Source organism: Lontra canadensis, unplaced genomic scaffold (assembly GCF_010015895.1).
Source record: "Lontra canadensis isolate GAN:19392208 unplaced genomic scaffold, GSC_riverotter_1.0 scaffold60, whole genome shotgun sequence".
NCBI lineage: Eukaryota > Metazoa > Chordata > Mammalia > Carnivora > Mustelidae > Lontra > Lontra canadensis.
Window position 1 is genome coordinate 1,971,506 of NW_022631054.1, and position 70,434 is coordinate 2,041,939.

Here is a 70,434-nt window from a genome sequence, read left to right on the forward strand (position 1 = left end):
TCTTGCCATACAAAAAAGGGATAATAAGATTGCTGGCCTCACCAGGTTGCAGTGAGTCTTGAGTTCATCCGACCAAGTGGTGGGGATGGGGCCAGGTCATGATGGGGACTCAGGGACCACCAGCCATTAGTGTTATTCCTCTGGGTATCTCAGGGCACCTGGGGGTTGCTGAGGCCTCGCTGAGGGCTCACTCACTTCCTCGCTGAGGCTTCTGCCTTCAGGGTCCCCACTTCAGCCCCAGCTTGTACTAAATGGGCACTCTGGATGAGGTAGGTACGTGTTGGGTCTGGTGCATCTCTGACTTCTAGTGTTTCCCACAACACAGGAATGACATGCCGCTTTCCCAAGTGGGACCCTGAGCCTTGGAGAGGTCGACCAGTTCTCTACAAGGACCATCTGGCTCTGCGGGCCCATCAGAGGCCTTTAGTCCTGCTGGCAAAAAAAACCATGGTGAGGCAGGGGCAGGTCACACACCTGCATCCAGGTGGCGCTGCCAAAGCCACCTGCTGGACTCTTGCGAACCAACCCAAACCCCGTAGTCTGAGAGCCTGCCATCTTGTTCTCCAGTCCCCTTGCACACGCTCTCAGCCTCACCTTCAACAAAGCCACGCTCTCTCGAGCCAGAGACGTGCTCAACATTACCTGCTACAGTCAGCTTCTTTCTTGAAAACCAAAAACTTGCAGTTCCATGGCAAATGAAAATTCAAATCCATATACTGGTAACTGAGTGGTTGAGTATCTTTCCTTTGGGGGAGTGGGGACAATGATAGCTAAGGGTTTGTGCATCGGGTCTGAAATCTAAGGAACTATCTTACCAATCTGTGATATTTAGTTCTGGGGGGCGGAAGCAACAGGGGACCAGGCGTGATTGTCATCTCTGGTTGTCCTGGCTGCTGAAATTCTTGATTTAGCTTTATCAGTCCCTAGAAAACCATCCAAGGGTTAAAAAAAAAAAAAGTTTCAAAACCATCTGCTGATTTAACAACCATTTATCAGGCACTAATTCTATGCAAAGTCCTGAGCTGGGTGCTGGGGATACCAAGAGAAAGAAGTACTACCCCTGCCTTCAGGAAGTTCACAGTTCAATATGTGAGACAAACAAACAAATACTTTGAGGACAACTCAATTAGTATTATAATCAAACACTGGGTATGGTCAGTGCTCCAGTCCCCAAGATACCTCTGACAACAAGCACTTAGGGAATAAGCAAAACAGAATTAAAAAAATAATAATAATTTGGTATTTGATTTTTTTTTTAAGGCAATGAAGTGGTTAGCACGGGGAAAATCAGAACTTTGGTGGAATTCCTTAAACTCACAGGTCAATGTTGCTTTTATTTTGAATTACTTACTAAGCGTATAGGAGACACAATAGCCTTGTCAATGCTCAGAGCCTCTGAATCCAGAGAAAAGTAGCTAGGGTTAGTCAAAGTTGAAGGTAGGCACTTGATGGCCACCTGTTAGGGAAGGAGTTGAAGATGACATTAAGGTTTCTGGGCTGGGTAACTGGGAAGAACCACCAGCCTACACGGGGAATCCTGGAGGTTCAGGAAAGGAGCTAATGAATTTGCTCTAGAAAGGAAACATCTAGGTGAAGCTATCCAAGAGTCAGCTGGATACATGGGCTGTCTAGACCCAGAGCTTCCATGGGCTAGGATACCAAAAGATACGTCAGGAGAAGCGTTTTGGCAGGAGACATCTGGAAGCTTCAGAGTGTGGTGGTGGAAGGGCGGGACCGGGTTGAGCTCACCCGCAAAGTGGGGAAAGGAAGCCAGGAAAGGCACAAGGACTAGAAGGCTATAGGAAATGCTTACAGGAGGGGAAGAAGTGCTACCACCAGACACTGCGAAGGAACAGCCAAGAGGCAGGAGAGAAATCGGCATAGCACAGTATCCCAGAAGCCCAAGGAAGAAATGTTTAAAAAAGAGTAACCCAAAGTGTTCAAAGCCACAGAGAGGTAAAGGAAGACAAACACAGAGTTAAAGTACATTGCAATGGACATGACAATCAGAGTAGTCCTTGGAGATCTCTCTTGGAGACTTCCAATCCCGGGGACAGAAGGCAGATTGCAGAGAGTGAACAGTAGTCAAGAAAGTGATTTGAAGACCCCTTTGAAGACACTTGTAAAGACAAAGGGATGGTAGGGAGAAGGTCAACAGGGCCAAGAAGTCTGGTTAGCTTGTTTTAGGTTATAGAGCAAGCAGCTCGCAGGCCAAGGGGACATGGAAGAAGGGAGACAGACTGAGCCAGAGTTAACAGAGAAGTGATGGGAGGTCTCTCTGGGGGACAGGGCCAGGGGGAGTGTGAGACCGGCCTGACCCTGACAGAAAGGTTGAGGGTCTAAGGCAAAGGTGAGTGAGGAGGCTCCCCCTTCTCAAATCCTTATAATCATTGTATTCAGTCCTCACGGGTCCAAGCAAGGGAGACAGTTCAGTCCTGAGCGTCTTTCAAAGTCAACAGTGTACATAGAACACAAAATGAATGTTCTTCCCCCTTGAAACTGCCAAAGCCTGCGATCATCCGTCACCAAGTCCATTTCCAAACCTCTGCTGCTGGCAAGGCCAAACAGCACATCTGAATGCGGGAAAGGTTTAGAAAGAAATATACTGGAGGCACTGGAAGCCAGAGCCACTGGCCAGAGAGCAAATGCCTCCTCCTCCAAGCCATCACCACCGCCAACTGCTCTGCTGACCAACGAGCTGGAAGCCAATGGATCTACAAGGCAGGATTCCAGCACCGCCCAGCACTGTGCAAGCTCCAGGGAGAAGGCCTTTTTCTTTCCCCAGGGGCATGACATGCCCAGGGGGCAGGGACAGATCTAGCCATAAAAACAGTTCCATGGCCTCAGGGCCAATCTAAGTCTGCAAAGCCACACCTGGACAAACGTCGGAGAGCCCTGACAGTCCCAGTCCCGAGCAGCGGTTCCTCCCACCGCCCATGTGGCAGGTCTGGGGGACCAGCGGCATCGTGGGGAACAGCGCAGCCACCCAGTGGGTGTGGGTGTGCGCGAGGCCAGAGCTCCTAGGCGAGCGCACCGCGGGCGCCCCTCTCTGGGTGTCGGCAGCTATGACTCCTAGGAAAACCAAGAAAGTCCGGTCAAGTCGGGATGGGAAAGCCGAAGCTCGAAGCTCGGGGCGCCTTCCCAGAACAGCTACCCTAACATTCCCGGCTAAGGGGCTGGCGACCGTCTGCAGGTTCGGGTTCACAAGACGCTGGAGCCCAGAGCGGGCCGCAAAGCTTGCCAGGGAAGGGGCGCACTTTCCAAGAAGGGAGCACGGGATGCTGGAGTGGCGGAGGCCAAGCCTTCAAAGGTTCAATCGGTGGTTTAAAAAAACAAACAAAAAACAAACAAAAACCCCACGTATCCAGGCCGGAGGTGCCCGAGTCCTAGCCTAGGCAGCAGGTGTTAGGGGTTTTCTCCCCCAGTGAGTGTCAGCCTCCCAGGTAAATAAAAATCCGGCCCCAGGCGTTGCCCGTTGGACCCGTCCCCACCCGGGCACGCGGAACTTTCTAGGCTGTGGCTAGCGCTGAGCCTCAGAGCGGTGCAAGAGATAAAGTGGAAGGGCACCAGTCGGGGCCACTGGTCCCCACTGGGGACTGGGTTCTCCCGAAGGTCCGCGAGCCTTCCCGGGACTGCAAGCTGCAGCCAAACACCCGCGAAGTTCCGGGATTCGTCGCACCCGCCTGGTCTGCCCCCTCCCTGACTCGGTCGCCTGGAGCAGGTCCTGCCGCCCGCGCCGCCGCAGCCGCAGCCCCGCCGCTCGGCTGCATTAGGGCGCGGGAAAGGGCACTTTGGTGCGGAGTGGGAACCGAGGGGAATGTGGCGGCGCGGAACCTGGCGGCGACACTCCCTCCCCCGCCCCCGGGCACAACCCCCGCCGCCGCCTCCCTGTGGCTCAGCACCCTCCAGCCCCCACCTGAGTCTTCCCGCAAGGCGTGCGCGGGACCCTGGCCCTGGGCGCGCGCCCATCTGACCGCCCCCCCTCTTCTAGCCCTGAGCGCCGAGGGGAGGGGGACACTTGGGGAGGGGGTGGTGGCCGCAGTCTCGAGACGGCTCTGGCGGGGGCACGGGCTTCATTCACGAGAAAACGGGCGGGGGCAGGAAAGGCAGACCCTGCAGACGCGGAAACGGGGAGGGGGCGCGTCATTCCTATCCAGCCCCCAGGACCCGTGTGCCAACCGGAATCGGGAGGCGGCGGTGGGGGTAGGGCTCCAGGAAAGTTTATCGGGGGAAAGCCTGGCACCTGGGGGGCTGGGAGGCTGGAGCAACTGAAACCACTGAAACTGAATCCCGGTGCCCCCCAGCCCCGGGCGGGGATGTCTGTCTCCCAGGCTCCCCACGCTGGCCGAAACCGGCCAAGTTGCGGCTGGGGTTGAGGGCAGCAAGGAGGGTGAGGGTGGAGGTGAGGACGCGGCTGACGGTGGGAGGAGGATGGGGGATCGACTGAAGCGAGGCTGAGCAGGAGGGTGGGCGACTGGGAGTGGGGAAGGTTAAGGGAGAGAGCGGGGAAAGAGACAGGGACCCTGCCAGGGAGGGGTGGGCGCGGGGCTCGGGTGGGGCGCGCAGCAGCTGCGGCTCCGAACCGCGCGACCGGACTTACCCGCGGCGGCCGAGGCGCCGAGCAGCCCCCAGCCCAGCAGCAGCAGCAGCGGCGGCGGCGTCGGCTGCGGCGGCGGGCGGCCCCAGCGGCTCCCGGCGCCCGAAACGAGCGCCGAAATCCCGGCTTCGCCGCGAGCCCTCCCCGCGGGGCAGCCGCAGCGTCCCTGCTCCAGTCCCCGCGAGCGCGGCATGGCGCGGCCGGCAGCGCCGAGGGAGAGGCTCTGCTCACCGCCGAGGAGAAAGGAGGTCAGGAGAGCTCTGGAGCTTTTTTCTGCTCGGAAAAAAATCCCGGTACGCGGGAGCCCTGAGCTTCTGCGGCTGGAATGAACCAAGTGTCCGCCCGGCCGGGGAGAGGCGCGCTGCGCTCTCGGAAATGACTCGCTCCAATCCCGCTTCGCGGGGTTCGCGCCGGGGGGCGGGGGGGTGAATTATCCCCGGATTAATCACTCCGGAGCCGCTTCTCCGCCGCTCCAAATGCTGGGGGTGGAGGCGTAGCAAAGGAAAAAATATTGGAGGGTGGGGGTTCCTCTTCCGCGCCACCTCCACCTCCAGATAAACCCCAAATTACATCTAAAGGGTTGTTTATTCCTGTTTGTTTTACAATTGACCAGTTTCTTTTAAGTTCAGTCTTCTCGTTTCCATTTATAAGATCACCCATGAATACACCCCCATACACACGCGCACACATACACACAGTGATAGCGACACACACGCGGACACACACACACACACACACACGCCTCTTCCACGTTTGGAAATTGGAATACTGTCTGGGAAAAGGTAACCAAAGAAGGACGCGGTTCCCCAAGTCAGGGCTCTTAAGAGCTGATCATGGGTGGTGGCTTTGAACTTGCAATCTGGAGGTCGGGGCCGATGTTTATTTAGGAGGTCCATTCTCAATAGCCTTCTAGCCCATCCCAGGAGAAGGGTGTGTGCGCTCACACCGGGGTTAAGAATTGGGCGGGGGGTGGGGGCGACAGGTTATTTGGCTGGGGCGGTCCTACCCCTACCCTAAGACAAAATCAGGATGGAGGGAGGAGTGCCTGTATGCGCTCGGGTGGAGGGGTGGGGGATTGGGGGGGGAGGTGCGTGGGGCAGGTGAGGTTGGTGGAAGGACGATGCAAGAGTTACTTGTACAATTTATCCTCAAAATTAAAAAACTGGACCCTGCTTCTCCCCTCCCCCTCCCAGCCACGGCCCCCAAACGGGCGAATTTTTCCCAGTGGGGTGAGCTGCTCCCCACCTCTACCCCGTCGCCGCTGCCACCTGCCCCCAAAGACCCAGCGTCGGGTCCCACCCCATCCCCCACCCCCAGTCGGTCTCTGTCTCAGTCTCATCTTCCCTAGGCTCCTCTGTCAGTCACGATGGCTCCTTCGTTGTCTATGCCAAACTCTGGGCGAGAAGGAAGAGCCACTGCGGGGGCGGGGGGGGGGGGCGGGGGGGGACCGGGAGGGGCAAGGCTGGGGGTGGGGAAGGTCCCCACTGGCTCGCCCAGCGGAGAGACGCTAGTCGGTGAGCACCCCACCCCCTTTGCCTGAAGCACAAGAGAGAGGCTGAGCTCCGGGTTTAGGGGGTTTGGCCGAGCCTGAGCTCTGGTTCTGCGAGTCCCCCGGCCAGTGGCGGGCTATCGGCTGGGCCTGGGAATTTCCGGGAAACAGCCTGAAAAGGGCTACGGGATTGCGGATCTCCAATGGGGAGGGTGATGCGCAGGGCCGGAGGAGTGGATGCTTGTTCTTACCCCCCAGGAAAAACTTGCTCCCCAGAGCCACGATCTCCCAGCTTCCTTGATGCCCATCCCCCACCCCCACCCCAAGTTGTTCCGGTTTCCCTGCATGAGCTCATCCCACAGCTGGGGAGCCTGCCCGGTGGCCTAGGGCCGGCTAGCATCCTCCGAATCGCTGGCCCAACCCCACCCCCAACACACTTGTTTTCTAGCCCCTCCTGACGCCCTCTTGCCGGGTGCCAAGAACCAACCGAAGCAGCCAGAACTCCACAGTGAAAGGCCTGCTTTATGTCCCCAGGGCAGTGGGGAGGGGGCTTTTCGCTTCCCATTGTCCAGGCCCAGCCCCTGAAAGAGAGAGCTCAGCCCGCCAAGACTGGCCAAGGCCTTCCCACCAGCCCTGGGGAGGAGGGAGGGACTGGCTGTGCCGTGAGTGGATGGCAGCCTTGGGGGGCTGTTGGCTGGGGCCTTCCCTGGGGTGGGCTCCTGGCTTCTAAGCTTGGGCCTTCCCCCTCTCCTGCCTCCTGGGTTCCCCTCCAGAGAAGAGCTGGCAGATGCCCAGCCCTCCCCAGTAGCCCACAGCTGGGCAGAAGAGTCTGGGCTGCTCTATAATTCTGGGGCTCCAGGCCAGTGGACTGCCCCTAGCCCCTTCTTAGCCCCAGAACTTTGCTCTGTGGCTGCAACCCACAGCTGAGGTTTGCCCCCCTAAACCTTCCCTGGCAATAGGAATGTTTGTTATCCTTCTCTTTGGGGGATGTGGAGGGCAGGGGCGTACTTTTCATCCCTATAAATGGCCCACTTACTTCCTCCACCATTCATCCCTCTCTCTGATCTATTTGGGTCCACATACATTTACTGAGGCCCCCTGGGCTCTGGGCCATGTGCCAGCCTGTGCTGTGGGCAATGCAGAGATCCACAGTGTGCAGGCCAGCTTGGAAAGATGTGGGGCAGAATTGGGCACCCTACACACAACCCCGACAGTCGGGCGATGGTGATCACCATGCCACAAGGGACCTGTTACAGAGACAAATCAAGACTAAGCTTGTCTTGGACGTGGGGGAATGAAAGTCTCCTCATTTAAGGAGGGAAGTAGGATTTTGGCTGGGCCCCGAGGCCTGGATAGAGATTTTGGCAAGATGAAGATTTACTCAACAAATATTTAGTGAGCATCATTACACGATGGACAGTACTAGATAATGAATATCCACCCAGGTGAACAGTCCCTGGCTTGGTGCAAGTAGGTAATAGATAAATTTAGATGACGTTACTAATTAAGGACACCATGAAGGAAAAGTTCATGGTGTTCTGAGAAAGACTATGGGGGGGGGCGTGGGATGTAACTTAAATAGGTGGTCTGTCTGGGCAGGCCTCTCGGAGGTGGTGACCTTGAAAGCAGGATCTAAATTAAGCAGCACAGGCCTGTAAAGAGGTGGGAAAGGGATTTTTGGTTCAGGGGGACATGGACAAGGCTCTGAAAAAGGACAAGGGTAAGAGACAGGGTGTAGGGCTGTATCAAGTGAGCAAGAGGGGACACCCTGCAGGTGAGGGTAGAAGTGGGGGCATTGGAACCAGATCGTGCAGAGGCAAAGGGGATGGGTGAAGAGTTTGGAGTTTAGCCACAGACAGTGAGAGCAAGAGCTGTATTAGTTCACGAGGCCTGCCGTAAGAAAGTACCACAGAGTGCGTAGCTTAAACCACAGAAACTCATTTTCTCATAGTTCTGGAGCCTAGACATCTGAGATCAAGGTGTCCACAGGGTTGGCTCCTTCTCAGTCCTCTCTCCTTGACTTGTAGATGGCCTTCTCCCTATCCCTTCATATTGTCTCCCCCTGTACCTGTCTGTGTCCCAGTCACCTCTTCTTAGAAGGACATCAGCCACTGGATTAGGGCCCACCCTAATCTCATTTTAGTGATTTCCTCTTCAAAACACTGTCTCCAAATACAGTCCCATTCTGAGACACTGGGAGTTAGGACTTCAACATACGAATTTGGGGAAGGAGAAACAATTCTACCCACAAAAGGAAAGCAGGTGGAGGGAGGAAAGGAAGCACAGGCATGATGGTGGGTATATATATTTAAAGAGAGATCTGTTAGGGCTGCGCGTAGCATGATGGCTTTAGCAGGAGATACTCCAGAAAGGTGGACAGCTCTGAATCCCAGAGAGGTGGATTTTTTATTTCTAGAAAGTAGAAGCCAAGGGGCACAGCCTGGCATGTACTCTGACTTCTCTGTGGGGAACAGATGGGAAGGAAGGGGCAGAAAAAGGGAATGCACTTGGAAGGTGACTGCAGTAGTCTTTGCTGGAAGAGATGTGGGTATAGGCAGAGACGGGAGCCTTAGGAACATTCACGGAGCAAGGGAGAGGCAGGAGTCCAAGAGATGATAATGACCCACCCTGATGTAGCCTTAGGAGAGGGTGTCTCTCAGCCCAGCCTCCAGGGCTGGCCCCCTACATGCCCCTTCCTTTCTCCCCAGAATAGTAGGCAGCCACAGGTCAAGATGTCTCCACAATATCACATTGCAAAAAAGCCCAACGCAGTATAGTGACTAGCCAAGATAAGCCTAATATCCAGATAAGATCAGAGTTCGTTTTAGAAAGAAAACAAGACCTGATGCGCTGGAGAATTCAGCCTGATTTAAGGAGGGGCTGGAGACTTGATGCCCTGCAATTTTCATTCTGACCCAAGAAGAAAATGCAGGAGATTTCTGAAGCCATGGGGTGGGGGTGGCGGCAAAAGTGTGTGTGTGGGGGGGGGGGCGCGGTAAGCAGGAGGGCAGAGAAGGACCACAGAGCAAAGGCAAAGGCTCCAAGGAGGAGCCTGGGGTCTGAGTAGAGGGCAGGGATTATAAATCACCAGTATGATCACACAGAAGCTCCTCTGTCCCAAGAGCAAGGCTGTCACTGTGGACATGACAGCGATCTGCTCCCCAGGAAGAGGTGACAGGGGTTTCAGGAAGAAAAAGCCCAGAACGAAGGTCAGTGAGTCTGTGGGCCTCAGACGCCAGGAGGGAGAAGTGAGAAGGGCCCCTAGTTAGCCCTCCAAGGCTACCAAATGGGGGGTCCCCCGAATTCTTATAGAAAAATCTATTTGTGATACAAGGAGAGGGACAGCACTCCCACCAGTGGCAAAAGAGGTCAGATTTCTCCAGAGGCCACAATGCGATGATCTCTAGGGGCTATCCTAGACTACCCTATCTCTAGGGGCTAACTCTAGATTGTCCCTCTAGGGGCTACCCTAGACTATCATCTCCACTTGGAAGCTCCAGTCAGCTATGCTGTCATGCCTCCGTGCCTTTACTCCCACTGTCTCCTCTAACAGTAGTACCTTTCCTCTCTTACCGTGCAGAGTAAATGGTCCTAACCCCCGCCCAGCTCAAGTGGCACCTGTCCTAGGTGGCCCCTGTCCCTCCTGCTGGGCTCCCTTGCAGCTTGGCCAGCTAGCTGGATCTCAGAAGCCCTTGCTTCCCCTTCCATGGAATGTAGCAACTGTTCTCAATCAGGGGCAATACTGTCCCCCAGGGGACATTTGACAACAGCTGCAACTGGAGGGTGCTATTGGCCTCTAGAGGGTAGAGGTTGGGGATGCTGGTGGACATCCTATAACCCCCTGGGGAAGCTCTCCTCCACCCCCTCCCAAATTATGCAGTCCAAGATGTTGAAAAGAGCTGAAGTGTCCCTGAGTAGTGGCTACATGTCCCAGTCCCCTTTGGAATTGGGTAACGTTACAAGACAGGGTCCGGGCCAAAGGAAAGTAAGCAGAAGTGGTGGATACCATTTGAAGGCTGATCCCATAAAATCCTCTCATCCTTTCTCCTCCATCCGCTGGCTGGAGCAGAGTGTGTGTGTCCCTTGCGATGGCAGTGCCACAAGCTGGAAGAAGCCTGGGTCCCAAATCACGGTGTGGAGGAAAATCACCATCAACCAGAAACACCAGCATCAGACTCTTGTATGAGACATGATCTTTCACAGCATTGAGCCACTGGAATACTGGGACATGTCCCAGCAGCTGGCAGTACCCTTGCACACCCCTGCATGGTTTCTTCTGGAATATTCCATGTAGTCATGGGCTTATTCCTCACTTGTTCATTTGTCCATGTCTCAAATGTTGCTCAGCAAACCAGGCTCTGCACTGGGTGTGGAGGAAGGAATGAGGAACACAGAAAGAAGAATAAGACCTAGCCAGTAGTCCCTGCCTTCAGGGAGCTGATAGTTTATAGGGAAGGGAGATAAACAGCAAAGCAGGATTCAATATAGCAGGGGGTAGAAAGGAAGAGGGTTCCTGGCTCAGCCTAGGGAAAGAGGTGGGGGAGAGGCAACCAGGTCCTGGAAGTAAGCAGTGTGGGCAAGCGCTGGGAGGCAGGTAGCCTGAGGCTTCCGCAGCATTTGTGCAGTCTGGGATGCTGATAGAAGGGCAGGAGGGGCTGGGGATCTCACTTCTGCACTCTCCAGGCTCTGTAATTGTCCCACTTCTCACTGCTCCCCCCCCCCAACAGACACTGTGACTTGGTGGACTGAGAGTTGCCTCTGGCAGAAACCTCCTGAAGGTCTAGGTTCCTAGTGCCTGCAGGGGGTCTGGCATCCTATCCTCCTGGATGTCCCACGGGACGCCATGCCCTATCCTGCTCACACCTGGACTTCCTAGTTTGTAACCTGTCACCGCATCCTGCCTCTCTGCTCGTTGTCTCCACATCCACGGGTTCCTGAGCCAGAAAGCTGCAGGGTTCATCCTGGATGCTTTCCCTGTTTCCCCCAAGTCATCCAGGCAGCCCCCCAAGTCATCTAAATTCTGCCTTCTTAATATTCCCCAGGTCTTAGGGTCTTTCTTTCCAGTTTCTTACAACAGCCACATCCCACGTGCCCCAGTTCTGCTTTTGCCCCATTCAGTGTAGCCTCCTCTTTGCCACCAGTTACTTTGCAAGCACTCCACTGATTTCACAGCTCCCCCATCTTCCCAGGACATTTCCCCATGACCTACAGAGTAAAATCCAAGCTCCCTGCTAATTTCTTCCTACGGGGGCTTCCATTAACCTGTGCCTATATGCTCCTCTAGCCCCCCTCTCCCCACTCACCCACACATGCTCTCTCCATTTGGAGCCCCTTATACTTCTGAGATGGGCCTGCTTTCTCTCTCCCTTGTCTTGGGCTTTTATATGTGCTGTTCCTTAGATCAAATCCGGAATGCTCTCTTCCTCCCGCTGTGTCTGGTATCCTCCTGTTTGTCCTTCAGAACTCAGTCCAGGTGTCAGCTCTTGCAGTCTTCACCAGTGCCACTTAGAGTGCCTGGTACACGGTGGGCATTTGGTAGAGCTCTGCTGGGTGAATGGATGGATGGATGCTTGACTAGGTGCTCAGTAATGGTTGTGGAATGGACCCAAAGGTGTCTCCCCTAGACTTCATTATCTGAGTTCCTTAAAGAAATGCCCTCTCTGAGTTATGATTTAATGTTACGCTTTGTATCTTCAGAGAACCCTGATGTGAGAAACTGACCAACTTAATGGCATTTCTGTCTTTATGAAAACAGAATTGAATATATGGCCCACTATGTCACTCAGTGTCCTTTATACAAGGACTCATGATAAATTCATGCTTGAGGTTATTTCCAGGAAACATTTTGTCTCCACAGATGAAGATGTGTATTTTCTGCTGTCAGAAAATAAAAACTCTGCCTTCCGACGTGTTTCCATTTTTGCTTTAGCTGACAAATAGGGATACCCAGTTTTATTATCTTATTACCTCAGTACGTTCTGACCAATTCAGGTGCTTGAAAGTAGCAACTCTTTGTTTTCTTTAGATGAAGTCAGTTCTTGCTTTATTCTTCAAAGCTGTAATTTTTACTTTTTAATCTGAAAGCTGCCTCAGATCGTCTCAGCAGTTGGCTAGCATAAATCTTAAATGAATGCATACTGGTGACCAACCTCTTGGCATGGAAGTTATGGAAGGAAGGGCAGAACACCAAGCTTCTAGTTGAGAAGGATCCCACATACAGCCTCTCCAGAAATTCTCGGGGCACCTGTCACAATGAGTCTGGCAGGAAAGCCAGAGCAGGAAGTGAAAGGCCAAATGAGTTCTGACTTTTTTGCTACCTTACTGGGACACCACTGCCAAGTCGTGTTCTTTCCTTCCATCAACTATGGCCTTCCTTTTCCCTAACTTAAAAATGGACATCTCATAAGCTACCACTTTCACTTTACTAGCTGGTAAGAACAATAATCAGGAATCTATGCTGGGAACTTTGCATTTTCCTATCTGAACCTCTCCCCCTCTGCACCTGTCTCTTGTTTCAACCCCTTTGCAGATGATGAAATGCCAGAGGAGTTAAGCATGTGTGAAGCCATCAGTAGTAAGTAGCAGAGCAGGAATTCAAATTCAAGTTTATCAGCTACTACAGCCTCAACTCTTTTTTTTTTAATAAAGATTTTATTTATTTGACAGAGATTACAAGTAGGCAGAGACAGGAAGGCAAGCAGACTCCCTGCTGAGTAGAGAGCCGAATGCGGGCTCGATCCCAGGACCCTGGGATCATGATCCGAGCCAAAGGCAGAGGCTTTAACCACTGAGCCACCCAGGTGCCCCTACCACAGCCTCAACTCTTAACAATCTCCACACAGGTGGGCAAGGAATGGGGGCAAGAATAAGAGATGAAATCCCCTGGGCGATGGTGAGGATTGCTGACGGTGTTGCCAGGAGAGAGAAGCCAGAGTCACAGGTTTGTTTCCAGAGCATTCTGGTGTCCTTTTCAAAGTCCTGGAAATGGCTGGCTGCTCTGTGGCTGGGTTCAGTTGCCAGGACAATATCCAGGAAGGCCTGTTCCTGTGACACATGGCTGCACCCTCCTTTTCCTCCAGTTCTGATGGTTTGTCCCTCAGGAAATTTACCTGGGGTCTCCCTATGCATGCCCCTCCCAAATCTGGGTAGCCTGACCCATTAGGGCATCATTGGCCTGGGAATGAAGGGGGGTTTCTCTATGGGTTTTCGGGGGCATACAAAAAGTCTGAGGCCTAAACATGTTTTTATTAGCTCCACAACACAAAGTAGAAAACTGCAACCTTAAAATCAGTAAATATTTAATTAAATGCAAAATGTAACATCATGTCAACTTTATTAATGGTTGAATTTAGTAGTCATAAAAATTTCATTACATTTGATAACAGTCTGTAGGTTGGAGTTTCCTCACTGTGCAAGACATCCCAGCTAGGCACCAAGCACAGTAAAAAATCACAGCTGACCATAAATTAAATAAATTACTCATGGCCAAAAATTTTCAAAAGCAAAATGGCAAAAATCCTTTCAATTTTTCTTTTACAGCCAAAAAGTTATATTTGTGGTGAGAGGTGGGTGTGTTTCAAATATGTTCGATGAGGGATAGGGCCTGCAAGAGGAAGCTGCTTTCCAGCCTGTGAAGGTCTTCCTGGAGCACTGGCTATGTGCACCTGGAGGAGGGTTCCATCCTGGCCATGTTAGTGTCTGTGATGGAAGCCAGGTGAGTGGGGGCTGGGGAAGAGGGAGGGACAGTTGCTTCTTCCTGAGGCTTTCTTGCTTCCAAATAGAAAGCAAGAACCTCAGAATCCTAAATATGGTAGCTAATATTCACTGGGTCCCTGTCCTAAACTCCGCACCTGCATTATCTCAGGTATCGCAAAACAACTCTATGAAGTTGGTATTTTATTATCCCTGTTTCACCAGATGAGCAAACCGAGGTATACAGAGGTTAAACAATCTTCCCAGCGTCGTAAGGGCAGTAACAGGTAATTTAAGAATGTGTCCAAACAGATCGAACCCACTGTTCAAGGTGCCGAAGCCAGGTCTGGTCCCTGCCCTTTTCCAATGCTCGAAGTGAAGCATGCAGGAGCCATGGACACTATTTCACGTGCTGGGCACATAAATACGTAGGCACTGGAGGAACCCACTACATATATTGAACAAGACTGGAATAAGTCCAGTTTCCACCCTACATCTGCTGTTTACCAGGCATTTATGGAACGCTTCGCTCCTTCACTTGCCTGTAGCAATGTCTAAGCCAAAGGTTTTTATCATCTCCTCGCCCTTTGCTTTGTACAGTCTTGGCCCATGGCAGGTGCTCAAAAATGCACAAAGCCCAGAAAGGCTTAGTGGATGATTTGAGTCTGTCCCTCCATCACGGACTAATTGCCCCAGGACAGCGAAAGTCCTCCCTCCCTCTACCTAGCACAAAAGCTTTTATTTAGAAACTCCAGTAGTCCACATTTCGGTGTAATCAACAAAGGAACTAATACACAGCACTTTTACGGATGTCTTATATGCTCCACATTCTAGCGACTTTTCATGTGTCAATTACCTAGTAATAGTATATCTACAACAATTCTACAAAGCAGGTGTTCTTTACTATCATTCTATTTTACAGATGAGACTAAGTGTTATGAGCTAAATGGTGTCCCTCCAAATTCATATGTTGAAGTCCTAACTCCCCAGGAAGTACCTCCAAATATGACTGTAAGTAGAGACAGAACCTTTAAAGAGCGATTAAAGTAAAATGAGATCATTGATTGGGTCCTATTCCAATACGACTGATATCCTTATAAGAAGAGGACAGACACACAGAGGGAAGACCGTATGAAGACACAGGGAGAAGAAAGCCATCCAGGAGCCCATGAGAGAGGCATCCTAAGGAAACAATCCTGTGGACACCTTGATCTTGAAATTCCAACCCCCAGAACTGTGAAGAAATAAATTTCTATGGTTTTTTGCAGCCACCCATTCTGTGGTACTTTGTTATGGCAGCCCTAGAGAACTAATATCCCCAGGCCAGAACATATGAACTCAGAATTTGCATCCAGGTAGTCTGGTTCTAGAGTCTATGTGTTTCATGACCATGAAAATATTCTCTTTGCAGTCCAAAATGGTAGCCACAAGCCACAAAGAGCACCTGAAATGTGGCTGATATAACGAAGGAACTAAAAATTTAACTTAATTTATGTTAAAATAGAATTAAAATAGCCCCATGTGGTTTAGCAGCTAGCATATTAGACATAGCTTTATACTATTTCGAATTATTTCACTTATATTTTTTGCAGAATCTTCTAGAAACCTCAGCTGTGTACTCCAAGAAATATGCCCCTATCTTTATTCTGTATCCCTGCTGCATCCCCCCCCCTCCCCAATCCTTTCCAGTTTAGCCCCTGCTGCCTAGTCTCCTGCTACAGGGGGAGAAAGAACATGAGTGAGTGAGCTGGCCAAGTTTCCAGAATCCTGTGGCCTGGGCAGTGCTGGGTTGTTGGCGTTGTGCTCTAAGCATAGGTGTTAGCCAACCAAATGCCAAGCAGCACAAACACTGAGTGACATTTTCAGAACTATTAATATTTCATCAGAAATGATCACTTCTCCTTTAAATACACTGTCTTAAAAGGTTTTCTACATTCTTAACTATAATTTTATTCAGTCTAGGTCCTCAGAATTTTCCCCAAAGGAGCACATCTTCAATTTTATAATGAAAATCAAAGGGGAATGAAGCTTGGATTTCAAAATCGAGAGTCAACATTTCCAGGAACTCAGGCCTTTTCTAAAGAGCAAGGTTGTGTATTGGACACCTACTGTATGCCAGGTTCTTTACAAATGATATGCCATTAATTCATTCCAAGACACATTTATTGAGTGCCTACTATGTGCTGTATATGTGGTTTTCTTAAGAATTTTTCAACACGATTTTATAGAAAAGGATTCCTTCTCCTCCTTCTGTCTCATTTTCTGTGTTAACTTAGCTCCTCAAAGAGGCCTACCAGGACATCCCTCTAATGCAGCCACCATTCCCCTCCCCCTGCCCCCTCAGAGCCTTGTTTCATCTCTATTGAGTGCTTATTTACTTGCTTTGCTAGTTTGTGATCTGTCTCCTTGCCCTAGAATATAGGCTTCAGGAAATCAAGGACCGTGCTATCTCGTTCACCTGTGTGCTTCCTCAGAGCCCAGCAACTCACCTGGAGGTCCTCAGTCGATCCTGGGGAAGGAAAGAAGGAAGGCAGGAGCATGGGAGAGGTTTAAAAAGTGGTTGGGGTCCCACAGCTTGGAGATGGCCGTGTCGGGATTCAACCAGGCTCGGGTCTGTTCCTATCCAATCTTCTCCCCAGTCATTGAGCTCTCCCTTTTCTGGAAACCCTAGAGGAACGAGGACTGACTCTGAACAGGCAAAGGTGCTGTCAGTTCCAAGTTTAACGAAGCCCATCCAGTGAATGGGGGAGCCCACTGGGCCGCAAACTGCTAATTTAGCCCTTCTCTCTGCACCTGAGCCCTGACCCCACTCTCACCCTGAGGACCCACTGCACGCAGCTCAGGAGGGACGGGTGGATCTCAATGTCTTGAAAGCACAGGATCAGGACCGATGTGGGGGGCGGGGCTGGGTTTGTTTCACAGCTCCCCTCTTCCTAGAGAGCCTTGGACATACCCCTTCCTGACTCAGGGCCTGGGTTTCCTCAAACGCAGAACAGTCATAAACAATGGTACTAACTACATGAACTTGTTCCTTGAATATAACACAGAAAGCCCAGAGCTTGTCACAAGGTAAGCCCCAATACAATGGCAGTTTGGGGTAAAATCAGGCGATTCAGGGCCAGGGGCCCTTGGCAGGAGCTGAGGTTTCCCCCACGGAGCAGCGGGGGCACGGCGCCCTTGACTTCCAACAGGCGCAAATGCTCTGGGGTCCTCCGGGTCCCCACCCCCACCCTGCCGGGGCGCCTTGGGCACGGAATCCAGGGCGGCCCGCGCACGGAGCCGGAGCCGTTGCGTTTGAAACCCACAGAGGAATTCCGGCGCTGGACGGGGAGGGTGTGGGAGCCACAGGCAAGCATATCGGCCCAAGCCGCCACGCCCTGCGCCGCCTGCAGAGACAGAGCCCTGCTCAGGCTTGGGGCCCCCGCCCAGGCCAAGCGCAGCCGGGTGCGGGGGACGCGGCAGGTGTCTGCTGGGAGCACCGGGCGGGCTACCGGGGGCTACACTCCCGGGGGGTCTTCCTGCCCAGCCGCCGAGGCAGAGCGGCGCTGGACAGGGGGACCGGGAGTAGGGAAGGGGCCGAGCTAGGCGGGGCTCTGCGGGCCGTTGGCCCTCCGAGTGAGCGGGGGTCCTTGGGAAGGCCTGACTGAGAACTTGATGGCGGGCCCCCGCCCCCACAGCGCCTAGCACAGTGCCCATCCGCGCGGCTTGGCGAGCGAGAATGGGCTGAGCCACAGTTGCCTCAAGGTGTCACGGGCGCATCACGACGGGGGGAGTGCCAGGGACTGTGGGGAGAGCCCGCCCTCCCCCTCCAGCTGTTCCCAGATGTCATTCTGCCCGCCCAGGCGCCTGGATCCTGAGCTCAGGGGGATTCCACAGTTACTAAGCTACTGGTTTTTGTTGACTTTCAAATATTTTCTTCTAAGGGAGAGGGGGAGGGGGGCAAAAGTCAGGAAAGAACAAATAAAAACAAATCAAAATAAGCTCCCCCTCCCCAAAAGAAAGCTGTCCCCCATCCACCACTCACACACAAATCCTAGGCCTCTGCACATAGTAACCTTGCTGAAGCAACAGCCAGATAGAACTGACCTGCTTCTGCCCATCCTCATCTCCCTTTCTGGTGGATGAGGGGTGGTGGTGGATGGTCCCCCTGTCTGCGAGCCCTGGGTGGACAAAGGGGCTTCCGGAAAGAGAGGAGGAGGATGGCCAGTGGGAATGGGCTCCCCTCATCCTCCGCCCTGGTGGCCAAGCGCCCCTCCGCCCTGGGCCCATTCCCCAGACACACCTGGATCCACCAGGACACACCCCAAGACAGCTTAGACAAGACTTGCCATGAAATCTGGAAGAGAGTTCAAGGCCTGCCCGAGGCCTTGCAACCCAGGACCTCGAAGGAACAGCTCTCCACCCCTGTGGCTGGGACTTCAAGAGACAACGGACTCAGCTTCCAGGAAGAGTGAGTGTCCCCCTCTGTGGCTGGCATCAAGGGAAGTGGGAGGAGCTGAGGTCCAAGCTTCTGAGGGAATGTTCTTGCCCCTTGTTCAGTCTGGTTAAACCCTAAAGGCTGTATGCTTTTCCTCCACCTGTCTTGGTCCTTTGTCCAATCTTTATAGGGGGGCTGGGAGGGGTCCTGAAGTTACGGGGTGAAGTGCGAGACCAGGGCTGTATTTCTGCTGCCTCTTTACCAGCCTGCTAATGGGACACTTTCCCTTTTACTTACACAACCCAGATGTAGATCTGAGGACCTTGAAAACCCGCACTGGCCTGGGCTGAGGGTCAGATGCCCATGGCTTTCCCTGGCGGCAACTCCGTGATACTTTCCCTTTCCCACCCCCAAAGGCTAGGCATTGGCAGAGATGAGTCTGGTAGTTTTAAACCACATCTGGAATTCCCTAATACAGGGAGCAGCTGTCCCATTCAGCCTCCACGGAAGCCTCTGCAAGAGCGCACATCAAAATATTTACTGGGAAGGCATTGACATATTCAGAGGGCACAATAGAAAATTGAAGTGCGGGAAGATGGCTGTAAATAGGCCTTTTCTGGATGGGAAATCCTGTGTCTGGGAAACACAGTTTCATGTTGGGCAGATATTGTTGGGGATGGATATTCTCAAGAAGAGGAAGGAGAGAGCTCGTTAAGAAAAGCCTGTAAAGCACCTTGGTCATCAGTGCCACCGCTGAGCCCCCGTTCAATGTCGGGCATCCTCCGAGTGGGCTGCGAACATTAATTACTCCTCCCAGGGTCCCTATGAGCCAGGTATTAGTGTCCCCATTTTACAGATGGATTAAGTGTTAATAATTAAACGCTAATTAAAGACTAAGTGATAATTAAGTGTCACCTGTTCCAACACATGCTCCAGTTCAGCTCAGAGATGCTAGAGTGGGGAGGCCATGTAGGCAATTATCCATTGTGTCTGGTTTCAGGGATTTCCATGAAAGAGCTAGGAGGAGAGGGAAAGCAGAACTGCTACCCAGGTGTGCCCTACCTGCTGTCCCCTCTTGGGCTGCAGACAAAGGAGGAAGGCACTTTGGCTGTGATTGCTTATCCTGCCCTGTGCTCAGCACGACATGGCTGGGCTGGGAATGGCCCGTCTACCACCAAAATCCTGCTGTCCAGCCCTCCAGTGGCACTGAGCACCCCTCCCCTGCCCGTTGCCATCTGTTCTGGGACAGGGCCTTGGCAGGGGGCCCTTGGGGCTGTGCTCAGCTCTCAGTGGCCAAGAAGCTGATTGTCCACTTTGTGGACCAAGGGTCAGTGGCAATTTCCAGTAGATGGCACTCTCTCTGCCAGGTCACACTGAGTTAATGGAGACAGACTCTACTTCCAGTCTGCACTTGGCCCAGAAGTGAACTGGTGCACCTTTGGCCTTGATGTTTTTCCTCTGCAAATTGAGGATGATATGGCCTGCTTGGTCCACCTGAGTCGATAAGGAGAATCACATGCAGTGGACCCAGGACCCTCCCCCACCCCCGAAAGCTGCATTATGCAGAGGAGGCTGTCCTTTAATGGGATTCTCAGAGTTCAGGGGGTTTTTCTTGTTACTGCTGCTGGCTTCAATTGGGGGTTTTCATACTCTGCTCAAAGACCCGCAGGTGCTTCAAGGGGCCATCCTAGAATCAAGGGGCCTGGTTGCTGGGCCCCCATCCCCACTTCAGCCAGAAGGCTCTTTGGTGTTTTTGGGGTGTTGCTTCCTGGAGTTCTCCATAAGCTACATTTGGGGAAAACAAACAAAAAAACAATGGTTTTGCTGCTGAGAAGGGAGCCAGGGAAACACCCCATAAGATGAGTAACCAGTGTCCAAACAGTGTGGACACCAACTAAATAGAACCCGAGAAACTTCTTGCAGTCAAGGCGGCTGCAATGGCAGAGTCTGATCCCTGGCTTTAGACCTCGTGCCGCACTGCTTGGGCTGTGGGATCTGTTTAACTTCTGTGAGCTTGAGTTTCCTCATCTGCCAAGGGGAGACGATTACTGCCATCTCAGAAGGCTGTTGGGATGATTCAATGGGATATTTAAGTATTCCTGGTAATAACGGTAATGACTAGGATTTGTATCGATGTTATATCAATAACATCGATAACATGATGGACCACTGGAGCATCTTCCAGAGGTCTTCCTACCTCCTCTCTCAGGCCCACACATCCTGTCTGCACAGCAGACAAAGAGAGGTCTTTAAAAAACAGTGAATCTGCTCATGCTACTCTCCCTTTAAGCCTTTGAGCGTGTCGATAACAGCGATGATATCGATGTTATTACCTTGTAATAATAATGATGGTGATGATCTCTTTAAGCCCTGCAATTATTCCATGAGGTTGGTACTATTTTAAACTCCCCCTCTTTTTGACTTTGTATTATGCCGATGTTCCCGGGCATAAAATAGAATAGGATGATGAATGTCTGTCTGGGTGTCTGTCACCGAGGTTCCAGTTCATTGACGACCACACTTGCGCCATTCTTGGTTCGAGTCCTCCCTCCCTGGTTTTCAAATGGAATCCCTTTTTGCAGATGAGGTCATGGGTTGGAGGGGTCCATTTCTCTGCCCGAGGCCTGACAGTTAAGAAGTGGTGGAATTTCAGAAAGCAAACTCAGGTTCATCTCAGCTACTATGCGATAGATAGTGTGGCTATGTTCCCCTGGAAATGGAAGCATCTTTTTGGACCATTATAATATTGGGCAGCCCCATGTTCTGAATGGTCACACATATACAATGGATTTCAAATCCTGTGTGCTGTATGTACGGCGTGCCTGTGGGATGGCTTCAGGCTCATGATACCTCTCAGCTAATCTTCCCACCGCTTCATCTGTAAACCTAGTTTGGGTGATATTTTCTGCTATTAGAGTGGCTAGATAAGTAAATTCTAAAGCTCTAGCTAGCCAGAAATTTTTTTCTTGACTCAATCCCTCTATATCACAAAACCCCAGACATCTCGAGGCTGAAAGGGATCCTAGAGGCCACCTTCTGCTGTTTGAATCTCTTCCTCAAGATCCTTGCCAAGTGGTTACCCACTTGTACACTTGCTTAGATGGAGAAGTTCACCACCTCCTAAGGCAGCCCCTTCCCTTGCTATGAATGCTGGCTGTCAAAAGACCATTTTCTTCCTATATTGCGTCTATCTCTGTCAAACTCATACCCATTGAGCTGGGTTCAGATCAGTGGATTTAGGGCTCCAAACTTAATCAATCCCCTCATTCTTTCCATAGCCCTTTAAATATTAAAAGATGGTGAACTATATTCTTCCTAGGATTTCTTATTTCTGTAGCTGATCATCTCTGGTTTTCTAAGATTCCCCTCACGTGTGCTGGTCCCCTTGGCAGTGAGGTAACCAGAACTAAGTACAGGAAACCAGGTATGATCTAGTTTGTGCAAACTGGATCTTCTCTGTTTTTATTTTGTATTCATGGTAATGGTGATTAATGCTGCATTCACTTTTCCCCATGAGCCAGCTTCATTCTGTGGGCACATTCGGAATTTATTCATCCATCCATCCATTCATTTATTCATTTAGCAGATATTTAATAAGCATCAACTGTGTGCCTGGCACAGTGCTAAGAGAGAGCAGGGTAGGGCTGTGACCTGGATAAGGCTCTCCTTGGAGCTCACAGTCAAGGAGGGGACAGAAACCAAAAACAAGTAAATAAAAGACTGTGATAGTTTTAGAACATGAAAAAGACTGGTATTCTAGTTGGAGGAAACCAAACATAAAAATCAACCAGATAATTTCAGGTCGCAATGAGCACTCTGATGAAAATAAAACCGTGTCAGGGCAAAGCAGTCTTCAGTAGAGGATGGTCAGGGAAGAGCTATCCAGAGAGACGTGGTCATGTGATCTGAAACCAGGATCCCACGAAGGAGACAGTCACGGGAAATCCAGGGAAGGATGTCCAGGCAGAGGGGAGAGTGACCATGAAGGGTCCAACATAGGAATAAGCACAGAGAGGGACTGAGGGACCACGGGGCTGGGGCAGAGGTGTGATGGCATGGGACAAGGTGATATCAAAGGCAGGCCGGTAAGGTGTAGATGGCCTGGGGGAATCGCTGTAGTTAGTGTGGATTTGATTCTCGGTGTGATGGGATATGCTCGAAGGCTTGAAGGGAGAGTAGCATGAGCAAATTCACTGTTTTTTAAAGACCTCTCTAGCTGCTATGCAGACAGGATGTGTGGGCCTGAGAGAGGAGGTAGAAAGACCTCTGGAAGATGCTCCAGTGGTCCAGCTGAGGCACCACGGCAGGGTGGCTGGATCTGTGCAACTGCAGGGACACAGAAGAAATGGGAGAGTCAGAGGCTATTCTGGGAGGAGCCAGCAGGCGTGCTGATGTTTGGGGCCCACAAACAAAGACAGCAAGGCTCTGCTGAGGTTTTCTGCCTGAGCTACCACCAGCTGGACTGGGGGGCATTTCCTGAGGTGGGGAAGAAACTGGAGAAATGGGCTTTTGGGGAGAAAACACTAATTCTGTCTAGTATTCATTAAACTCCAGAATCTTACTCAGCTATCTTTTAAGTAGACTTAAATTAGGGCTTAGAGCACTGTGGCAAGCCTCCAGACTCACAGCCTAGAACCATGTGTTCCCTCGTTACCCCTGTCACTGACCCTTTTCACAGTCTGAGAATCGGGTTTTGGATTTATGGTTGACTCCTTTGCCCTGACTGGGACGTGGCATCTGTTCATTCCTTTGTTTATAGATTCATTCAACTAACGCTCACAGTTGCCTTCTGGGTGCCAGACCCTATGCTGGGCCCCAAGATCTACACTGGGTCCCTCAATACAGAGATAAGTAGGACAGGAGCCCTTCTCTCAAAGAGCTCCACCTCTAGTGGCTGGGATGGACCCAGAAACAGCAATGACATTCAACAGTATTTATTGGGCACCTACTGCATGCCTGATAAAGTATGCAAACAAATACAATGGTGGGAAAGATGGGGACAGTCTCTGACCTTCACGGACCTTCAGTGTCTTGAGGAAGGCAGATGACAGCATATTACCATTACCATGCTGATGAAGTCGTGGTGCTGTGAGAGCTTACTGAGGGGGACACAGAGGCTGTCCTTGGGGCTCAGGGAAAGCTTGCTGGAGAAGGCGGTAGGAGGTGGTTTGGAAGGTCAAGAGAAAAGACCCCTGCATTGTGCATGTGATGAAGGGTACAGAGATGGCCCTTTGGGAGCAGAAGATGGCAGGATTATCACCGCAAAGGGGATCCATGGTTGTGTCTCCTGGGCCGGGTCTTGAGATAAGAGCCTACAGAAAGCATCCCTCAGGTGCACAGAAAGACAGGTAGCTCCCTGAAGATGGCATGTCATGCCTGGGGGTGGATGAGAGTGGAGAGGTGGCCTGGGGCTTGCTGGGTACCGCTACCTTCTCTGGAGGCTTCTGGGCGCTCAGGCAGCACTAGAGAAACTTCCCACATCCCCAAGTCAGACAGAACTCAGTCTGCAGCATCAGAAGGCTTTGGTAGGTATTACCCTGAGCCAGACCTAAGGAGGAAGATAACTCTACCCAAAGAAAGGAAATCCCCTTGAGTTTTTAAAAAATGGAAATGATTTCCTGATTAATAGCCTTCTGAAGTATCTGTCTCAAGAAGGGAGAGGGCTGTTCTGCCCTTACTTTAGGAAATCCTTACTGTTTATGCCCACTGACCCCATCCTCCAGTCTGGTGGGGCCCCTGGGACTTGAACCAAGGTGCCGCCTTACTGAAGCTGTTCTCCCAACAAACCAATCTTTTGTGCTATGGTTATTTGAACATTTGAGTGAATCCTTCTTTTCTGGAAAAGTTGCTTGGGAGATATGCTCACTTTTATTTATTTATTTATTTATTTATTTATTTATTTATTAAAAGCTTGGACCCTAGTGATGGGTGTGATTAGGGCAAGACTCACACATGGAAATGCAGACTGGTGTCCTAGAGCAGAAGCCAGCTCGGAAGACCTTTGGAGTCTGATGCTCTAGGCTAGAGTTTTCTTCTAAGAGGTCAAATGTTTCAGAATCCAAGGAAAGCTGCTGTGCACTCTTTTGCTTAAAACACATCCTTCTATCCCTTCACATTTTGTAAATGGCAGAGACCTCCCCCACCCACCGGGCGGGGGCCTCAGGTTGGAATCCATTTCTCCTAGACATTAAGTGTCTCCCTCCCTTATGCTTCTTGGGGGTGGGTCTCTGCCACTGCTATGACCCCAGTCACATTGATATCCCCCATCTTGGTTATCAGGTGAATTAGTGCACAAAATGGCAGACAGAGGTTTAAGACATCCCAATCTTTCTCTCCTCCACTCACCTTCAAGATGGTCTTGGATTCCTTGCCTCCCTGACACTCTCTTTTCTGCCATTTTCAGAACATCTCATCTGGCTGTGTCTGGTTCTTTTTCTTCCTGGATGTGCTTTATCCTTCACTTGCTTCATATTCCTGAAATATGTCAACAGTGCTGCTCAGGATTCTCCCATGGCTCCTTCATTGTCTTCTGAACCCCTTGATCTGGTCTACAAGGGTCTTTGTGTTGGCCTTGCCTATGTGCCTAGGAGCATCCTTGCTGCTCTTCTCCAAATCTCTGTAAGCCGAGATGAACCACCAGCAGGTGTACAGCTCCTTGCTTTTGCTTGGGGTACTCCACTGCCAAGAATGCCTCTCTTCCATATCTGTGCCTATTGAAATCCTATCTGTCCTTAAAAACATAGAATAAGTGTGTCATCCCTTGAATGTTTCATGTCTCAACCATTCAATATTTTTTTTCTTCCTCCCTCTTCCATGTTCTTCCTTTTAATTTAAATACATAATTATAACTTTCTCTTTTTCCTAAGAGTTTCAAGGTGGCTCAGGAAACAATAAAATAAGGAGACAGGTGGATTAGAATCCCAACATGCTTCCTAGCTATAACCAAGCTGCTCAGACTTTCTGTGCCCCATTTTCCTCATCTGAAAAATGGAAAATATTGCAGTGACCAACCACCTTAAAGGATGATTGTGGAGGTTAATGAAGGAATGCACGCAGAGCTCACACAGCACCTGGCATAAGATAAGGACTCTAAGTTATTCTCCAGCATCATCATCACCATTATTGTTTTGATCAAGGATAAAATAACAGGGTTTGAGTCATCAAGAATCATATGAGGGGAGGAAACTTATATTCCCGAAAACCTAAGTTAATGGAAACCACTCAACCAAGGCTAGCATTTTGCTCTGAGTTTCTTGGCAGCCAGGGCAAACAGTGGGGACAAAGCAGTTGGTTTCTATAACTTATATCATCTAATAAGAGAAAACAGGAGAGATCATCAGGAGAGACCAGTGCTTCCCTAGCTCTAAGGACTGTGAGATAGGGGTCTTTACATGAGGGTGACAGAATGGAAAAGTTGGTTCAGGCCCAACTCTCATGTTGACCGTTGGCCAAAGGGGAGGACACAGCATCCCATGGAATCTCTTGTTATGGTTCAGGCATGAGATTTCTGATCATTAGGCACATATTGTATAGTGCCTTGTGGCAACAATCCTTTCTCCCCCACTTGACCATGGCTCCTTAAGGGCAAGGTCTGTGTCTTACTCATCTTTGTATCCTGGTGCCCAGCTGAGTTCCTGGCACTTGGTTGCTGCTATGCAGTGTGTATGAATGAATGAGGAAGTGAATGATGGATGGACCATAAAAATGACACTGCAAGGAGGGTGAGGACCGGAGGTGGCCAGGATCCAAGAAAGGGGTCACAGTCATCAGAGGAAGCCTTGAGTGACCCAAGGACAGAATAACAATAAGGCAAGACATTGCAGGGTTTTTTCCTCCTTCTGTGTAAGCTGCAGAGAGGGAAACTAACATTTTCTTGTATATCTGATATATGCCAGGCTCTACATTTTAATTTTCTGTTTATCTTATTGTCTTAGCAATCCTTCCTAGTAGATGGTCGATATTATTCCCATTTTACAGATGATGAAACCAAGGCTCAACCTCTAGGTAACTTGCCCAGAGTCCTCCTGCTAGGAGGGGCCAGAGCAGAGATAGGAGTCCCGTGAGGCTTCAAGGCCTGAGCTTCTTCCTGGACACCAGGACCCCATCACAATAGCCCTTCTGTGTCTGCTTAGTACCAGGAGCCATGAGAGGCCGAGGGAAGATGAAGCATGATTAACGTCCCATGTCCCGTGTCCCCCTTTTTAATTTAATTTTATGGTTTCGGGAGCTGTGTCGCAGGTTGTGGGAGCCTGCAGAGATGGGCCACCGGTGGTTTGGTTTAATCCCCTTTTTAATATCTTTGTTGCAACGTTCTTTCCAATTCAGCTCCCAAGTCACATTAAAAAAAATACCTCTTCCTTAGGGTAAGCCTTCTCTTATTAAACAGATTCAAATGAAAAGTTTTCAAGATAATTTGAACAATACGAATCACACTGTAGCTCCTCTGATGCCGCGGAATCTCCTTTACTCTGTACTCATTCCTCAGCAGGTCCAGACTCAGTCTCCAGCTCCCTGAGTCCCCCAGCCCCAAAACCTGGTTGGTCTGGGGACCCAGCCCTCAGCAGTTTCCTGAGGGAAGCTCAGCTTCCCTCAGCTTCTCCTGAGGGACAAGGGTCAGGGAGGGGCAGGGGTGCTGGGGAAGGTGTCCCAATTCCATGTGCTGTTCTGCCTTCTCTGTCCCACCTGCCCCGAGGGAAATTCACACCTGGCTGTCTGTCTCCTGTGCATCAAAGGCATCATTTGTGTCAACACCCACGAGGGGGTGGGAGGAGGGCTACCTATTCAGAATGCAGATACCCAGGCCCTGTTCTTGACCAATGGAGTGGCCATCTCCTCAAGAGTGCCTGGGAATCTGCATTCGGAACCATTGCCCCACGTGACTCCTGTGCATCTGGTATGAAAGTTCTCTGGGTACTTTGTTGGTCAAAGATGACAGAGCCTCAGGTTTAAAAGGGACACACAGCTTTGAGAAGGTGTTCCAAAGAAGCGCAAGAAGGAAGGAGAGCTTTCTGGCTGTGTTTGCCAAGGACGGACACCGTAAAAAATGGGCTCTATCAGTGTGAAGGCCTTTGCTGAGAAGTGAGAGGAACGCCAAGTCCAGGCTTGGTGCTGGGGCAGCTGAGGCATTTCACGGGGTTACCTCCTTTAACCCCGAGTGGCGTCACTATCCCCATGGTGCAGATGACAAGACTGAGGTTCCAAGACGTCTCCCCCCACTCCCACCCTCAGCCAGCTGGGTCCCAGGCAGCGGTGAGGGGTCAGCAGCTCTCTCCTTGGAGCTGCTAACATTTGCATAGCGCTCCTTACAGTTTACCGAGTGCTTCACGTTCCTGGTTTCACTTAATCCTCCCCAGCCTGCAGGGTGGAGGAGGGGCGGGAGGTGCAGCCTTCTGAAGGCCCCCTACCCCTCTGCCCACTGAGATGTCCCTGCAGACAGAGCTCAGGGGGCTCCCAGGTACCTTTGGGAGCCAGATGTGCGGGGCCTTGGATGGCTAGTGAATCTACCTATTCTCTCAAGTCCCCCCTCCTCCCTAAACTGAGCCCCTTAGAGCCTGGCCCCTCACCGCTGGGACAGGTGGAATCCACCCTCCTCATTCCTTTCCTTCCTGCTGGTTTTCCACAAGCCTGTGGTAGTGTGTGTGTCTGTGTGCGCTGTGTGTGTTGGGTGTATGTGTGTATGGCTGTGTGGGATGTGGGTGAGGTGTTTGCACAGTGTGCATGGCTGTGTGTATGTGTGTGCACCGGGGTAGGGAGTATGATTGTGGTACATGCGTGCATGGGTGTGGTGTATGTGCATGGGTGTGGCATGTGTGTGCATGGCTGTGGGTGTGTGTGTGTGTGTGTGCATGGCTGTGGTATGTGTGTGCATGGGTGTGGCATGTGTGTACGGGGAGGGAGACCCAGGGCGATTCAGTGAATCCCACATGTGGAGGAGAGGGAAGATAGAAGAGACAAGGTAGCTTTGACCAAGACGGCTGTGTCCTTTCCTTCCACACTGGGCAGTGCACCCTGGGTGCTGTGATTAATGCACCAGGGTTTCTGCTCCTCATGCAGATAGGAAGACTTAGAAATGTCCACTACTTTGGTCAAGCATGGGTGGGCGCCAGACTGGACAACAGAGCCTCTGCCTCCATGATGAAGACCTCTTCTTACATGGGGCTTTTTGGGGTCTCCTCCCCACCCTCACTCACAACCACTCACCTGCCCACCAAGTTCTGCCTTCTGCCACCTCCTCCTCGGTGCTGGCTGGTTCCCTGGCCTCTGGCCTCCTGCGCCCAGGGTCAGAGAAAGGAAGTGAATTGCAGGTCACCTCGTCAGAAAGGACAGAGCTGGGATTCGAGTGCGGGCGTCCCGACGGCGAAGACCCGGCTCCTTCTCCCACTTCTGCTGTTTGGGGCAATGTAGGGCAGTGGTTATGGGCAGAGGCTTGAAGCCGAGTGGCCTCGGATCCAACCCTGATCTTGGGTGAACTTGAAGTTACCTTTCAGACTTCCTGAGTCTCCATTTCTTCTTTCTAAATTGGGAATGAAGGTGCTGCTCACCCTTCCTAGTTGTTGGAAGGACAAGTGCTGAGCATATACCTGGCACCCAGTAGACACAGCACAGATGGTGGGTCAGGCCCCAGACCCCTCCTGTCACTCCTCTGGGCTGTTCCTTGGAGGGAAAATACCTAAGCCTGGTGCTTCCTTGCTGAAATCTCTCCACTGCTTCCCTGCACTTTTGGAATCGAATCCCCTCTCATCACTGAGTCCTGGCACATACCACCTCCTGCTTTTATCTCTTTATAAATTCACCTGGCGTGACCCCACCCTTCATGTGCCCCATGCACTCGAGCATCAGTCATGCCAATGCACCAAGCCCTTTTCTGCCTCATGGCCTTCGTATGTGCTATTCCCTGTGTCTGGAAAGCTTTTCCTTGCATTCTTTACCTAAATACATGCTTCTTTCTTCTCTCCCCCAGCTTAAATGAAACTTCCTCAATGAGGTTTTTTTCACTCTCCTAACTTGAGTGTGTGCACCTACTATTCTCCCTTGCAACTTCTCACTTTGTGTTTGCAGAACAATGTGGTCCAGCATTTGAAAAATGTAGCATGTGAACAAGATTGACTCCACTCATTCCCATTGTTACCTCTCAATTCTGGGACCTTGGGAAAATTACCTAACTTCTCTGTCTCTTTGCTTCTTCATTTTTAAAAACTGGGAAAAATTCTCTCTGTCAGTTATCTTTTGATCTATGACAAACCACCCCAAAGCTTGGTGACTCAAAACCATCACTAACCACTTAGCTTCCCTTTCTGTGGGTCAGCAGTCTGGCCCGGGCTCAGCAGAGTGGTTCTTCTGGGAGGGGCTGACGGCACGGGGCTCCCATTCACCCACATCTGCGGTCAGCTGGGGGTGGCAATGGGTGGCCCGGGGCCTTGGGGTTTCCCCTCCATGGGCTGTGTCATCCTCTGGTAAGTTTTCCTACTCCTGTGCCCATGGGGTTTGCTAAGTCCTAAGACAAACATGGGATGAGGTCCTAATGTCCAAGCACTTTAAGTCTCCACTCATTGTTCTTTTCTGTATTAAAATCATTTTGTTTTTAATTTGGATTCTATTTCTATTGAAATATAGTTGACATATTATATTAGTTTCAGGTGTACAACATAGGGATTCAACATTTATATACATTACAAAAAGCTTACCATAAGTCTTGTCACCATCTGTCGCCAAGCGAAATTATTACAGTACAATGTTATTGACTATATTCCCTATGCTGTACTTTCCATCCCTGTGGCTCGTGTATTTTACAACAGGAAGTTCGTACCTCTTAATTCCTTTCACCTGTGTTGCCCATTCCATCTTCCCCCTCTGGCAACCGCCGGTTTGTTCTCGCTATTTATGAATCTGTTTCCATTTTGTTTTGGTTGTTCATTTGTTTTCATTTTCAGATTTCACATGTAAGTGAAATCATACAGCATTGGTCTTTCTCCATCTGCCTTATTTGTCTTAGCAGAATACCCTTTAGGTCCATCCATGTTGTCACAAATGGCAAGATTTCATTCTTTTTGATGGCTGAATAATATTCCCGTGTGTGAGTGTGTGTGTGTGTGTGTATGTGTGTGTGTGCGCGTGCGCGACATATCTTCTTTATTCTTCTCTTGATGGACACTTATGTTTCTTCCAGATCTTGGCTATTGTAAATAATGCTGCAGTGAACATAGAGATGCTTATGTCTTTCCAAATTAGTGTTTTAATTTTATTTGGGAAAATACCCAGAAGCAGAATTGCTGGGCTGGATGGTATTTTTATTTTTATTTCTTGAGGAGCCTCTATACTATTCTGCAGAGTGGCTGCACCAATTTACATTTCCAGCAACGGTGCCTGAGGGTCCCCTCTTCCCCATATCCTCGCCAATACTTGGTATTTTTTATCTGCTCAATAGTGACCATTCTGACAGGTGTGTAGTGATACCTCATTATGGTTTTGGCTTGAATTTCCCTACTAATGAGTGATGTTGAGCATCTTTTCATGTGTCTGTTGGCCATCTGTATTCTTCTTTGGAAAAGTGTCTATTAGGTTCTCTGCCCATTTTAATCAAATTATTTGTTTTTATTTTCTTTCCTTTTTTTTTTTTTGGTGTTGAGTTTTATGAGTTCTTTATAGATTTTGGACATTAGCCCCTTATCAGGTACATATTTTCAAATACCTTCTCCCATTCAGTAGGTTGCCATTTTGTTCTGTTGGTTTCCTTCACTGAGCGAAAGCTTTTTTGTTTGAATGTAGTCTGAAAATGTTTATTTTTGCTTTTGTTGCCCTTGCCTGAGGAGACAACCAAGAAAATATTGCCAAGACTGTTATCCAAGAGTTTACTGCCTGTTTTCTTTTAGGAGTTTTATGGTTTCAGGTCTTACATGTAGGTCTTTAATTCATCTTGAGTTTATTTTTGTAGATAGTGTAAGAATGTGGTCCCGTTTCATTCTTTTGCATGTAGCTGTCCAGTTTTCCCACCAGCATTTATTGGAGAGATTGTCTTTTCTCCACTCCTGCTTCCATTATGCAGATTAAATGACCGTACAAGCATGAGTTTATTTCTGGGCTCTCAATTCCCTTCCACTGATCTATGGGTCTACTTTTGTGCTGGTGCCATATTGTTTTGATTACTATAGCTTTGTGTATTCTAGTTTGAAATCTGGGAGCATGATACCTTCAGCTTTGTTCTTTTTTTTTTTTTTTCTCAAGATTGATTTGGCTGTTTGGGGCATTTTGTGGTTTCATATGAATTTTAGGATTATTTGCTCTAGCTATATAATAGTATTTTGTTAGGAATTGCACTGAACTGCAGATTGCTTTGGGTAAGATGGACATTTTAACAATATTAATTCTTCCAATCCATGAGCATGGTGTATCTTTCCATTCATTTGTGTCGTCTTCAATTTCTTTCAGCTGTGTCTTATAGTTTTCAGAGTACAGGTCTTTTACCTTCTTGGTTAAATTTATTCCTAGATATTTTTCCTTATTACTGAATCAAGATTGGTGGAAACTCCTGAAGGGCCTGGACATAGGAAGCCATGATAAAATGGGGCCTGTTACTGTGAGCAGTTGACCACACTACCCCACTGGGGCTGGTGGGGGATTTGATTCCACCCTCTTGAAAGGGCATGGAAACTACCTAACACAGCACCGGGCCAGTTAGTTAGCTCTCCGTAAGCGCTAAGCCTTCTTATTATTTTGTGACCTGGGACCTGAGCTTAAACATGTTAGCCAGCTTGTATAACGTTTGGCCTCTGTTAACCATCAGGGGTTTGAGTCCGTTTCCGACTCTTTCCAGGGAGAGAGCTCTTGGCCACTACGCTTTGCTGCTCGGCTGTGTGGACAGGTAGAGAAGTCAGAACCTCACCCATGGTCATGAGGTCAGTCCGTGGAAGGACTGTCACTCAGGCCCAGGTCTGCATCAGTCCTGGGGTCCTTCACCTCCGTCAGCCATCATCAGCCATGTTACCCGGGTACTGGGCTTGGGTACCATGTTTGTCGTTGGTCTGAAATGCCATGGTGGGAAGAAAATATTTGTTTTGGGTGTCCTCTTGTAACACTAACAATTCTCTGCTTGTGTTTTCCTGTTGTCTGGCTTGGATGAATAGCAGTTTTCATCTTTGCTCTGTGTTATCATGTACACAGAACCGCTGTTGGGAGCTAACAGTGTGCTTGCTTAGTCATTATTCTGGGAAGGGGTGCCAACCAGTCAATAGCCTTTATTTTTATATGACTCCGAACACTGCAAATGCAGAAATCATGCATAGTGCTTACGTCTAGAGCCGCTGGCAGACACCTGTCACTCCTGGAGGTGGGCAACGCAGAGGTGGTGGCGGCCGCTGGAACCACAGCACCAATCCTGACTTCTTTCTTTGTCAGCACCTGGGAACTGGGTTAACCTTCCTGAATGATTCACTGTGATAGAGTCTGTGGCAGATTTGATGGTTTTTACCAACTCAAAGTAGAAAGCAAATAGCATGGGAGAGGTGCCAGGATCGGCAAAACTTCTTAGGAGGAGAAAAGAAAAGATAGATTCCAGGAAATGCAGGGGAGCAGACTTGACATTGAACCCAGGGAAGTCGTGGGAAGAATGAAAAATCTTCCTGGGATCCTCAAGGTGCTTGCAAAGGTTAGGTAGGTTTTCTGTGGGGTCTGCCGTGGGACCGCTGTGTAGAGGTGGGGCGTTCTTAGGACTGGGCTGAACAGGTGGCTTGTGTCATCTGACCAGCTTAGGGATGTCAGGCCAGATGTGGGGGCCAGAAAATGGAATCAAAGCCACAGAGTTTGCAACCTGTGGGGAGGAGCTGAGCAGTCTTTGGCAACAGAGCTTTCGATGTCAAGAGCTCCAAGAGATGGACAAGGGTAAAGATAAGTTCATGAGCTAGTTTCCTCATTGATTTAACAAACTCTCCCTGAGCAGGAGTCAGATGTCAGGCACTGCTCTAAACCCTGGAGTTCTGTGCTGAACAAGATATAGTCCCTGCCCTCAGGGAGGTTATGTTGTTGTGGGGAGTAAAGACAAAAAGATGCTATGGATGGTGGTTAATACCATGAAGAAAATATGCAGATTGGTGGGTCAGAGAGTGCCTACTAAGGGGAGGACACTTTAAAAATGGGCAGAAAAGGCTACTTTGCGAGTAGGAAACATGAGCTGAGGCCTAAATGATGAGAAGAAGCAGTGAAGGGATGATCTAGCATTTCATAGGAAATGCAAAGGCCCTGGGGCTGGAATGAACTTGGCATGCCAAGTAATATTTTTAAGGCCAGAAGGGCTTGGATGAAGGAGTCAAAGCAGGAGCAGGTGACTGGGCCACTTAGTATCTGCCCTGAAGGTCAGGAAGGAGTTTAAATTTCATCCTATAAGTAATGAGATTCCACATGAGGGTTTAAGCAGAGAGATGGATTGATCTGAGTTCTAAGAACATCCTAACACTGCAGGCAGGCAGTTTTCTAGAACAAACAAGAACAAACGAATCTTGTTTTCTTGGGGGTTGGAGAGAAGGCAGGTAGGGACATCCTTGATCAGGGACTTGTAACTGTGTGATGAATCTTGATTGCAGAGAGGTGTTTGATAAAGGCTGTCTTGGAGAAGAAGAGATTGGATGATAGTGACTGGATTGATTTATTCCCCCAAAGTGTTGATCCAGGATTACTGTCAGGCTGTGGGGAGGGTCTCTGGCACTGTCTCCAAGGCTCAGCCCTGGACTCATTCCCTTCAACATTTCTATCCGTAAATTGGCTCATCAGACATGCAGCTGACATGAACCTGTCAGGGACAGCTAATGCCACGGATGACAGACTCAGGACTCACCATGATGATCCTCCCCAGGCTGGAGTGATGGAATGAAACCAGCAATAGACCTGATGGCACTCTGATTGGGGAACAGAGCTCAGCTATGAAACAGGGAGTCCTTGCTGGATAGCTATCCCTGGAAAGGAAGCTGGATGGGGTAAGGGGAGGTCGTGAAGGCGGCTGAACCCACCCACATTCCCACACTTTCTAGGTGACAAGGTCCTTGGCCTCGACCAGGCTCATTTTTCCCCATCAGTAAAATGGAGATGATGCTATCTCTTGCTCATGAGTGTGAAGAAGATTAAATTCAAACATGTATAAGAATGCATGGCTTCCTCTCTGGCCTGTAGTGGATTTGTGACAGAAGCAAGGGAAGTAGGAGTTTGTGGAGACTGGCTCAAGGGAGAGCTGGGAGGTTGGCGGCAGCATTTCAGGGGTGTATGGACGGCCCACAGCCAGAGTGGACCCTGTATCCTTGGCACTGCGCTGCCCCTGCTGGGAATGCCAACTTCCTAAGGGGCCCCTGATTGCTGTAATGTGCCAGAGGAGTAAGAACAGGTGTTCATGAGATGCCCTTCAACAGAACAATGGATAAAGAGGATGTGGTCCATATATACAATGGAATATGACTCAGCCATCAGAAAGGATGAATACCCACCATTTGCATCAACAAGGATAGAACTGGAGGGGATTATGCTGAGTGAAGTAAGTCAAGCAGAGGAAGACAATTATCATATTGTTTCATTCATATGTGGAACATAAAGAATAGAGCAGAGAACCATAGGGGAAGGGAGGGAAAACTGAGTGGAAAGAAATCAGAGAGGGAGACAAACCATGAGAGACTCTGGGCTCTGGGAAACAAACTGAGGGTTACAGAAGGGAGGGAGCTGGGGAATGGGTATTAAGGAGGGCACGTGAGGGGTATTAAGGAGGGCATGTGTTGGGATGAGTACTGGGTGTTACAGGCAACTAATGAATCGTTGAATGCTACAACAAGAACTTACGACGTACTCTATGTTGGCTAACTGAACAGAATGGAAAGAAAAAAAAAAAAGAACAGGGGTTCATCCTCAGCATCTGCCTGTGTCCCAGGTTGGGAAGGGACACAAGGGTCCTCTTGAGTGCTGAGAAGGGACGGTCTATGGGTGGTTTTTGATACAGGGACCCCAGGGTCCTGAGGGTCTTTTAGAATCTGCTTTGACTTCTCCTGGAGTTGGTACTTGAGAGGATTCAAGCGGTGAGACTTTTTCTGTGTGCATCTATTGTGCAACATTTTTATTAAAAAAAAAAAAATCCGCCAAAAGCAGAGCCAATAGTACATGATGAACCCATGTACTGATCAATCACACAGTTTTAGTGATGGTCAACCCATGGCCACCTTGTTTCATCTATGTCCCCCTCTTCCCTCTACCCTGCTAGATTAAGTTTAAAGCAAATCTTAGACATAATTTTATCTACCTCTAAGAGATAAGGACTCATTTTTTTGTTAAGTATAAACCACAATACTGTTATCACAATGTTTTAAAATTGACATAATTGTAGTAGGTTTTCCTAAAAAAAAAGAAAAAATCTATTGGTGTATAGCTTGCTTTGCAAGTTTTTTTTTTTTTTTCAAATGTCTGGTTTCTGTAACTCGAGATTCACCTGTTCCCTTTGAGGATGATGATGAAGAGGAAGAAGGGGGGGTCTCTTTATTCTGATTGTTCGCAGGGACATAGCCATGAGAGTGGGTTCTATTTATAGCCGAAGTCTAGACATGGGACAGAGGAAAGGAAGGGAATGGGAGAGGGCAGCGGGGAGGGGGAAGGGGAGAGAATGGAAGGAATGAGAGAACCAGAGTGGAAGACAGCCCCGTGTCCCTGCAGCAATGCCACCTTCGGGAGCTCCCAGAGGACGCGTGCCAAGCTCAAACCCGGGTTGCCTCCCCAGGTTCTCACCCTATCATCACAACCTTGGTTCAGGTGTCATGCCCAGGCTACAGAGGAGGCCCTGAGGTTCCAGGGTCTGACATGAAATAGGCATTAGTGCCTGATGGAGACCCAGGTCTGCTTGGCTGGAATCTGCTTTCTCCTGGCCCGTCTCTGCTTCTAAGTCTGCCGAGGCCACCTGCGGGGCTGGTGGTCAGTTGGTTAAGTGGAGACATGCTCTTGACTGTGTTTCCTGAGGGCTCTGGCCACCCAGCTCCTTTCCCAGGACCCTCTGGACCTCACGAGGACCCAGCAACTAAGGGGGTAATGCCTGGCGCAGCTGGGAGAACCTGGGACTGTCTGCTGTGCCTGTTCTGTTGTCAAGTACAGTGACTTTTTCCCTGGCTCCACGTGTGCTCACGTGGGAGTCGTTTTGCACCGGTGCATGTGTGCGCTCATCAAACACATCCACAAGTGTGCGCATCTGTTCTTTTGCACGGGCGAGGCATGTGCTCACACACGAAGAGCATTACGAAGAAGGCACATCCCGGCCAGCAGGATTCATGGTCCCTGCTCGAGGGACTCACTGAGCCCTGGGGAAGAACCGTCAGGGTAGGGGTGTGCTCCTGGCCTCCCCAACGGCTAAGCTCCCCTCGTGGGCACTTTCATCTTCCCCCTGCCCCTTCCTCATTGCCTTCACCACCCTCCCCCAGGGGCACTGAGTGGTTTCCAGAATGCTCTTTGTAGACCAACTCAGCCACTTTTTCTGGAAGCCCATCACATATGGAAAGCAGATGGTTTTAAGCTAGGTTGCCATGGTCCTTCTGACCATGTCAGGGAGGAAGGTGCCCCCTGGCCAAAAACGCCAGGCCGGCATGATTGACATCCTCTCCCCCATCTGGAAAGAGCGAGCAAGCAAGTGCCTAGAGTCCCTGAGCCCCATCGGGCCCATCAGGCTGTTGTTGACCGTCAGGGGTCAAGCTGGGGCCCAGTGTTGGAGGTGTGGGTAGAGGTCGGTGTGGGAGTTCAGGGAGATGCCTGTGAATCCGTGCGGGGACCAAGCGACTCCTGGGATCCCAAGAGGTGACGCTTAGTCCAGATGCCGTGATCTGGTCAGAGGGCCGTGCCAGCCTGTGGGGAGCCACAGGTCTCCACCCACAGGGACCACAGTGCGGTCTCCAGGATCCAACCAGGCTGACACATCTTGGGTCAGCCTCACCCTATGCCAAAGTGCTTTGCCATCTCTGATATTCTTGTTGACCAGATGAGGAGACAGGGCATGGAGATGCTGAGCGACCTGCCCAGGGTCATAGCGGGAAAATGAGGGAGCCAGGGCACTGGTCCAGCCCTCTACTCCCAGGGCTCAGCCCCAGCACTCTGGCCTCTGTACTCAGGGCTGTTGACTCATTCCCAACCCCAACGTGGCTGGTCTTTCATTGCTTCAGGTCCCAGGCACAACTGAACAGGGAGGGAGGGACTGAAATTGAGGCTCAGGTTACTCAGCAAGACAGAGCATCTGGAGAGGACCCTGATGTCCCGATTCCCAGAACTGTGCTCTTGGTGCCGGGCCTGCTGGGGGCCTAGAAACATCTTGGGAATCTGCTGTTTGTGCATTTTCCCTCTTGAGAAAGCCGTGGGTTTCTCTTACCTGGAGATGTGTTCTCTCTGCCCCCTTTCCCTGCGGCCTGGGGCCTGCTACAGGGACCCCCCCAACCCCTGAATGAGCTGACACTAAAGCAACCTCTTTCTGACCTGTTTGCAGAGCTCTGGAGCTCAGCCGTGACAAAGATGAGATCTCCCTGTTGGTGGAGCAGGAATTCTTGAGCCTGACCAAAGAGCACCTCATCTTAGTCACAGAGACCTCTGGGGAGCTGGAAGTACCCAGCACTTCCCCTGAGGGGCCCAGACAGCCGGCTCCCTGCCTTCTTGCACCTCCTCCACTGGCAGACAGCAGTGAGTACCCAGGAGCCGCCATCCTTGCCGCCGACACCCTTCTGGATCCGAAGGTGGCCATGTCTGTGATCAGCAGCCGGCAGGACTGCGATTCTGTCATGTCTACAGTCACGGGCATTCTGCGTGCTGCCAAGGTCAAGAGTGTTAAGGGGACAGAAGACGGGGGCCACATCCTGGGCGCCTCCAACTCGGAAATCAACAAGCTCCTGGCGCAGTTCCCCCTGAGGTCCACAGAGGCAGCTAAGGCTCCTGACAACAAGGTGGTGCTGGAGGAGACCAGGGCCATCAAAGACTTCCTGCAGAACAGCATGTTCCGTGGCCCGGGACCCAGGGAACCCACAGGGCTGGGCCCCTTCCTCCTGCTGCCGCCCCCGCCTCCCGCACCCCCTGACAAGCTTTCTGAGCTCCCTGCTCAGAAGAGGCAGCTCCCGGTGTTTGCCAAGATCTGCTCCAAGCCCGAGGCTGAGTCCACCATGGAGGGGCACCTCTTAATGGGTGAGTGTGGCTGGGGGCCGGGCTAGTGAGCGGGCCTGCAGGGAGGAACCTGCTGGAGAGCCCGTTAGGGCTGCAGCAGGTGCACACAGCATCTTTGAACAGAGTTAGACACAGTGACCTCTCTGATGCACACAGTCCCCAAGTGCAAGCGGTTTTCAGCACCCACAGGCCCCCTCTGCTGGATGCCCATGTATGGGGACACGGCTTGTGGAAGCAAACACAGTGGTCTTGATCCCAACACACTTTGAGAGGAGATAGAGGCACATGTGGTAACTGGCTCGTTTTTTGAATCCAGGCATGCAGAATACATTGATGGAGGCGTTTACCCCAGCTGAAACTGCAGCATAGGGACTTTAAGATGGATAGGAGGGAAGTGTGATTAGCAGCTGGGGTCATCTGGCTTCCGATGGAGGCACCTGTTCTGACCAAGAGGACTGGTCTTCACTCTGGGGCCAGGATGGGGGGAGGCGTGCAAATTCTCCATGTGCCATTCAGACTGCCCCGAACTTGTTCTCTGGGACTCCTGAACCCTAGAACAGTGTCTTTCCATCTGCTAACTGAGGAGTCCACACCCTTTCCTGAAAGCCCAGCCACCTTCCAAGTTCCCCCCACTCCACCTCCAGGTTCTGCATGTTGTGATCCAGCCACTCAGACTGAATGGTTCCAAGGCAGACTGATGGCAGAGGCATTTGCTTACAGTCAGCAGTCTTTAGGAGAGTTGATCATACGTCAACCAAAAGAAAAATCACCCCCAGGCTGTAAGCATGGATTGATAACTGAGATGCTGTGTTGGGAGGGCCCGAATCCATCTCCTTAAGAGAAGTGGTGCATGTTCTGTGTTATGGAACATCTGGGAAGGCCGAGGAATCAGAGCTGGGGACAGCAAGCTGGACTCTGGGTCCTGGGAAGGCCCCTGGGACGCAGAGGGCTTTTTGCGAGTTCTGCGTGTGACAGTTGAGCCCTGCCCAGAGTGTGAGACCTTCCCACTACCTCCTTCTCCAGGAAGGACACCTGGGTAGCTCTCTGTGGGATGGGGCTGCTGGCTTGGAGGTCGTCCTGTCCCACCCACCCTCCCCACTGTGTGTGTGTGTGTGTGTGTGTGTGTGTGTATCTATGTATAGATATGTGGGCAAAGGTGTGCCAAAGGACGTTTTATAGATGTGTGTGTGTTAGAGAAAAGGTGTGTGTGGGGGCATCTGAGTGTGTCTCGTGTGTATATCTCTGTGTATCCATCTTATATGCATCGTTGTGCACACGTAAGTGAGGCAGAGGAACAACAGGCAAGAATGTGTGTGTGTCTGTCTTCTGTCTGCCTGTGTACACAGACGTTGAAAGAGGGAGTTTGGAGCTGAGTGAGTGGCAGGCCCGTTCAAGGCAACGGGAGGTGTGTGAGAGATGGCAGGTGTGTGGGTCTCTGGGGAAAAGGCTATTATTAGTGGGTACTGTTATTTCAGCACACTGGCTGGGGGCTAAACTTGGCAACCAGAGAAACTCTTGGAAGAGACTCCAGGGACATGTTTTGCTAAAAATGTCATTTTCTTCTAAATTGGCTCAGGCTAGAGCACTCTTTCCTTCTCTGGGATGGTACTAGGAGGGCAGGCCCGGTCCTATCCAGACTTAGCCACAAGACCACTGGCCTGGAGTGGGGGCACGAGCTGGAGGGATCCAATCCATTTCCAACAGGTGACACTGGGCACTGGTCCTCTGATCCAGCCATGCCGGGAACAATCTGAGGTCCTTGCTGGGTGTCCGGCGCTCTTTCCCAGCCAAGCTCCATGGAGACCTGCAAAGCCTCCAGGCTGGGAAAGGAGTGGAGAGCACTACTTCAGCCAGACATTGCCTTAAAAACAAACAAACCCACATAAATACAATTTCGCCCATAGTTAATTTTGATTGAAGAATGAGTCCTTTTGCTCGAAAGGAAATCTAGGTGAAAAAATCACTGCTGTGGAGGGTCCTGGGATGGTCCAGGCAGCATCCCACACCAGGGGACCGCTCTGTCTGTTTGCAGAGGGACCCGGGCCTGGCCCCAACGGCACGCACTGTGTGGACATGCACTTGCTGTCTCTCTGATGCCCGCCCCTGCCATGCCATCTCCCTGTACTCCTGGACAGAAGGCCTCCTGGAAGGCCCACTTCCTTCTGGAAACCCTCTGACCCTCACTGAGAGAAGCCGTCTCAGCCACCCTCTTCTCCCACTGTGTCCCTCTGTCACCTCACAGTTCCCATCTGCCTTGTCCTGGAGCTATTTCTGGGTCTCTCTCTCTCCCTCCTTGTTGTGAGCTCCTGCAGGCCTGAGTCTGGCTCTGACTCATCGGTGTCCTCAGTACTCAGGTCAGGGCCTGGTGCTGACAAACGGGCTGGATCACCCGTGAGCACCAAAGCAGGAGTAGAGTCCACGGTGAGGGGCCGGACCTCAGCTAGGCCACGTGTTCTACAGAAGCTGCGCGTCTTCCCCACGGAGCCAGGCGGCGGGGCTGAAGGCAGCTCCGTATCCCAAGCTTGACACTGTGAATGAATAGAGGGAACGGAGAAACAAAAGAGGGAGAGAAGAAAGAAAAAAAGTAGAAAGGAGAGAAAGCAGAGAAAAGGGGAGGGAGGAGAGAAAGAGAGAGAAGAAAAGAAAGGTAATTGGAAGGACGGAAGTTTGGATGGAAGGAAGAGAGGATGGATGGACGGACGGATCCACGTTTGCACGCATGAGAGGGGGAGGCTGTGATGGGCAGTGGTCCATGAAGGCTTCAGGGAGGAGACTAGGACGGGCTTGGGCTGGAAGGGAGACCCCAGAGCAGTTTGAGCCACAGGTGGGTGATAGGGAGGACCTGTCACTTTGTCCACAAGAAAGTGCTCCCTGCATCCAGCCCATGGCCTCCCAGACCCATTGACTCAGTTTCCCCTTCCCTGCCATAGAATGGAAATCTGGCATCAAGGAGCCGACCAAGGGTCGAGAGAGCCTCTTTCTCAGTCAGTGGCCTCAGAGCCGGAAGGACACCTGCGGTGAAGAGGGGTGCAGTGACCCAGTGGGCTCCGTGACCACGGCCCTACCAGCCAAGAAGCCTGCGTGGCCAGCTGAGAAGAACCTGCTCTATGAGTTTCTTGGGGCCACCAAAAACCCAAGCATGCAGCTAAAGCTTCGCAGCAAAGTGGAGGTGGACGGGCTGGAGTTGAAACGTAAGCTGGCCCTGCAGGGGGAGGGGCTGGAGAGGAAGGGGATTCCAGACAGTCTTTTTTTTTTTTTTTAAAGATTTTATGTATTTACTTGACAGACAGAGATCGCAAGTTGGCAGAGAGGCAGGCAGAGAGAGAGGGGGAAGCAGACTCTCTGCTGAACAGAGAGCCCGGTGCGGGGCTCGATCCCAGGACCCTGGGATCATGACCTGAGCCGAAGGCAGAGGCTTTAACCACTGAGCCACCCCGGCGCCCCTTCCAGACACTCTCATAGCCTTGTGACGGCTCCATCACCAAATGGCTGCCTCATCCAAGGGCCAGTCACTGGCTTTCTCTGGGCGTCTGTTTTTAAACTCATAGAATGGGGGAGTGACTCTCTCCCATGTCCCTTATCAGGACTACCACTGCTAGAGGAATGCAGGTGAATTTCAGGGTCCCAAGGGGTCCACGAGGGGTCAGTTTGAATACAGCCCTGAGCCCGCGTACCTCTATGCCCTCAAGTTGTTCAAGCCAAGGAAAAATCCATGCTTCAGATGATTCCTACACTGAGGTTATCCATGTCCCTCCTTTCTCTCCCTACATCTGTCTCTGTCAAACCTCCTTTCCCCCAAAAGATGTTAAGGGGAGGTTGAGGCCCCATCTTTGACTCTAGAAGCCCACAGAACAGAGTGAGAGAATCAAGGATTCGTATCCTAGAACAACCCAACCAGATCTCATCCATTCAGACTAATTTGGGGTCATACCGTGTCAGTTATATATAACCTGGGTAAGGTCCTCAGTGTGGCCAAGTGTATGTCCTCAGGGGGCTGCTTTAATAATTTGGTTAGTATGAATTCCAATGGCACAGCAATTGTTGGTATAAAACTGGATTTTTGTAAAGCACTGAGAAGCATTTGGTTTTCTACATGGGTGAACTACAGCCCTAGCAACCTGGTGTATTGTTTTCTCTTGCTAAACCACCTCCTTTACTAGGGAATGGTGGAGAAAGAACTCTAAGCCAGACCATGCTGGGATTCGCACCTCTTCCAAATTGGCCAGGTGTGTGCGAACGATGTTTTCCCGTAGTTGGAAAGTCCCCCACACTTTGAGGAACTCTCTTGGAGCTTAAAGGACCTGACATCTGAGAATATGAACCCCGAGGTGGCCCTGGTGCTGCGGGTGTGTTGGCCTCCTCTTTCTGCAGTCCCTGAGACACTCTCCTTCTCCTGTGACTCACAGTTAACCCACCTGTGACGGTGGCCGACAAGAGCAACCTCAAGTACACAGGGAATGTTTTCACCCCACGCTTTGCTACAGCCTTGACCTCAGCCACCCTGAACCAGCCACTCTGGCTCAACCTGAACTACCCGCCTCCTCCTGTGTTCACAAATCACTCTACCTTCCCGCAGTATCAGGTGAGTATCAGGTGAGTGAGAGGGTCCCTCACCTCTGCTTTGCTAGTGTTGGCCTGTGAAGTGCTTGGGCTCCCAGCATGGGATGAGGGCATAGTCCTTGTTGCCCACCCACCTGCTGTGACTTCCTTTAGAGTTGGATGACATGTGTCCTAGAGTACTTGGGACAGTCCCGGCTTTGGTCTTTTATCCCAACATAATTATTCTAAGCACCCCCTTTTCACTCCCAAGTGTTCTGGGGTGGATGCCAATCTATATGACCACCTTATTTAAAGGACATCTGAATAGTCTTAGCTTGTACCAGCTCCCGTGGCCTGGCACGCATTCACGGTCTGGGGCTCCTAGCCTAAAGGGAGTTCGTGACCAGACACAAAGGGACGGTGAAACACAAGGAGCAGGGCTTCTGGAAATTTTACTCATGGAACTTATTTATGCAGGAAAATGTAGTTTCTTTAGTCTGTCTATTAAGTCAATCTCCCTTAAGAGCTGCCGCCCACTGGACAGAAGGAGGAAAAAAAATCAAATCAATGTCCACTCAGGTTTAAACCTTAGTTCAATTCAGCAGCTTCAACAGTCCCTTTAGGTTGTGCTCAGTTTCTCCAGGAAAGGTGCTCAGCATCCAAGATTTCTTGGTCTACTGGCCTCTGCCCCAGCCTCTCCAGAATGGCACGTAGGTGTATGGGCAGGATACACCAACTTGTACACCCAGGTCCTTGGGGGCCTGCTGCCCTGGGCTGGCCCAGGAAAGCATGGAGAGGGCACACAGAGAAGGCAATACACCTGCAAATTATCTCACCCAGTCTCTGTGTCCCTTCCGCTCCCACGACTCCTTGGTTCCCTGTGTCATCTCCTTTACAACAGAGCGGCAAGCCTTGGGCTTAGGTGTCCCCTGTGCAGAAGGCAGATCTTCTCTACCCCACATAGAGCCTCTCTGAGCTGGACCACCAGACTCAGCCCCAGAAGCTTAAACAGAAGCTCACAGAGTTCAGCGAAGTGTCTGTCTTTCTCTCTGATGTTTTGTTTTCAAGCCTTTTTGTTTGTTTGTTTATTTGCTAAAGAGGACAAGTGCCCACCCCCTCCCCCTGCAGGATGGAGAGCCTCGAGTTGGGGCTGCCATGAAGCATGATGGAGGGGGAGGCTAGCGTGAGTCAGTCCCGTATCTGTCTTGTCCTTTCTTAGGTCTTGAGAGAACTGCCCTGTTCGCGCCCTCATCTGTCCCCAGACCTCTTCTCCAGTGCTCCCCATCCTGGCGTTTCTGTGTTTGCTCCTTCACTCTTCAGTCCTTTACTTACCTACTGAGCGACCTGTTCCTTTTTATTTATGTTTACTCGTTCATTGAAGTAATTTAAAAGCCTTGGCTCCACTCTAACCACCGGCTGGGCATCGGCCAGGCGAGGGCGTTCACAGATGACTGCGATGCCCAGAGTCCAGCACAGGTCAGGCACAAGCTGCAGACCAGCACTATGACTTCCCCCCCAACCCAGGAAGAGAAGCAACCGCATCATTTTATACATTGTAAACCGATTTGCTCTAAGTGCACTCAGGGCTCAGCGTATAAAGCAGGTGCACGCTGGCTCACGTTATAAAGAGTGGCTAAGAGCTTCTTGCTATGTCCATTGTCTCTGGCTTGGCTTTTTGGAGGGAGTGAGATTCGAACGTATTATCTGAGCATGAAGGTCCTTTGTTTTCAGAGATGCCAGTGTTTGCAGCGCACAGCTGCCTCTAAGGCTTCCTGGCCTCTGCTGGAGAAACTGACCTTCCCAGGTAGCAAGGGAGAACAGGGTCATTTACCTTCTCACAGCTTCTCAGGATTTCATAATGCTGTCCAGCTTCAAGACGGCTCATCAAGGGGCCTGACATAATAAAAAGAAGGCAGGTTCTGGAACTGGAAGACTTGGTGTTTAAAGAAATCTGCTGCTTTCAAGCTGGGTGGCTCTGGGCAAGCTCAAGTTAGCTAAATGCTCTGAGCCCTGGTCTCCTCACTTGTGAAATGGGCTCGTAGCAATTAGCAGCAGCGACGGTGGCGGTGGCATGGACTCAGTTGTAAGGTTAATTGAGTCCACGGGTGAGAAAGGGCTTTGAAAAGTCTAAAGTATGATACAGATGTTGGTTTTTATTATTATTCAGCCCTGATTTTCCTAGGAAACAGGGTCAGGGAGCTCCACAGACCTTGAGGAGACAGAGAGGAGAAACAGGGAACGGTCTATCCTCGTCTCTTCTCCTGCGTGGCGTTAGGAATAAAGATGAGGTCCCAAATCCAATTTACTCAGAGCTCCACTGTGGAGCGATGCAGAGCCATGGAAGACTTAGTCCGCAGCACCAAGGATCTCTGGAGGCTCCTAGGCTGCTTCTTGGCATAAAGGAACTCTGTTCCCAGTTAAGGAGGGAAGGTAGAAAGGGGCTGTGACCTCAAGCAAAGAAGAATGAATGTTTATTTACCCTTGCTTGTGATTTTACATAATTGCATAATTGCAATTTGAACAACTAGAAATGTCCTGAAGGTCAGAGAGTGTGCCGCTCGTACTGATGCATGTGGTCCTGACTCCTGCAAACCCATCCAGGATGGAGCAGGGATGGGCGGCTCTTTGTCTTGCATGGGCCCTGGGAGCAGCCCAGCCCAGGTGTGGGGAGGACGGAGGCCCTGGGAGTTGGCTATGCACGCAGAGCCCAGGCTGACCAGGAGGGAGGTGGGCACGCGGAACCTGGTCTCGGAGCTCGCCGTGCACCAGAACAGCTGCAGGGAACCTGCCTGTCTGACTGACTGTTCAGGTTTAGGCCCTGGCAGGGGGCGCAGAGACCAGGCTGTGGTCATGGTGGTGAGCAGGGTTGCCCTGGGGCCGCAGGGCTTGCAGATAAGGGGAGCTGGTGCTCTGGCCGCAGGTAAAGGGGCTGGTGGCAGTGGGAGCAGCCCGACCACGGCCTGTGTCAGTCACCTGGGAGCAGAGAGCCAGGGCAGGCTCTGGAGGTTGTGTACACTCGGGGACCTGGACGATGGGCCCCATGTCAGCCCATGGGTGCTGAAGAAGTCATCAAGGGCACGGTGTTGGCCATCAACACTTTGATAATTGGCACAAGCTGGCCCAGAATGGGGGCACCATCTCGGGGTTTGGAATATTCTGGAAAGACATACTGGCCTGAAGGCTGCTTTGAGCTGCATCTTAGGAGGTAACTCTGAATTGTCAGGTAGAGGCAATCTGAGCCTGGAGGGACTATGTTCTGACCCCACCCACTGTAGCCAACTCTGTGTGTGTGTGTGTGTGTACACATGGGCGCCCAGGGCCGCCCCAGATGGAGTTCTGAATAAAGGTTCTACTTCCCATTCGGCTGAACTGGCCCGACCGCCTCTTCAAGGTGGGGAGCAGTGAGCGATGCTGAAAATACCAAACATTCACAGAACCCTTGCTATGCGCTGGGCATGGTTCTAAGCCGTTGGAGGCACTAACTCATTTATCTCCCTGCTGGTCCTCGCCATAAGGAGCAGACACGGGTGAATGTGTGGGTGTGCAGACACACAGCTGCAGAGACCCAGCCTAATACTCCCGAAACACACAGCGGCGGACACGAGTGGAAGCACCCGTGTCGATGTGCTGAAACAAACATGGAGGCAAACCAGCACACGCACACACGCAGAGGCTCATCGATGCCTCATGTCTTGGGGCAGGACTGCAGTCTGGGGAAAGGCACTTAGAAAAAGTGTATAGATAACAACAGAGATAATTTGGCTACCTTCACAGGCTCTACCTGTTTGAATACATGTAATTTTATGGACAAGCGAAAAGAGGCTCAGAGAAGCGAAGTGACTTTCCCAAGCTCACACAGCCACCAAGGGGGCGGATCTGGGATTCAAGAGACCGTCAGATCCCTCTCCCCTTAAACACTCCCCTGAAAGGCTATGAAGCCTGCTCAGCAGGGGCTTCCTGTGTGGTGTGAGCTATGCCTGCTCAGTCTGGTGGCTGGGCAGACGATGGAGGGGTCTGGCTAGCAGTGCGGTGGGATGGACTCGAGCAGGCTGGCAATCCAGGCATTGTGAGCGGGAAGCTGGGCCAAGTGGCTGCTGCTCTCTGGTGGGGAGCCCTTTGCCCCCACTGCGCTGAGCCTCCCCCTTCTCCCCGCAGGGCCTATACCCTCAGCGAGCAGCCAGGATGCCCTATCAGCAGGCCCTGCATCCCCAAATGGGCTGTTACTCCCGACAGGTGAGTACACAACCTCCTCATCTCTGTTCCAGTGCCATGAAGGCCTTCAGGTCAGAAGGACATCTGTTTCCTCGTCTTGGTCCAGCAGGTCACTAGCCAGATTTTCTGGCCCGCCCTTGGCCCCAGAGAATAGACACGAAGGCCGGCATGCACTTGGAATCAAACCTGTGTCCCTAGGTGCTAGATGCTGGTACTTCCATGACCCTCACTGCATCCCAGACCTTCTCCAAGGGCTTTATCTGCATAAACTTCACAGCCACCCTGTGGAATAGGTTAGAGATGAAGAAACTGAGGCACAGAGAGGTTAAGTAATGTGTGCAAGGTCATAAAGTTAACATACTAGTTAGCTTTTGCTGTGGCGACAGCCCCAATATCCCAGAGACTTTCAACAATAAATACTTATTTTTCCTTCACAGGTCTGTGGGTTGGTTGAGCTGGGCTGGGATTGGGTTCAAGCCCATTTCACGGGTCTCCTTTTGGGGACCATGCTGAAGATAGAGTAGCTTTTGCTCCTGTCTCGGGTGGGCGACAGGAGAGCGGGAGAGGTGAGCAGCAACCCCCACTGCTTCTGGGAGCATCAGCTTGGAGCTAGCACATGGCAGCGTGCACCTGCCTTCTGCTGGCCAAAGAAAACCACATGGTTTTGCCCAGCATTGGTGGGGCCGAGGACTCCTCTCCCTCTGGGTCAGTTTGTTAGTTAAAATAGAAGACATCCAGTTAAATGGTGAATAAAGTTTTGGTATAAGGAAGCCTCCAATATTGTATGGGTCCTTGTTATATGAAAAAAATGATTTGCTGTTTATCTGAAATTCACACCTAACTGGGTGTCTTTTTTGTTTGTTTGTTTGCTAAATCTGGCACCCCCCACTTCCACGGGTAAGCCGGGAGAGGATATCCACTTGAAAATTACATGAGGACAGAATCGGGGTCTGACCTCGGGCAGCCTAACTTCAGAGTCCATGCTGTCAACGACCATGGCTTGTTGCCTCTTGGACACACATACACAAAAACACAGAATCAGAATAAAGCTGCAGAGACAGACACACACAGATAGAGAGACACGAAGGAAGACATAGGTCTATGCCTGCCGCTAAGCGGCACACACGTGTATTCAGAGATAGTGAAAGTCTTGGGGCAGATATGGGGGTGTGAGGGGGGAAGCTGACACTGCACTGCGTCTCCAGGCCAGTCTTGCCCCCGCTCACACACAGGTGGACAGAAACCACGCTCAGACTCACACCCCTACGCCTCTTTTCTCCCCTCAGGGAGCAAACTGTACCTCTGACCTGAAGTATGTTGGAATGTTCCAGAGGGTAGAGAAGAGCCCACAGGTACAGGTTACTTTATTAAGTGAGCCAGAGCTACTTTTCTAACAGTAGGCGCTGTGTGGCGTCAAGAAAAATAGAGACGAGAGACAGCCTGGCTCCCAGGTTCTCCCCAGTTACCCCCATTCCACAAACAACAATACATCCCCCTAGCTCCAGAGGGAGCATGTTGAGACAACCTTACATTTGTGTGTGTATCTGAAAAAGTAATATAAGAACATGGTACAAGGTTAAAAAATAAAAAAAAAAGTCTCAGAGGCAGCTGCTGTTGCTGGTTCCTTCAGGACCCTTCCAGGGACATCTCTTTACACCAACCTTTTGTACAGATGTGGCTTTCTGGGCACACTGTTCTGTCATTGCTTTTGCCAGCAAAGTATATCCCGGACATGGTTCCAGAGGGGCATTTTTTATGGTGTTTACCAGTTCCACGGAGTTAAGGACACATCCCTCCAGAAGGCTTGTGTGAGCTCCAGGACCTTCTTCTCTTTCTTGTTAATCCCCTCCCAGGCCCGGACCTCTGCCAGCCCCCCATTTTCTGCCATTTCTGCGTCTGTCTTGGGAGGTGCCTTCCTGGGTTCTCTCTGTGAGGTCTTGGCTCTTTCGGACCTTTAGCTCATCATCTTGGGGTTTGGGGGCCCACATCCAGCATCACCAGGTCCTATCTGTCCCCCGGGGGAGACATGAGGAGGGCCCAGAGGGAGGGGCTTGGGCTTTTGAAAGGAACAGGTGTTGAGGTGCGGTTCAGGGCACGGGTACCAGTCTCATGCCTTGGGGGTTCCGACCGCAACTCAGACACTTGGAGCACACACTATGCAAGGTCAACTTACTTAGATAAGGACATGCAGGGTGAGAGAAGGCTGTCAGTGTGCTGAATGCCTCAGCAGCTTGGACCCCAGACTCTGGCTTTTAAAGAGGAATCTCAGAAGTTTCCCTTCAGCATCCAGGAGGATGGATGTCGGCTCCATACACGAGAGGGTTTTCTGACATTTGGAGCTGTCAGGAGTAGAATACAGTGCCTGAGATGTAATGAGCTCTCCGTCATTTAGGGTATGCCCTTTCTCCTAGACTCACACTGTACAATACTGCAACCACTAGCCACATGTGGCTATTTACATTTGAATCAAGTAAAATGTATAATTCAGTTCCTCGGGTCCACAGCAGCCACAACTCAAGTGGTCAACCAGTAGACTCGTGGGCCTGGCGGCCACCCTACCACACCAGGCAGATGCAGAATATCCCCATCACCTGGCATAGGCATTTCCACTGAGCTGGGCTGTCTTGGACTTGGGAGTCTGTTGAGATCCTGAGGTAGAAGCCAGGGACATAGAAATCTCAACAGCCCTTTTTTTTTTTTTTAGATAGTAAAAGACTTAAAAATGAACAAAGGCTTTTTGGATGGTTATTGACAGAGGAAGAGGTAGGGAGGCAGACCAGAGAATGGAAATAAAATTTATTTGCTCTTTGTTATGCACCAGTCTCTGCTTTTATCAACCGACTCAATCTCCATACAGTGAAGGGAATGTTTGCTCATTCTACAGATGATGAAACTGAGGCCCAGACAAATTAAGTATCTTGCCATTCAGATAGGAATCTGAGCCTTGGGCTTTTGCCATCCCAACAGGTTGCCTTATAGACACCTACAGTGACTGAGGGGCACAGGGGCTGAGGGGGAGTGCCAGGATTGGGTTTGGGGCTAAAGCCAGGAACTGGAGGTTTGGAAGCAATGGGCTCTGTTGGACCCAGCCCCTCTCTCGTCTCTGACCTTCAGGTGACGCCGTACAATCCACAGCAGATGGGACAGCAGATTTTCCGCTCTTCCTATACTCCCCTGCTGAGCTACATTCCCTTCGTCCAGCCCAACTATCCATACCCCCAGAGGACACCTCCGAAGCTGTCCACCAATCCCCGAGACCCTTCCCCCATGGCAGGAGATGGGCCGCAGTACCTCGTCCCCCAGGCATACGGGTGAGTCCTCAACTCACACTGTAAGTCCACCCTGGACCCCGAAGTCTGCCGGGGAGGGCAGGAGAGGGGAGCATGCCAGGTGGGCCTCACTGGTGTGTTCTCTGTGCGTATGTTCCATGGCTGAGGGGAGGGAGGAGACCTGTGCCGGTCGGAGGCTCTGTGTGTCCTGGAGAGACCTGGTATGGAGGTAAGGCTAGCCCAGGGTTTGCTGGACCCCTGTTGTAGGCTCACGATGGGGCTGAGCCCTCACAGTCTGGCTGCAGAAACGTAGGCACACTAGTTGGCCGTGGACAGCAGGTACACTCTCTAGCAGGTGGCAGGTGATGGAGCATGACCCATCTGCCTTTGCCCGTTTGATTGGTTTACAACAGGACACCGCTGAGTAATCTTCTTACAGCTCCCTCCCCTGGCTCTCCTTACTGCACCCTGAGCTCCTTCCCAGGCTAATCTCTCCAACATCCCATTGACTTTGTAACAGGCCCTGTGGAAGGGGCTTCCTGGGCTTATCACGGCTGCTCATGCTTTCCCACCAAAGGGCCCCAAACAGCAGAGGATAGGGACTTCGCAGCAAGCAGCCAACACAAACTCAGCATTTTAGCTGAAAATTCCACACAAATTTTACATGCTGGTCAGCCATAAATTAATGTTCCTTGTCTCGATAGAAAAGCACACGGTCGCTCATTCCCACCCACCCAATCTTGTATTCATACTCCGAGAGGCAGCCCACGTCCCTCCTGAAGACCTGAGCCTCACACACCCTGGGGAAGCTGTGCCCTAGTTTGAGGAACTGAGCTGATAGAGTGAGGGGCAAATTCCCCAGCCTGACATGGATTCCCTTCCTGTCCACCTCCCCGTCACAGACCCTCAGTGTGATGTCACCTAGGTCTCCCCAAACTCTCATCTTTTCAGTGTTTCCCCTGAATGCCTTGTAAGAGGATTACATGTTAGAAAAAGGTTTCCAGAGTCAGACCTGTTTGGGCAAAGCTGTGAGAAACAAAGATAAACACGTTTCTTAACCATTGGAATTCTCAGACTATTTCATTTCTCAAGGTTCATAGACAACATTCACGGGGGTGGTCGATAGTGTTATTTGAACATGAAATCCATGACCCCTTTTCTTTCCTTTTTATCTTTTTTTCCTTTTCTTCCCTCCCCATCCTTCCTTCTTTCTTTTCTCCTTCCCCCTCTTTTCTTCCCTTTTCCTGTAGTTTATCAGGGTGCATTTCATCCAACCCCCCCCCGGAAAGCTCTGTGTTAGTTCATGTGGTTAATATGAATGTAGCCTGTGGGGACCCACAGATGCCTAGGACACAGTCCTTCCCTTCAGAGACTGAGAGGGGATGAGATGTGGGCACAACCTTGTTCTGGGAGAAAGAATAGAGACGACAGAGAGCCTGGCTCCCAGGATCTCCCCCAGTCACCCCATCCCACAAACAGTAATATGTCCCCATACCCCTAGCTCCAGAGCGAGCATGGCCCAAGGACAGAGGGAGCACCCCTGCTGGGTGGTGTGCAGGGGCTCTGCAGGGCGGGGAGGTTTCAGGGAGCAGTGGCTGGAGGAGGGTCCATCCCTTAGATGGGAAAGTGTGCAGCACGCTTAAGGCCTGGGGAACAAAGGCATCTCCTTGAAGTATTTGATTTATCCCCAGAAAAGGTGGAGAATAGGATTAGAAAGGGAGGTTGGGCTTGGATATTAAGGACTGACTGGTAGGCCTGGGATCCCATGCAGATGGGCGCAGCCTGGAGTGCACAGATGGGCTGGAGGGGAGGAAATAGGAGGCAAGACAGGGTGCAGCCTGGAGGGGACTGGAGGGTCTATAGCAGAAGTTCTCGCCTCCCTTGGGAGTGCGACTATACAAGACAGCAGTGGAATCAAGACCTGTCCCCAACAAGTCCCATTCCACACCATGACACCGGGCCTGAGGGAGGCGAGACTGCAGAAGCCAGAACTGTTTGTGCCGGGGGGGTGTGTGGCCACAAGTCTCATCAGTCAGCAGGTGCGAAGTATTGTTGGGGAGCTGAAGAGCGGGGGTCCACACCTGTCTCTGGCTGCCTGCAGAGGGGCAGGGAGAGGAAAAGTGTGGCAAGGGGCTGAGAAAGGAGCTGTCTGGGGAGTGGGAGAGAGCCTGGGGTCTACCCGAGACAAAGGGGGCACAGGAGGTCAGTGACATGGGGGAGGAGTGGTCAGCAGGGTGGGCTTGTGGCCCAAGAGGTTGAGAAGGTCAGGAAATCAGAAAAGTGAGGCAAAGGCGTTGCAGGCCCATGTCCCCCCAAAGGATTATTTGTTCTAGGCAGCGTTTGCTGAAGGGAAGGAACAAGGCAAAGAACTTCCTTCTCTCATTCCAGGGAAAGAAATACACAGTAAGGAAATAAACCACACACATGTCAGGTGTGGGGAGTATGGGAGTGAGAGAATGAAGGGATGTCTCCTGAGCTGAGATCTGAATGAAATGAGATGACAGATTTGGGTGAGGGGCACTCTGGGCAGTGTCCCCGAGGTGGGGAATGTAGCCAGACCACGGTGAGTAGGAGAGGGAGTGGGTGGAATTGAAATCAGAGAGGAAGCAGGGCCAAACTAGATAGGACCTGGTGGGCATGGTGAGGAGTTTTCTTTTAAGCACAGTGGGGAGCTATTATAGCTTTTACACTGCTGAGGGCATGTTCTAATTCTCTGTCTAAAGAAGGTGACGTTGGCCAATGTACAGAGCCTGGACCACAGGGCAAGAGCTGATGCAGGGACGCAGGATAGGAGCCCTGACAGCTATGGGATAAAGAAGTGCTGGTGGGGGGCCCCCGGGGGACACAGTCAGCAGAGCGTCCAACTCTTGGTTTCAGCTCAGGTCTCAGGTCCTGATCTCAGGGTGGTGGGATTGAGCCCTGTGTAGAGTCCTGCGTTAGGCTCCCTGTTTGGTGCAGAGTCTGCTTGTCCCTCTCCCTCCCCCTTTGCCCCTCTCCTTCTGCTCCTCCCCCTACTTCTCCCTAAAATAAACAAGTAAATAAATCTTAAAGAGGTGCTGGCGGAGACTGTGGGAAGGAGATAAGTGAAAAAATCTGGAGTATTTATTTTCTTGGTCAAACTGACAGGACTTGATGGTGGGAAAGGGAGAAAAGTCAGGCATGGTTCTTCAATGTTTTATTTGAACAAGTGGCAATGCCAAATACTAAGGTCAAGAGCACCTAGGGACTCAGTTGGTTAAGAGTCTGCCTTCAGCTTGGTCATGATCCTGGAGTCCAGGTTTGAGCCCCGAGTCGGGCTCCCTGCTTGGCACGGAGTCTGCTTCCCCCTCTGCCTCTAATCCCACTTGTGCTCGCTCCTGCTCACTCTCTCGCTCGCTCTCTCAAATAAATAAATAAAATCTTTAAAATAAAAAAAATAAACAAAATACTAAGGTCAAGATGACTAGCGGAGGGTCTGTTGATGGGGTTTGGTTTTGGATATGCAAAGTTGGAGATGCCCATTAAACATGTGAGTGGGGTTGCTGCTAGGCAGGTGGATATGTGAGTCTGGGGCTCAGAGGAGAGGCTGGGGCTGGCAATGTACATTTGGGAGTCATTAGCATATAGATGATATTTAAAGGCACGGGATGGAATGAGATAGCCCAGGGAGCATGTGTGCATGGAGAACAGATGAGGACCCAAGACTGAGCCCTGGGGCTCCTACATGTAGGGAGCTTGGAGAAATATGGAGGACCCAGCAGAAGATCCAAGAGGGAGTGTTAGGTGAGAGAAGAAATAGGCGAGTGTGGGGAGGGCTCATAGAGCGATGTGGGCACCGCTGGCTGGGACCCAGTGAGTATGGAGTATGGCAGTGGTGTCCAGGGTTCCCAGTTCTGTGGGTGGAACAGGTCTAGCAGAGGCTGCACTGGGGAGGAAGCATGCAAGGGCACTGAGGGTGAGTGTAGCCTTGGAGACAAGCAGGATCAGGAGCAAAGAGCAAAACAAGAAACTAAACTATACGAAGAGGGAGAGGAAGGAGCCTGTGGCTCTGAGGGAAGGAGGTCCCAAACCCTCCCCTCCCTCTGCCAAATCAATTGCATATATTCATGGAGCAGGATAATCATATGCAGTTTATCTTCCAAACAATGACAAGTTTGAGAGTGGAAAGGAGCACAAATAATAATCACCCCATAAATGCCAATGTAGAAACTGTTGCAGGCCAACCAGGCCAGTTCACCATGCTCAAGTGAGTTCCAGCTTTTCTTCTTCCTCCAGGAAGCATTCCTTGATAACTCTAGTCCATGGAGTTGCCTCTCCTCCTGGCCCTCTAGTGGACATCCTGTCTAGACCATGCCCTTGGCAGGTGAACCAGTCAGGAATTCCCAACCTGAATGGCCTAGATGCGTGGGGCAGGGCAATCAGATATGAGGTGTGTCCTGAGTAATTTGTTACCAAAAATTATTAAATGCTGAAGTATGGGTTCCAGTTTTTATTTTGTAAATCAGACCCGAATCCAGGGTATCCCTGTATTAGCATGACTTTCAATCAGTTCTTTTCCGATATGAGTTCCAGAAGAGGGAAGAAGAGATGGGATTACAGCCAGGATACTTGTTTACAAGGCACCTGCCTTGTGCCAGGTCCTGAGCTGGGCCCTGGGCATAAAGCGGCAAACAGTCCAGATAATGTCCCTGCTCTCCTGGAATTTATTTAATGAGAAGGGAATCAAATCAACCCAAAGCCTAGCTTGCCCATGACACTTACAGTGAGCGACGGATACCATAGCGGCTGAGGCATTACAAATTAATGCCGTGGTTTCCCTCCCTCATCCCCTCCCTTTTTTTGTTTCATTAATTCATGGGAGGGTGTGGTGAACATGAACATCTTTTGTAATATGCATCTGCCCAGCTGAAAAGGGGCCGAGAATCCCTGGATTAGAGTAAATCTAGCCATTTGCCCTGTTGCGATTTGTGCTGAGCTCTGTTCCCATTCATTCAAAACATCCTAGCAGATGGGTGAAGAAATTGCTGTAGGATCCCAGAAGTGTGAGTAAATGATTCCATCTGGAGAGGTCAGGGAAGAGGTCACAGAGGAGATGGCTTTTGAACTCTCTTTTGAAGTATGAACAGCAGTGGTGCCAGGGGTAAAAAGCAGAAGGGTACACATTTCTATGCTTAGAAGGTGAGGCTCAAATGCTCTCAGCTTTTCCTTCTTTGAGGATCTAAGCAAAGTTCCAGGCATGCAGTGATGTCTCAATGCTTATTCCTCGCACTGGTATTTAAATGGGGAACCTGACTTAGCTGATAAGGGGAGAGGGAGCCCTAGAATTGTCTAGACTCTGGGATCTCACACTGGGACATGGCCCTGGGTTCTGTGATGTTGTGGAATTCCTGAAGGACATACCTGGCCTTCCCAAGCAGGTAGAATGGCTTTAGGCCCATAGGTAAGGGGCTCAGATCCAGAGAGGCTCCCTGCTGTGTGGTCCTGGAGATGGAGAAAACACTGGGCCCGTAGAGGCAGTCCCTACAGGCTGCCAAGGGCTCCTTTTCCTAAGGAAGTGACAGAAGAAGCTCTTTATTGTCCTCCAATTGTATCATTTTAATATTTTATTTTTCTAGAGCCAAATCTTTTTTTATTATGCTAAAGCATTTAGCCTCCACGCCTGTCATGATCTTTCTAGTCCGTGACAGCCACAAAATTAACATAGTACTTTCCCTAATATCTCTGCTAACATCAGGAGTTCCATCACAACGTCTGTCTTCTTTCTCTTCCAGGTTTGGCTCGACGGCTGGCGGGCCCGTGATGAACAGCCCATATTTTTCCTCCAGTGGGAATGGCATAAATTTTTAGATGATCTTCTCCCTCCTCCTACCTTAGCCCTTGGGTGAGGGCTAAGTGCTCTGGAACTCTGGATTCTGTAATAACGTGGCCTAAGGTTTGGAAAGCCAAGGTTCCAACCAGGTCACAGACAGAAAACAGCAAGACCAGAGTCAACTATTGACCAACTCTCTCACACACACAGGCCCTCTCACACACACCACATGCTGCGCACCTCACACGCACCTCCCTCATAGACATACTCACCTGCTCGACCACATATGCACCTGTAGTTAGCTGACATGAGTGATTTTTGTTTTTGTTGTTGTTGGTAAAGTAGAAGTAAGACACTTAATTTTAGAAAGTTTGTATTTTATGATAAAAGTGTGAGCTGCTTGAAATGGAGTGTGCCTGCTTATTTTTGTCATGGTCTGTGTCATCTTCACTGCTCATTTCTCCCATGCATGAGACACAGCATTGTGTCTCATGTTGACGGGAGACAACAGGCTGGAGTCCTCAAGCAGTGCTGCATAAATACAGGACCCTAGGGGTCATAAATGTAAGGGCTAACCTCTTCTCTTTTGTGACCTGCTCACTTCTCAGCATCCCAGTTCCTGTATCACAGGAGTGGACATAAAAGGAAAGCACCCTCCTTAGGGGGCTGCTTTATAGGGAAAAAATCTCTCTTGGACACAAGTTGGGAAAATGTGACCTGGGAATCAATTCCAAAAACAATCTGGAATGGGGTAGACTATATCCAAAGATTGTATATCAATGCCAAGCTCCAGGCCAATCTCAAAACTGTGAGTGATAGCACTGCCCTTGGATCTATCTCAACCAACTTTTATCAGTGACTTGAATAAGGCTGTTGAAAGCATCCTGACCACATGTGTGGAGGACACAAATCTGGGGGGAGGAGATGGCCTCAACTGGTAATAGCATGTGGTAAGCTCTCTTACACCCATGGCAGGCGTCACTAAGCTGTGGTTCCCTGAGCCTGTACAAAGCCATAGAACTGTTCTCTCCATGGTGGTCCAGGCAGCCATCACTGATCAGGGATGGTCTGTGACATGAAACCCATGTGTCAGCCTTTGACAGATTCTAACAAGATGAAACTAAACAGCAAGTTAATGTAAGACCTACTCTTGGGTCAAAAAAATAAGTTATGCACATAAAAGATGGACTAACACTATCAGTTCTAAGTTGCTCTATTACCAATCCTATTAGTTATCTGAAAGCTCAACCCCGCCCTGACTAGTCCAGTCCTGATACCAATGACAGCCTGGAGTCTAGAAATCACTGATGTCTCAGGACCAGCTTTAGTCCTGTGCCCACAGGAGCATTTCTCCTGCCCTCACAGTATGACACCATTGGCCTCACTGACCTTCCTTCTGGGAACCTGGAAATCAATTTCTCCTCTAAATTCTCTTAGGACTTAGGCCCTCTCTCTTTCTCCGTGGTCCAAGTCAGGGATTCTCCCCAAGTTCTTTAGCCCCTGCTCCCAAGGCTGTACCCAATTTCTAGTATATTTTATTTATTTTTGATTTCCTTGGCCAAGAGTCTAGATTCTCCATGGTCTCTGAGAGAGACATTAATCACCTAGGAATTCTGACAAATTCAAGAGCCCTTTTCTTTCCTGAAAGCCTTCCTCATATTGTCTCTCCAGGTATTAACCACAGGCTGGACCACAGTTTACTACCCTCTCTTGATCTCAGACTGTTTGGAGGCAGGAGGGAGTAAGAGAAAAAGCATTAACTTGCCCTTGGCCAGACCTGGGTTCTAAGCCACTTTCTAATGTTGACCTTGAGCAGAGAATTCAATCTCGCTAAGCCTCAGCTTTATTAATGACAATGTTAATAGTTGTGGGGATTAAAAGATAATGTAGACTTAATAAAGATTTAATGTCTACTTAATTCAGACTTGTGGTTTTATAATGGTGAAGATGTTTCTGTCTCTCTTCTCTTGAAATTGCCCCCCAAATAGGAAAGAGAGCAAAAAAACCTATACAAACTCCATTCTCAGTGAAACTAGGAGAAGCCAGCAATCCCATCCCCTATCTACAAAGTTGGAAATGGGATAGGGGAATGGTAAACACCTCAGTGGAGGAAGGGAAGACCGTGTTGAGATGCCTGCTGAAGGAGACAAGAAGCAAACAATTCCTCCTGTAGAGTCCTGAAGGTCTCAGGAGGTGCTGGGTGCTGGACACCATGGAAAGAAGTGGGGCTGGATAGGGATGAAAGTGAGGAGGTGATGTAGGAGGTAGCCTCTATCCCAGCCTCACAAAGCCAGGGGCCATGGACAGTTCTATAGAAGACTGAGGTATTTTCTCCAGGGAAACCTGGGGACCATATGTAAGGATTGTGGAGCTGAGAGTCCAGATGGAAAATAGTTAATAGGAATGGACAATCTCCAACAAGAAAGAAATGAATCAAAACAAAGGTAAAGTGAAACCAAAAAAAGAGAGACCACAATATTCTCAGGGAGATAAGATAGTACATTAAAAAAAAAAGACAATATGCCATATACTTATTTTTAAAACTCAGAACAAGAAAATGCTTTTGAAATTAAAACAGTGATAGTTGATGTTTTTTAGTGAAGAGAGTTAGAAGCTAACATCAGAAAGATCTCATGGAAAAAAGAACTTAAAAAAGACACAAGGATGGATTATAGGAGATAAAACATGGGAAAATGAGAGGATCAGTCCAGGACACCAGATATCTTCCTAACAAGAGTTCTACGCAGAATAACGAAGATAGAGGGGAGGGTGGTACTAACAGAAAGACACAAGAAAATTTCCCAGATAAAATGGTCCAGACTGGCGCTGAGCAAAATGAATAAAAAAGAAATATCCCAAGTCATATCACTGTAAAATTTCAGAATACCAGGGATAAAGGCAGGATTGTAATAATTTCAGAAAAGCCCAATCACATACACATGTGCAAGAATCAGAATGGCATTGGATTCCTCAACAGTAGCATGGTGAACCTAGAAGATCCCAGGACAAAGTTGTCATCACTTTGATTGGAAATGATTTTTGACCTAGAATTTTAAAACTCAGTTTTTATCATACAGGTAGAAAGGAGTTGGTTTTAGACATGCAAAGTCTCAAAAATATTACCTCTTTCCACACTTGTCAATAAATTAAGGTAGGATGTGCTCCACTAAGACAAGTGGGTAAGCCAAAAAAGAGGATCCAGAATCTGGGAAGCAGGTAGCCAATGGAATGTGAGCAGGAGGGAGGCTAAGGAGGCATCCGAGGTGGTGAGAGAGGAAGGTCTCAGCTAAGAACCATGCAGCAGAGCCTGGGAAACCACCGCCACCTGTCCAGACAGCAGCAGGAAGCTGGAGACCTAAGAGAGGAGGTATGTCCATGAGGGGTCTCAGGGGCTGGGGAAAAAGAGAACACCAGATTATCCTGACAAAGTTGACCGTGTGGAACATTATACTGAGAATTGTTTTATAGCGGTTGGGGGGCTGGGGTGGGGAGTCTTAGCTGTAAAGTGAAAAATGAAACAATTTTAACTTGGGAGTGGACAATATTTATGTGGTCATAATAACAAAAAGCTCAATTATAGACTTCACCAAAAATTGTGTTATAACTGTAGTGGAAGGATGGAGGGGAAAAGAGAGGTGTGAATAAAGCTAAAATCCTCACTTAACCATAAGAGGAAGTCCTATGTAATACCTAAAATGGATGATTCCAGAGAGTGGAATTCCCATAATTATCTAGAAATGTGGAGGAAAATCCCAAAATGAAGTCTCAGCCTTGAAACTCCAGGACTTCAGGTTCTCCAAGGCTCCCTCGTGGGGAAGGAACCCCATGGTGCCTTTGTGTTATTCATTCCTCTGTATGACAGGATTTCCATTTGGCACCAACCCCACATCTCCCCCTTCTTCCTTACTAATAGAATATCTCTTTTCAGATTAGCACATGGCCACCCAGAATATGTGACTTCATTCTAGCCAAAGGAGATGTAGGCAAAGTGTTTTGTGTGATTTCTGGAGGTCAAAGCTATAGGATGAAGTGGGTAGGTAGAGCAAGAAGATGGAAGGAGAGAGCCTTTAATAATGGAGGTGCCAGGCCAGGCCTGACGTGAGACATGCCATGTGAGAGGAAAATGCTTATGTGAGAGGAAAATGAACACCTTTTAAAAACCACCATTATTTAGGTTTCTTTCCTACATAGCCAAACCTAATCCTAATTCACATACTCAAAAATGAAGTAACACCATTTCTTCAAAAGGGATTTTTTTTGTCCTACTATTAAGTGTTTTTGAGTTCAGTTAATGTCAACTTTCCACCCATCTACCCACCCATCTATTCCCCATCCATCCATCCATCCATCCATCCATCCAACCATCCATCCATCCATCCATCTATCCATCCATTTACTCAATCACCACTTAGAATTTATTGACTACCTCCCTAGTACATTGGGCATGATCCAGGTGCTGAGATACGTAGTTGGACAATCATATTCTCTGCCATCACAGAGCTAGCTGACTATAAAGAAAGAAAAATTTCCATCAAGAAGGTTTTCCTTGTCACAGTCATACAACCTAGCAGTTCCCAGAAAGAGGAGAAAATTGACTTAGTGTGGTCAGTCTCATACATGAAATGTATTCACCAGTTGTTCCACTTTACAAGGAGAAAAGCAGGCCTAGAGAATGCAAAAGTAGTCGATGTACATTTTAGGGGATTGCATCTTTTTATCAAATGAATGAGACCAAGTTTTCACCATCAAGTTAGGGCCCAGCCCAGACAGGAGACAGAGACACTTCAGTTATATATATATATATTTTTAAGATTTTCTTTATTTATTTGACAGGCAGAGATCACAAGTAGGCAGAGAGGCAGGCAGAAAGAGAGAGGAGAAAGCAGGCTCTCTGCCGAGCAGACAGCCCAATGCGGGGCTCGATCCCAGGACCCTGGGACCATGACCTGAGCCGAAGGCAGAGGCTTTAACCCACTGAGCCACCCAGGTGCCCCGATACTTCAGTTATTTTAATAGAATTTGATGTAAGTAAATAATTATTAACTATTAAAAAACTAAAAAAGAAGAAAAAAAAGATTGAAGGTTAACACAGAAATAGCAACTACAGAAAGCAGAGTGTGGAATTATTAATACTCGGAAGCCCAGAGGAGCAGCCCTGGAGTTGAAATTCAGACATGTGGGTCTGGGGAGCAGGAACTGTTTGGCCAGCATTGGTGTCTGAGTTCAGAGGAAGAGCTCCTTGAGGCAGAAATGCAGACCTCGCAGGGGGAGGCATCAGCTTACTGGTACTGATGTTCTAAGAAGGCACAGCGAGGCTTGTTCTGTAAGTGTTGGGAAAATGGCAACCTAAGTACATGGTTGCTAATGGAAAACATTGTCATTGCTGGGTGATGCTGACCAGAATTGGAGCCAAACAAGAATGAACAGGCCCTTCTACCTCCTCCAGCCTTGGGGGTCCCTCTATTTCTCCTTCCCATAAAGTCTAAGAGAGAACTGGCATGCAAAGCAGAAAAGTGGTTTGCAGATCTTCAGGATCTTTTGGAATGTGTTTTGAAGCCAAGTAATGACTTAATAACTCAATACCCTGTTGTGGACTAAATGTTTGTGACCCCCACAAATTCATATGTTGAAGCCCCAACCCCCAGTGTGATGCTATTTAGAAATAAAGCCTTAGGGAGGTAATTAGGGTTAGTTAGGTGAGGTCATGAAGGGGAGGCTGTCATGATGTGATTAGTGCCCGTGCTTGAAGAGACACCAGAGAACTTGCTCTCTTTCTCCACATGCACACAAAGAGGAAGTCATACGAGCCCACAGTGAGACTGCAGCTTCCAACCACCCAAAGGAAGAGGCCTCAGAATGAAACCCACCTTGATGGTACCATGAAATTAGGCTTCCCATCCTCTGGATGTCTGAGAAATAGAGATCTGTCATTTAAGCCACCCAGTCTCTGGTGTTTTGTCATGGCAGCCTGAGCAGACTCAGACGTTCCCCAGTGATCTTGACATTGATGAAATGCTCTGAAGTGGTCAGATATATGAGTGACGACCTTAAGATTTAGCTTCTGGGACTCACCTCAACCAGCTCCCTAACACCCTGAGTCCTAGAGAAGGGCATATGGGTGTTCCAAGAGATTAAACTTCCTTGAACAAGACATTTTTGTACACCATTTCTCCAAATCTCCTCTCCTCAGAAATCACCCGTTGTCCTTCAGGAATCACCCCAGGAGGCAGGGGGGGTTGGGTGGGGGATGATCAGAAACTATTAGTCAACAGACAAGTCGTCTTCTTGCTGCATCATAAAGTCTCAAGGCTTAGCTTCAGCACTTTATTAAATTACCAGAACGCCAAGAAAAATAGCTTTAATAACACATTTCTGCCTATCTATTATTTTTTTATAACCCAGAGTGGAGAATTAAAAGGCTCCCTACCATTTAAAATAGCATTTTTAAAATTAAAATGAACATGTTAGAGGGCTCTCTCTCTCTTTTTTTTAAACTCAGAACAGAAGCCATTGATTCAGGATGTGATTACTCTAAACTGAAATTTTATGGCTAAGTCTTTGTTTGGTGTAAAGGAAGGAGGCGAAATGGTTTTTCTTGAGAGGTTTAAAACTGTATTAATAAGAATAGGTGGATGGGCAGGTCACTTTGTCCTTTTACATGGTTTAGTATTACAAACAACAGTTTTGAGAATTATGGTGCTAAAGAAGGTGAGAGAGGATCTAGGGGACCAGCTGGCCATCCAGCTGGGGCCTCGTGAATGCCCACAGGTTAGGCTGAGCTTTTGAGCTTTGGAAAGTCAAGAGCACTATGAGGGCACTTAGATCTGACCAGATTCATAGGTTGATGTATAAACCCAACTGCAATTTATTTCTAATGAGGGACTTCTCAATAATTTTTTAAACATGATAATGAGTATCTTTTTTATTTTAGAAAAGAAAGGATATAATGGTCTCTTAATTTTATATATTAGGTTCTCCATGTACTTATATCACCATCAATTCCACCTCTGGCCTCATCTCACAGACTTTGGGTTGCCCATGGATATATAGCACTCTGTGTACCAAGCCTTCCAGAATCCAACTTGTTTTTTTTTTTTTATTAACATATAATGTATTATTTGCTTCAGGGGTACAGGTCAGTGAATCATCAGTCAGTCTTACACAATTCACAGCATTCACCATAACACATACCCTCCCCAATGTCTATCACCAAGTCACCCTATCCCTCCCCTCTATCCCCCAGCAACCCTCAGTTTGTTTCCTGAGATTAAGAATATCTTATGATTTGTCTCCCTCCCTGATCCCATCTTGTTTCATTTTCTCCCTCCCTACACCCCACAACCCCCTGCCCTGCCTCTCAAATTCCCCATATGAGAGATCATATGAAAATTATCTTTCTCTCACTGACTTATTTTGCTTAGCATAATACCCTCTAGTTCCACCCATGTCATTGCAAATGGCAAGATTTTGTGGGGTTTTTTTATGGCTGCATAGTATTCCATTGTATATATATACCACTCTTCTTTATCCATTCATCTGTTGATGGACATCTAGGTTCTTTCCACAGTTTGGCTATTGTGGACATTGCTGCTATAAATATTTGGGTGCATGCACCCCCTTCAGATCACTACGTTTGCATCTATAAGTTAAACACCCAATAATGGGGTTACTATGTTGTAGGGTAGCTCTATTTTCAACTTTTTGAGGAACCTCCATACTGTTCTCCAGAGTGGCTGCACCAGCTTGCATTCCCATCAAACGTAGGAGGGTTCCCCTTTTTCTGTATCCTCACCAACATCTGTCATTTTCTGACTTGTTAATTTTAGCCATTCTGACTGGTGTGAGATGGTATCTCACTGTGGTTTTGATTTGTATTTCCCTGATGCCAAATGATGTTGAGCACTTTTTAATGTGTCTGTTGGCCATTTGGATGTCTTCTTCACCGAAATATCTGTTCATGTCTTCTGCCCATTTCTTGATTGGATTCTTTGTTATTTGGGTGTTGAGTTTAATAAATTCTTTATAGATTTTGGATACTAGCCCTTTATCTTATGTGTCATTTGCAGATTATCTTCTCCCATTCTGTCTGCAGTCTTTTAGTTTTGTTGACTGTTTAATTTGCTGTGCAAAAGCTTTTTTCTTGATGATGTCCAATAGTTCATTTTTGACCTTGTCTCCCTCGCCTTTGATGATGCTTCTAGGAAGAAGTTGCTGCAGCTGAGGTCGAAGAGGTTGCTGCCTGTGCTCTCCTCAAGGATTTTGATGGATTCCTGTCTCACACTGAGGTCTTTCATCCATTTTGAGTCTATTTTTGTGTGTGGAAATGGTCCAGTTTCATTCTTCTGCATGTGTCTGTCCAATTTTCCCAACACCATTTATTGAAGAGGCTGTCTTTTTTCCATTGGACATTCTTTCCTGCTTTGCTGAAGATCAGTTGACCATAGAGTTGAGGGTCCATTTCTGGGCTTTCTATTCTAGTCCATTGATCTATGTTTCTGTTTTTGTGCTAGTACCACACTGTCTTGATGATGAAAGCTTTGTAATAGAGCTTGAAGTCTGGAATTTTGATGCTGCCACCTTTTTTTTTTTCAACATTTCTCTGGCTATCTGGGGTCCTTTCTGGTTCCATAAACATTTTAAATTGTTTGTTCCATTTCCTTGAAAAAAATTGATGGTATTTTGATAGGGATTGCTTTAAATGGGTAGATTGCTTTAGGCAGCATAGACATTTTCACAATATTTATTCTTCCAATCCATGAGCATGGAACATTTTTCCATTTCTTTGTGTCTTCTTCAATTTCTTTCATGGGTACTTTATAGTTTTCTGAGTACAGATTCTTTGCCTCTTTGGTTAGGTGTATTCCTAGGTATCTTATGGGTTTTGGTGCAGTTGTGAATGGGATTGACTCTTTAATTTTTCTTTCTTCTATCTTGCTCTTGGTATAGAGAAATGCAACTGATTTCTGTGCATTGATTTTATATCCTGACACTTTATTGAATTCCTGTACAAGTTCTAGCAGGTTTGGAGTGGAGTCTTTTGAGTTTTCCACATAAAGTATCATATCATGCAAAGAGGGAGAGTTTGACTTCTTCTTTGCCAATTCGGATGCCTTTTATTTCTTTTTGTTGTCTGATTGCTGAAGCTAGGACTTCTAATACTATGTTGAACAGCAGTGGTGATAGTGGACAGCTCTGCCATGTTCCTGACCGTAGGGGAAAAGCTCTCAGTTTTTACCCATTGAGAATGATATTTGCTGTGGGTTTTTCATAGATGGCTTTGTTGATATTGAGGTATGTACCCTCTATCCCCACACTGTGAAGAGTTTTGGTCAAGAAAGGATGCTGCACTTTGTCAAATGCCTTTTCAGCATCTGTTGAGAGTATCATATGGTTCTTGTTCTTTCTTTTACTAATGTATTGTATCACATTGATTGATTTACAGTTATTGAACCATGCTCATAGCCCAGAAATAAATCCCACTTGGTCATGGTGAATAATCCTTTTAATGTACTGTTGGATCCTAATGGCTAGTATTTTAGTGAGAATTTTTGCTTCCGTATTCATCAAGGATATTGGTCTGTAATTCTCCTTTTTGATGGGATCTTTGTCTGGTTTTGGGATCAAGGTATGCTGGCTTCATAAAATGAATTTGGAAGTTTTTCTTCCATTTCTATTTTTTGGAACAGTTTCAGGAGAATAGGAATTAATTCTTCTTTAAATGTTTGATAGAATTCCCCTGGGAAGCCCATCTGGCCCTGGGCTCTTATTTATTGGGAGATTTTTGATGACTGCTTCAATCTCCTTACTGGTTATGAGTCTGTTGAGGTTTTCTATTTCTTCCTGGTTCAGTTTTGGTAGTTTATATGTCTCTAGGAATGCATCCATTTCTTCCAGATTGTCAACTTTGCTGGTGTATAGTTGCTCATACTATGTTCTTATAGTTGTTTGTATTTCTTTGGTGTTGGTTGTGATCTCTCCTCTTTCATTCATGATTTTATTAATTTGGGTCCTTTCTCTTTTCTTTTTGAGAAGTCTGGCAGGATGTTATCAATCTTATTAATTCTTTCAAAGAACGAGCTCCTAGTTTCATTGATTTATCCTACTGTTCTCTTTGTCTCTATTTCATTGATTTCTGCTTTGATCTTTATTATTTCTCTTCTCCTGCTGGGTTTAGGCTTTCTCTGCTATTTTTTCTCCAGCTCCTTTAGGTGTATAGTTAGGTTGTGTATTTGAAATCTTGTTTCTTGAGAAAGGTTTGTATTGCTATATACTTTCCTCTCAGGTCTGCCTTTGCTGTGTCCCAAAGATTTTGAACAGTTGTGTTTTCATTTTCATTTGTTTCCATGAATTTTTAAAATTATTCTTTAACTTCCTGGTTGACCCATTCATTCTTTAGTGGGATGCTCTTTAGCCTCTGTGTATTTGAGTTCTTTCCAACTTTTCTCTTGTGGTTGAGTTCTAGTTTCAAAGCATTGTGATCTGTAAATAGTCAGGGAATGATCCCAATCTTCTGGTACCGGTTGAGAGCTCATTTTGACCCAGGATGTTATCTACTCTGGAGAAAGTTCCATGTGCACTAGAAAAGAATGTGTATTCTGTTGCTTTAGGATGGAATGTTCTGAATAGATCTGTGATGTCCATCTGGTCCAGTGTGTCATTTAAAGCCTTTATTTCCTTGTTGATCTTTTGTTTAGATGATCTGTCCATTTTTGTGAAGGGTATGTTAAAGTCCCCTACTATTATTGTCAATGTGTTTCTTTGATTTTGTTATTAAGTGGTTTATATAATTTGCTGCTCCCATGTTAGGGGCATAGATACTTAAAATTGTTAGATGTTCTTGTTGGATAGACCCTTTAAGTATGATATAGTGTCCTTCCTCATCTCTTATTATAGTTTTGGGTTAAAATCTAATTGATCTGATATAAGCATTGCCACCCCAGCTTTCTTTTGATGTCCATTAGCATGGTATACTGTTTTCTACCTCCTCACTTTAAGTCTGGAGGTGTCTTTGGGTCTAAAATGAATTTCATGCAAACAGCATATCGATAGGTCTTGTTTTTTTTTTTTTTTAATCCATTCTGATACCTTGTGTCTTTTGATTGAGGCATTTAGCCCATTTACATTCAGGGTAACTATTGAAAGATACGAATTTAGTGCCATTGTATTGACTGTAAGGTGACTGTTACTGTATACTGTCTCTGTTCCTTTCCGGTCTGTTACTTTTAGGCTCTCTCTTTGCTTAGAGGACCCCTTTCAATATTTCCTGTAGGGCTGGTTTGGTGTTTGGAAATTCTTTTAGTTTTTGTTTGTCCAGGAAGCTTTTTTATCTCTCCTTCTATTTTCAATGACAGCCTAGATGGATATAATATTCTTGGCTGCATATTTTTCTCGTTTAGTATTCTGAATATAGCACACCAGTCATTTCTGGCCTTCCAGGTCTCTGTGGATAGATCTGCTCCCAATCTAATATTTCTACCATTGTATGTTATTGACCTTTTGTCCTGAGATGCTTTCAGGATTTTCTCTTTGTCACTGAGACTTGTAAGTTTTACTATTAGATGATAGAGTGTTGACCTATTTTTATTGATTTTTGAGAGGGTTCTCTGTGCCTCCTGGATTTTGATGCTTGTTCCCATTGCTGAATTAGGGAAATTTTCTGCTATAATTTGCTCCAATATACCTTATTCCCCTATCTTTTTTCTTTTTCTTTTGAGATCCTAACCACTCTATTATTATTTTGTCTTATGGTATCACTTTTCTCTTGAATTCTCCCCTTGGGTTCCAGTAGTTGTTTATCTCTCTTTTTCTCAGCTTCTTTATTTGCCATGATTTGGCCTTCTATATCACTAATTCTCTCTTCTGTCTCATTTATCCTAGCAGTAAGAGCCTCCATTTTTTATTGCACCTCATTAATAGCTTTTTAAATTTCAACTTGGTTAGATTTTAGTTGTTTTGTTTCCCCAGAAAGGTATTCTCTAGTATCTTTCATGCTTTTGCAAGCCCAGCTAGCACCTTGATAATCATTCTAAACTCTAGTTCTGACATCTTACTAATGTCTGTATTGATTAGGTCACTAGCCATCAGTACTGCCTCTTGTTCTTTTTTTTTTTTTTTTTGAGGTGAGTTTTTCCACTTTGTCACTTTATGCAGATAAGAATAGATGAATGAGAGAACAAAATACTAAAAGGGTAGAAACGACTCCAGAAAAATGTACACTAACCAAATCAGAAGAGACCCAAAACTGGGGGGGGAAAGAAAGTAGGAAAAAATTATTTTAAAAAATCTGTATCTATATCTTTATATATAGATATATATATTGGACTGGTGACTAGAGCAGAGCCACACACTTGACTTTGGGTGTATTTTGGTCTACTAAAAGAAACTGCCTCCCAAAACTTTAAAGGAAAAAATTTATATATACAAAAATAAGGATAAACATAATAAAGGGATGGAATATGACTGTAAAGATGAAAATTAGAAAAGATTCTAAAAATCTTTGATAAAATAAGTTGGTTGAAAAAAGAAAAAAAAGAGGAAAGAATGTGATCAGACTGGAGGCTAGAACAAAGCCATTCACTAGATTTAGGGTATATTTTGATCTGTTGGAGGAAAACTATATCCCAAATATTTTTTAAATTTTTTATAAACATATAATATATTTTTATCCCCAGGGTTACAGGTCTGTGAATCGCCAGGTTTACACACTTCACAGCACTCACCAAAGCACATACCCTCCCCAATGTCCATACCCCACCCCCCCTCCCAACCCACCTCTCCCCAGCAACCCTCAGTTTGTTTTGTGAGATTAAGAGTCACTTATGGTTTGTCTCCCTCCCAATCCCATCTTGTTTCATTAAATCTTCTCCTACACCCTTAAGCCCCCATGTTGCATCTCCACTCCCTCATATTAGGGAGATCATATGGTAGTTGTCTTTCTCCGATTGACTTATTTCGCTAAGCATGATACCCTCTAGTTCCATCCACGTCATCACAAATGGCAAGATTTCATTTCTTTTGATGGCTGCATAGTATTCCGTTGTGTATATATACCACTTCTTCTTTATCCATTCATCTGTTGATGGACATCTAGGTTCTTTCCATTGTTTAGCTATTGTAGACATTGTTGCTATAAACATTCGGGTGCACGTGCCCCTTCGGATCATTACATTTGTATCTTTAGGGTAAATATCCAGTAGTGCGATTGCTGGGTCATAGGGTAGTTCTATTTTCAACATTTTGAGGAAACTCCATGCTGTTTTCCAGAGTGGTTGCACCAGCTTGCATTCCCACCAACAGTGTAGGAGGGTTCCCCTTTCTCTGCATCCTGCCAGAATCTGTCATTTCCTGACTTGTTAATTTTAGCCATTCTGACTGGTGTGAGGTGATATCTCATTGTGGTTTTGATTTGTATTTCCCTGATGCTGAGTGATATGGAGCACTTTTTCATGTGTCTGTTGGCCATCTGGATGTCTTCTTTGCAGAAATGTCTGTTCATGTCTTCTGCCCATTCTTGATTGGATTATTTGTTCTTTGGGTGTTGAGTTTGCTAAGTTCTTTATAGATTTTGGACACTAGCCCTTTATCTGATATGTCGTTCGCAAATATCTTCTCCCATTCTGTCAGTTGTCTTTTGGTTTTGTTAACTGTTTCCTTTGCTGTGCAAAAGCTTTTGATCTTGATGAAATCCCAATAGTTCATTTTTGCCCTTGCTTCCCTTGCCTTTGGCAAAGTTCCTAGGAAGATGTTGCTGCGGCTGAGGTCGAAAAGGTTGCTGCCTGTGTTCTCCTCAAGGATTTGGATGGATTCCTTTCTCACATTGAGGTCCTTCATCCATTTTGAGTCTATTTTCGTGTGTGGTGTAAGGAGATGATCCAATTTCATTTTTCTGCATGTGGCTGTCCAATTTTCCCAACACCATTTATTGAAGAGGCTGTCTTTTTTCCATTGGACATTCTTTCCTGCTTTGTCGAAGATTAGTTGACCATAGAGTTGAGGGTCTATTTCTATGCTCTCTATTCTGTTCCATTGATCTATGTGTCTGTTTTTGTGCCAGTACCATGCTGTCTTGATGATGACAGCTTTGTAATAGAGCTTGAAGTCCGGAATTGTGATGCCACCAACTTTGGCTTTCTTTTTCAATATTCCTTTGGCTATTCGAGGTCTCTCTGGATCCATATAAATTTTAGGATTATTTGTTCAATTTCTTTGAAAAAAATGGATGGTACTTTCATAGGAATTGCATTAAATGTGTAGATTGCTTTAGGTAGCATAGACATTTTCACAATATTTATT

At 48.6% G+C, this 70,434-nt stretch overlaps 2 protein-coding genes and 1 long non-coding RNA gene across 4 annotated transcripts in view; 2 read left to right on the top strand and 1 right to left on the bottom strand.

The window, feature by feature from the left end:
- Positions 1 to 4,895, bottom strand: part of CSMD2 (CUB and Sushi multiple domains 2) — a 593,647-nt gene extending 588,752 nt beyond the window's left edge. The window contains exon 1 of the mRNA XM_032877161.1: positions 4,601 to 4,895. Coding sequence (XP_032733052.1) covers positions 4,601 to 4,790 — 190 coding nt within the window. The 5' untranslated portion in view covers positions 4,791 to 4,895. The remainder of the gene's footprint in view (positions 1 to 4,600) is intronic.
- Positions 4,896 to 5,315: 420 nt separating this feature from the next.
- LOC116879090 lies at positions 5,316 to 14,930 on the top strand. Its single transcript, XR_004384962.1, has 4 exons — positions 5,316 to 5,379; positions 12,929 to 13,026; positions 13,626 to 13,800; positions 14,701 to 14,930. It is a non-coding gene; the product is annotated as an uncharacterized LOC116879090 (long non-coding RNA).
- Positions 14,931 to 17,352: 2,422 nt separating this feature from the next.
- On the top strand, positions 17,353 to 56,534 carry CUNH1orf94 (chromosome unknown C1orf94 homolog). Of its 2 annotated transcripts, XM_032877024.1 has the most exons (8): positions 17,353 to 18,228; positions 37,670 to 38,355; positions 41,265 to 41,525; positions 42,741 to 42,916; positions 47,029 to 47,106; positions 48,372 to 48,437; positions 50,200 to 50,396; positions 56,105 to 56,534. In XM_032877024.1, exons 1-8 carry the CDS (start codon positions 17,900 to 17,902, stop codon positions 56,178 to 56,180), a joined length of 1,869 nt encoding a protein of 622 aa, XP_032732915.1. In that variant the 5' UTR covers positions 17,353 to 17,899; the 3' UTR covers positions 56,181 to 56,534. The 2 variants fall into 2 exon arrangements, with proteins under 2 accessions (XP_032732915.1, XP_032732916.1); XM_032877025.1 differs by lacking the exon at positions 48,372 to 48,437.
- Positions 56,535 to 70,434: the final 13,900 nt, after the last annotated feature.

Coding starts and splice junctions, on each gene's coding strand:
- CUNH1orf94 (XM_032877024.1), top strand. CDS start 17,900: ATGAGGGGTGGTGGTGGATGGTCCCCCTGTCTGCGAGCCCTGGGTGGA. Junction 47,107..48,371: donor TGGGCTGTTACTCCCGACAG/GTGAGTACACAA, acceptor TTCTCCCCTCAG/GGAGCAAACTGTACCTCTGA. Junction 48,438..50,199: donor GGGTAGAGAAGAGCCCACAG/GTACAGGTTACT, acceptor TCTGACCTTCAG/GTGACGCCGTACAATCCACA.